The 72,089-nt window shown below is 40.5% G+C and overlaps 1 protein-coding gene across 1 annotated transcript; it reads right to left on the reverse strand.

Moving 5' to 3' along the window:
* Positions 1-6,207: 6,207 nt before the first annotated feature.
* LOC145401668 (glutamate receptor ionotropic, delta-2-like) lies at positions 6,208-51,163 on the reverse strand. The gene is made up of 9 exons (XM_080273857.1): positions 51,150-51,163; positions 49,804-50,027; positions 49,052-49,338; positions 45,993-46,182; positions 12,634-12,812; positions 10,376-10,534; positions 8,754-9,002; positions 6,854-7,021; positions 6,208-6,327 (listed from the first exon to the last, which is right to left on the reverse strand). Exons 1-9 carry the CDS (start codon positions 51,161-51,163, stop codon positions 6,208-6,210), a joined length of 1,590 nt encoding a protein of 529 aa, XP_080129983.1.
* Between the last annotated feature and the right edge of the window lie 20,926 nt (positions 51,164-72,089).

The following is a 72,089-nucleotide window of genomic DNA, read 5'->3' on the forward strand; positions in this document are numbered from 1 at the left end:
AAGAATGTGACGTTAACTCACGGATATCTGATTTGATGTGGCTCAAAATTCGCCTCATGTTTTGCGTTTGGGGATGGGAAGAATTGGTTTCATTTTCATGCAGGTTGGTCAAAGGTCGAGCTCGGGCACGGTGTCGCTGCTCTAAACACCTTCTTTATTTCCCACATCAGATCTTTTGAACTACTTTGTAACATAATCATCAACAACAAAAACAACAACAACCATATCAACAACAACAACAACAACAAAACCACAGAAAATTAAAGCTGCAGTCCACATCCTCTTTTTCGGGAGGTGACAGAAGTGGAGGAACTTTTTTGCATTTAGTCAGGTTCTCCGTTCCGGTGCATCAGCAGCCATATGAAAAGGCTTCCCTCTCCAGAACCTTGTTTTCTTCTTTTTACTACTGATCCTTAGTACTCAACAACCTCTCATCCGTCTTGCTGTCTCTTCTTCGGTTCGCATTTATATAAGATCGTGTTTTTTCCTTACATATGATTATATATCTAGACAGTAGGCTTTTATCTGACTTCATAATGTTTGAAAGTATATTTTCACTTTAATATTGACTACCATTAGCTTATTATGAATTTGACACATAAATGAATGAAGATACAGGAATAAACAGCCAATCATATTCACAACCGCAATTAAGTTCATAAGTTATACGTACTTTTATGCTTCCCCCACTATTTTATGCTACGCAGTTATCCCAGGGAGTCATATTTCAGGTGCAGTAGGAGATTTCGTTATCTTCCTAAAAACGATACATTTTGCATTGTTACACCTGTGTATTGTTTTTTACGTTGTGTAGGTTGCATCGTAAGAAGAGGGAAATAAGACTAAACATCCCACTGAGAAAGAGACACTACGAAGCACTCATAGGCAATTAGAACATGGTAAGGCAAGAATGAAAAGTGGTTCAGTATCGAGAAAAATCATGCAAAGATCAAGGTCACAGGGCATGGTCAAAGTTGCACCTCCGTGAGTGATAGTAAAAAATAATAATATATCACCATATTATTGTACTCCAGATGCTGACCCATTCATTACAGGGAAGTATTACATTACAATCGGTATAACTGCCAGACCAGTTTATTTATCATTAGAGACGCTACGAATTGTAGGAGTTGGATGAAGCCTTCTTGAACCCCAGAATATACTACTAGTCATAAACAAGTATTAAGGGAAGGACGTAGTGCTGTCGTGTTTTCTCATTCTGACACTGAGCTATGGTAAACAGGCTGTGGAATGACGAAAATCTCCAATTTAGTGACTGAAATGATGTATGTTAAAAAGTATGTCGATTACCACTGTGGCCGTGAGTAAGGAACTCTGTATTAAACTTAGGTCACAACGGATGTTTTCTTAAAACTAACAGAAACTCACAATAGTCATAGGGTTTATGCATGCTGGTTTATATTTAGGACAATTTCACTTCACCGGGCGATTTCTCGTGTGTTGCGGGAGCGGTTCAGTCATCATTATCGGTGGCTATCCTGCATTGTTCATTCATTCAAATCTTATTGTCACCCCCACGCCTTCACAAGCAGACCAAAGTCTCCCCGGAACACCTAACATTTAGGCAAGTGAGTTGCCAGTGTAGTGCATAATAGGGACCACGCTGTATAATGACTTTTTATAACTTATTCTTTTAGCTTCCGAATAATTAGCTATAGCCTTAGAAAACCACTTCGTTCTGAAGCCATTGGTGGAGACAGTACCTAACCTCTCCAGTTCAGCTGCTCTACCCTAATCTGAATAACATCGTCCAGTGATGATAAGACAAAGTGAAAATGATGAGCTCGGGCTGATCAAGTGGATTGTTGTTCTCATTCTGATGTTGTCATAGCCAGGCAATTGTACTCAGCTTAGGGAAGACCTCTCCCCCTCTCTCTCTTTCTCCCCTTACTGTATAATACATATATGTTCTATCCCTTTTCATACCTGAAGGGGATCCAAGTCAGCCAAAACTTTTGTACAGTCTTTCAGCAGAGTTATCATAAGTTCCATGGTGCATTTCCGTTTTTCTGTTGTATGTAGGTCATGAAGTATCTGTTAGAAACCGGACACTGCTTTTATTATCTTACCTTTGAAACTAAAAGCACCTAACAGTGATTAGGAAGCTTAAGAAAATGTCATCTGCATGAAGAGGTAAATCCAATAAAAACATGAAGTAATAAAAGATTTGGTTTCTCGATTTTTTATTTATTTACCAGTTTATATCACCAGTTCGATACGATGACCCCATACTTTATATATTAATCCTGCAGACGTCAAATGTTATTACAAAACTTATTATACAGTAGTGCACCAGTAGTGAGGGAATTAATGAGAGCTGTATCAAACCCCACCGGTAAAAAAAAAAAAAAAAAAAATCTCGAAATCTGAATATGACACATGCATACATTGAAAAAATTGGTTACATTATTTTATGTGATTTTTACATAACTTTGGATGCTGAGTTAAAAAATGAAAAACCATTTTTTTTCCATCACGTTATATTTTTTCTTTTTTTTTCTTAATTTTTCAGTTATTTTCTTTTTATCATATCAGACTATATAATTATTTACATACGGATATTCTATAACAATGATAATATGTTTGAATTTAGTATTTTCTTATATTAAAATCTATGTTTAAAACATTTTATTTGTTTGATAATACGCCAGAAAGTAGGTGAACACAACACAGTGATGAGTCATTCCAGTATTGCACTTCAGCAAACATATCTCAATGTGACTCAGTTGACTAGTGTGCTTTTAAATTACTTTTAGTGGAGTGCTCTTCCTTTATCACAGTGATATTTATTTAAAATAATGGTGTTTTATTGCAGAAGTATTGATATTTACTGATATTTTTTCCTTTACAGATAAATCAAAATTTTGTTGTACCATTAACGATCATAGCAAGGCGTCTACAGGTTGTGTGAACAGTCTTGATCTTTTCTGCTACATTTGTGGAAAGTATGTAGTGAGAAAACAGAGAACATAACAATTTGTATATTAAAAAATTGCTTATTACACCTACTTTCGAATCAAACTTGGTGACTAGGACGAAAAGTGGCCCCTCACAGTGTGTGCTGTTTGTGTTGAGGAACTAAGACAACGGACAAAAGGTGAAAAAGAAGGCTCGTGCTTTTGGTATTTCGATGATATGCAGGGAATCCAAAAGTCAAGGACACAATAAAAAGAATCAGAAAGAAATTGTTTATCCTAACCTTCCATCAGCAATAAGACCTGTACCGTATGAACCTGATCTACCAATCCATACTCCACCTGAAGGTCCTTATTATGTGGAAAATGACTCTGAGGAACAAAGAGCTGCAGGAAACAATGAAGTTGTCCCAACGTGTTCAAGTAATTAGCCACAGCCATACTCTCAGGCAGTGAGGGGGGGGGGCACCGAGGGGGGGGCCATGCGGCCATGGCGCCCTTTTTTGCTCTCTCTCTCTCTCTCTCTCTCTCTCTGTATATATATATATATATATATATATATATATATATATATATATATATATATCAAATGAACAAGAACAATGTTTCCTCAAATAACATTAAAATAATACTTTCTCAGATTACTTACATTCACCCTACCTACATATGCTGACATCAAAAACAGTTTTAAAATCCAGCTTAAATAATGCATACCTGAATAAACTGCTTATGTATTATACTCAGCAGTATCTCAAAAAAGACATTATTCTGATTTCACCCACTGGTTGCTCTGAGAATTGCTCATCAGCTTCATATGTTAGAACTGAATTATCAGCAAGAAAATTATGTTGGATATGTCTTGTCTTTAACTGTTTGTAATTGAGACTAGTACAGTGATTAAATTATCATAATTGTTTTAATGTTATTGCTATTAGTTTATTACAGTTGTAATTTGACCGAAATGTGAGCTTTTGAATTTTAGTTGTATACGGTTATTGGAGAGACTGAAACATAACTCAGTGGCACAGAGTACTTAAAAATTGCTTTAGCATATGTTCTATTTATATCATATGCCCATTCCATATGGCCTCAAAAAGATCATTTAATTGACCAAAACGCATAATTTTCTCGGGGGGCTTACAGCGCCCCCCCCCCAACCCACCAGCAGTACGGGCTCACTGCGCTCCCCAAGACGTAAGTGGCATAGTGCAGAAACTTGGCAGAGATTATAATGCAGAATGGAAACTATTTAAAGATTCATCTAAAAGAAGCCCGAAAGACTTCATACTGGTAGCAAATATGCTTCAATACCTGTTTCTCACTCTGTGCATTTAAAAGAAACATACCAAAATGTGGCAAATCTTCTCGAGAAAATCAACTACAATGGACACCTTTGGTTCCTGTGTAGGGACTTGAAAGTTCTGTGTATCTTATTGGGTCAGAAGTCAGAGTATACAAAATTACCATGTTTTCTCTGTGAGTGGGACAGCAGAGCCAAGCATTCACATTGGGTCCACAAGGAAGGGCCAAATAGAAAATAATATACAGCTTGGTGCCAAAAAAATCATCAGAACTAACCTGGTGAATCCAGACAAAGTTCGTCTATCACTTCTTCATATTAAGCTTGAATTAATGAAGCTGTTTGTCAAAGCCCTATCAGAGATAGAACCAGTTTTATGTATTTGTGCCAAAATTTTCCTGGTTTATCTGAAGCTAAATTGAAAGAGGGTTTTTACTCGACATGATATTAGAAAACCGATCTCTGATGCAGAATTTGATGATGCAATGAACGATCAGGAACTAAAGGCTTCCATATCATTCAAAGTAGCAACAATGAGGATCAAAATTACAATGAAATTGTGATAAATTTGTTTGTCACGCTTAAGGAGTTGGGCTGCAGCGTGAGTCTCAAAGTTCACTTTTTGGATTTGCATTTGGAATTTTTCCCCCCAATTCTTGGAGAGGTGCGTGAAGAACAGAGCGAAGGATTCAATCAGGATATCAAGGAGATAGAAAGAAGGTACAAAGGACAGTAGGATGTAAGTTTGATGGCGGACTGCTGGATGATTCATAGGGATACACCAGAAGAAAATATACAAATGACTGGCCACCAAACGAAGTTTTGGAGCAAAAAAAAAAAAAAAGAATGAGAAGTTACAAAGACCAGAGATGTTATATATGAGTCATGGAATATATCCCATTGGCTCCCAGAGTTCCTGGGCGAGGGATTGTGCTGGCAGGGTACTAAGCGTACCGCCCTCCACATATTGGCTCATACTCGCGAAGCTCATAGGTCCCTACGCGGGGGTTCCCTACTTCAGTGGTTTCCAACCTGTGGGGCGCACCCCCCTAGGGGGGCATGAAAGGCTGCCTGGGGATTGCGAAAACTTGATAAAGAGGGTAATTATATTTGTAAACTATGAATTATGACGGAATTCAGTAATTTCTAAATATGGAGAAAATATCTAAGATATGAATAAGAAATCTAGTTATCTGAATATATATGCAATTTCAAAGACTTAGAATCTATGATATTTATTGACATGTGCCAACTCTGCCAGTAAAATACAGTATTTGAGGAAGGGGGGCGCAGGAAACGTGTCATTCAGTGAGGGAGGGGGGCGAGAATTAAAAAAGGTTGGAAACCACTGCCCTACTTTATTAAGTTTTGAAAACTCCCAGTTCCGTCCTATATTGAGGACACTGGGCTCAAATGGGTTAAGGAAACCGATAGATTTGCCAGTCATTAACCCATTAGCTCCCAGAGTTCCTGGGTGAGGGATTGTGTTGTAGGGTATTAAGCGTGCCGCCCTCTGCCTATCGGCTTATAGTTGTGAAGCTCATAGGTCCCTACCCGGAGGTTCCCTACTTTATTAACTTGTGAAAATTCCCAGTTCCGTCCTATAGCGAAGGACATTGGGCTCAAATGGGATATAGGGTTGTTTCCTTTATGTATATGTTTAAAAAATTGCTTGACTAAGTAATTTCATTTCCATTCAGTTTTGAACAGTATTGTATAGATTTATTAAAATTTATAAATTGCTATATTTTAAATTTCTTTTAAACTTTGTATTAAAATGTGATTTGATTGAAACATTCTAAATGTATTTTTTTTTTTACTGTGTTCATAAGTGCTGTACAAAATAACTACTCAGTTTAAAAACAATTTTTAATGAAGTTCATTTTACAGACCTGTGTAATCGTCTAAAGAGAAAGAGACCAGATAAAATAAAAAGTTCATTTTACTAAAGGCATTATACATTGAATATTTTCAGGGCAATGAGGTGTGCGGGGCCAACAGCAGCTCCATAAATAATAGCAACAGCCCGCACCCGTGGCCGAGGAAGAAAAAGAAGAAAGCTCCCTGCAGGTGATTCAAGGTGAACACAACCTGGACAAGAAAAGTGACACATTACAAAGAGAAGGAAACACTAAGGAATCAGAACAGACACGGTTATTTTGGGCATCAGTTCACAACTGCAAAATACTCAGAACGATGACTACCTTAACAGCAGAAGCATTCACTTTCAGGTATCATCCAATAGTAAGGGGAAACTGTTGCAATATTATGAACATCCTGTATGGCGTATGTCACCATTCTGTAAAAAGCATGCTAATTACCATGCCAATTTATGCCGATGTTAGGAGATGATGTGGATCTAATGCCATCTTGGCTGATGCAAAGTATAGTGATTTTTGAAAGGAAAAATGTTGTAGGCTACTCAAACTTTTGTCAGGCAGAAAATTTTCTAGGTTAAGTAAAATAGACTTAAAGCCAGAAAAATATAAAGGTAACAATCTACCCCAAATGGGAATAATCCTCATCTCTGTTTGTCGATCTGCCTCTCTCTCTCTCTCTCTCTCTCTCTCTCTCTCTCTCTCTCTCTCTCTCTCTCTCTCTCCCATCTAAACCTTACAAGCCTGGTGTCCTTCTCAACGGGTGTGTCCTCCTGCTCCTGTGATGACTTCTGGTCCTGGTATTCCTTCACATAAACGGCGTACAGGTCATATAGCCACTTGTTGATTAAGCCAGCCTCCACACACCGCCACATCACCGCGTTGAAGTTCTTCAGATAAGGTGCACCCTGAACCAAACAACATAATAATCTGAAGGATATAAGCCAATGCACAGTTTCTGTGGGCTTTTACAGAGATTTATGTATATCATACAGCTACGTGAATTTAACCATACACACCTAGTAGTTTGAATGATAACTCACATACCACTTCTTTCTGCCTCACCTCCTTCCAGGTGCTGTCAAAACCACCCCACCGTCTTAACCAGACTATACCAAGGAAAGGTCCAGTATCTCTCCTGCCTCCCTTTAAAAAGCATTCACATCAAGCAGCCATTCCTTTTCCAGCCTCTCAGCCAACACGCACTCCGTCCATCACAAAATGCAATAATTACACACAGTAAGAAATACAAAAGCCAAATACTAGTTTTTCAGGTGTTAGACAATAAAGATCCATAGGAAACGGGATCACATCGGGAGTACAATACTCGTACCCACAAGATAGCCAAAGCCCCAAACATTTAAATTTCCTCTGTGTACTTTACCTTCGACTGGTTGCTTTCATTGTCGAATTGTCTCATTCTTGACCCATAACCTTGGAATGACATTTGGCCCAAAGCAGTTTTGAACTGACTGAACTGAGTGTGCCCTGTGGCTTTGGCATTTGGCGTTTCCCTGTGGCGTTGACCCTTTGAAAAAAATTTCTAATAATCGAAGTTCTGTTTCCTTGTGTTTTCCGGAAACCACCCTCAAAGTCTGGTTTAACCTTGTCATGCGTCCTTGGCCTTTAACGTATTGTTCTCAAAGAGAAGAAAACAACCCGTCGTTTAATCCTCAACCCATTCACCAGGTTCGATCGAAATGAGATCAACAGTTTACTAGTTATTTCGTTCACACAACGACACATCAGCCTTTCACATTAGCCTTTGGCTGATTGATATAAAAACCGAATTCTTTCACTCTTCCCTTTCCCTCAGTCCTTCCCCCCACGTTTCATTTTTATAAATTATATAAAAGACGGCTATGCATGGTCAAAGAATGACTTTTCCTCATGACCCTCACCTTTGACCCATTGTCTGACCCTCAACGCTTTTACCATGCTTTGGAAAAACTGGTAAAACCTCTTAGAGTTATTTTGTTCACACACACACACACACACACACACACACACACACACACACACACACACACACACACACACACACACACACACACACACACACACACACACACTGATCATTATGTAACACCTACACTCGCTATGCGAATGCGGATAATAACCTTCCAGAGCGTAGAGGTGCTGCACCTTGGATCTAGTGGGGAGAGCTGATAGTTGCCGAACTCATAGGTCCCTACCTTAGGGTTTCTTTCTTAATGAAGTTTGGAAAGTAACCAAACCGTCGCCTTTGGGCGACACGAGGCTGAAATGGATAATATATTAGAAAGAATTGTATTCATGTTGCCATATAATTGATTCTTTACTCAACTGTCACTGTTATTCGCAATAACTTCACTGACTACCGTACCAGTCAGGGGCCGGCTTAACACTATCATGTTTCCAAAACTAGGCCTTTTTTCACTCCCCTTCGTCCTTGTCATTAAATAATGGAAATCCAGCAACAGCCTCATTTTCATATTTTTTATGGTATATTAGTTCCGTACTTACAACGCTGCAGAATTTATGTACTATAACTGTGCATTTCCTCTCAAGTTTCTATGTCTTTGTCTAACCAGAAAATTAATCTGAAATTACCTGGAGAAGAATGGTAAAAATGACTTGTATTTTTTCTGTTTTACTTACTTTGGGCAAAAACCACGCGGATCCGGTTGGAAAGAACTCCTCCGTGGCCACATATAGATCAGTCTTTCTCCTGGGGTTGCTGTTGTGCATCAACATCTTAAGTATGAGGAAGATGCGGTAGTTGATATAAGAGAAGGTACCCTCCACCACCATGTGCATGCTGTTTTCATCATCGTAGAATTGCATGTCTCTCCACAGCCTTTGATACAGTGGGATGTGAGATGTGGAGAAGAGCTGGTGTTGTGATCCCTAATGGTAAGAACAGCAGATGAAGTTTGAACTGTGTATAATATTTAGTAGCCTTTATCATAATCACTGCAAGGTGTCAGTGAAGTGCTGAATACAATATGATGGAGACAAGAATAAATGATAACAAGATGGTGTAGGGGAGGTGCTCTTGTTATTGTAGCCGCAGACTGTAGGCTGAAGCTGCCCCTCTCCTGCATCCCGCTTTCCTCCTTTCGTATGATTGACAAGGAGTTAAGGGACGTCTATTGGACAACTACAGCATGCGGCTCTATCGGTGCCACAACGTGATGGAGTCCCTTTCCTGCACCAGCGAAGGTGGAGTAGGAGGTAGCATGAATCTAGGCCTCTAGGGGATGTAGTAAAAGAAGGGATGTAGTAAAAGAAAAGATAATATTGTTAGTCATTTATATGGTGTTCTTGTCGTCGTACCATGGCACGTCCCTGTCCACCCTTTGATACACTGGGATGCTGGATGTGGAGAGTTGGTGTTCCGAGTCGTAATGGGAAGAAAGATGGAATATGTTGACAAGTTTTCATCATACTTAGAGAACATGCCCTTATAAAGCTGATTTTAATCTCCTTGTCCTTCTTAGCTGGTAGAATTTGTGATACTTTGAGAGAATAAAAATTGCAAATGAGTTTCTATTACTCTCCACTTACATTCTGAGTACTCTGTACCATATCTGTTCTTTCCTCCCCGTCTCTCTCTCTCTCTCTCTCTCTCTCTCTCACCTACACATTGCACTAAGACCCTTACTTTCGATGAAACTGTGCATAAGTGACTTTTTACCTCCGCCATGGAGGTTATGTTTTACTCTGCGTTGGTTAGTTTGTAGGTTTGTCTGTCTGTGTCTTTTAGCAGGATTGCTCAAAAAGTTATGAACGGGTTTTGATGAAATTCGGTGGATGGGTGTCCCGTGGGCCAAGGAATAAATGATTAAATTTTGGGCTGGATCATGATCTAGATCTAGATCCGAAGTATCCCGCGCAATATCTCCTAAAGTTCTCAATGAATTTCGATTAAATTTTGTGGAAAGGTGGGCCATGGACCAAGAAAGATTTTTTTTTAATCTGGGGGCTGATCCGGATCCGAATCCGGTTCCCATATCCACGGTTCCGAATCCCGACCCTTTTTAATGGCAATGGCATTGGCAGAGGTATGCACACTCTGAGCGATATCTAGTTCCCCTGTGTGTTGGCTGTCTGGCAATCGTATGTATCTAAAAACTCAAGTTTGTCCCAAATAATATCAATTAAATGACTTAGTGTAGATCATGTTATATATTTACAGAAAGTGGATAAAATAAAATCTTATTCCAATGCTGTTCATCCTGTACCTCAAATGTATAAGAGTCTTGGTGGCTAATTCTTACCTTAACTTGATTCACACCATACTTCAAGTTGGACCCAAGGAGCTGCTGAAGCGTGTCTAGCGGTGGGGGAATGAAGGGCACTGCTAACGTGCTAGTGAGGGAGGTCTTGTAGTGGGTCGTCACCAAAAAGACGAACAGGAACCAGAACCCGAGAAACACCTGGGGAAAGATGGCAGCTGCTACATTTTTTTCAAAATGATGCTATTAATATTCATTACCTCTCATTTTTTTTGTACTTATCTTTTGCATTTTTAACATGCAACCAAGTCAGTGTATAAACATGAAATTTGATTGGAACCTTTCTGAGCTAACACTGTAACACAGTGCCTTTTTAAATGCACAAAATATTTTGGTACTGTTATATGACTCCGCGAGAGTCGACATTGAGCAGTTTCAAGTAATACAGAGGAAGGAAAAACAAATGAAAACAAAAAAATAATCCATACACCAGAGTACTGGTGTCCTCCATTCATTAAAAATCTGTAACAGTTGGACTTGGAAAGCTGTATATTGAAGTTTGGGGGGAAACAACTCATGGGAAGCGAGTTCCAAAGAGATGCAATTCGAGGAATAATAGGTTTCTGATAGATGGAAGCTCTGCATTATGGTAGTGTGACATTCCAGCCATGAGTGCTTCCAGATGTCCATGTAGCACAGGGGAAGGTGTGGAGATGTGGCACAATTGAAGCAACCTCGTCTGAGATTTGCCATAAAAGTATCTGTAAACTAATGCAAGGCAGGCAACATTCTTTCTTACTTGTAGGGAAGGTAATTTATTTGCAATAGCAAGGTCCAAGTTTCTTTAAGGCGGTTTTAGTAAGTGATCTGACATGAGAGGTCCAGCTGAGGGCACTGATAAGTGAAACACCAAGAATTTCAATAGTTTTCGAGATTGGAATATTAGTAATACTGAAAGCAGTATAGGAATCTGGCAATATTTGTCTATTAGTAAACTGTATATATTTATTTTTGCTAGCATTAAATGAGACAAGGTTATTCGTCCCAATTCAGTGATCCTAGGTAAATCTTGATTTATGGAGATGGCTGTGCTGAGTTGTAAGTTAGAGATATAACCCGTGGATTGCGCAATTACGTTTTTTTTTATCCCACCCCGTGGTGCTCAAAAAATGAAGAATTTTTTTTTTTTTTAGTTTTTATTATAAACTTCAAGATTAACATCCGGGGCATCATCTGGTAAAAAAAAATCTTTCTCTCTCCATCTTTGCTTAGGGTCATCCGTAAGTTTACATAGGGGAGTAGTGAAAAATATGGGATTTTTTTTTTCTTTGTTTATTATAAACCTGAAGATAAACATATAGGGCATCATCTGGTGAAAAGAAAAAAAATTCTCTCTCCGTCTTTGCGTAGAGCCATGCATAAGTTTGCGAAGGGATGGAGTAATTAGCGGTGATGCATGGCCGGTAGAGCTTGAGCTGTGGCTCACAAAGCAACGCTACCCAGCCTGAGATGTGGCTCGCAATCCATGGGTTAAACTTTGTGGAAGGATGTTAAGTGTGAATGAACTGTGAAGTGTTGAGTCATCTGCATAATAATGAATGGGATTATGGGTGACAGATAAGAGATCATTCATACAAATTAGGTAAAGTGTTGGAGCCAGAACTGATCCCTGTGGCATGCTGTTGTTGACTGAGTGGAAATTGAAATACAAATCTAATTTTATCTTTCTGTTGCTGAGATATGAGGAAATCAGAGGAACACAAAACCTTAGTCTATAGCAAGGGGGTTTGGATCGCAGGGAATGGTGACACACTCTGTCAAATGCTTTAGAAATATCACGATGAATTATCAGCGTAATATTTCCAAACTCCCACAAATATTAATTTCAATGAAGAGTTACCAGAGTAAAGTGTCTATTCCACAGCAAAAATTAGAAAACGGATTACATTAGTAAGTACCTTGGCATCCGGGTGAGGCCCTAAAATCTAAAGTGACAGTTGAAGGTATAACTTTGATACTTTTTTTTTTTTTTTGCTTTCAAAGCCCAGTAGTCCTCCTACGAACTGCACACCTCTACATGTCACCACTTCGGCGCTAACACTCACCGTCCATATTGAATACATGCTAGGGCTGTCTCATACAGGACTGGTGTACTGGTGTATTTTTACAACATGTCACGTGTGTGTGTGTGTGTGTGTGTGTGTGTGTGTGTGTGTGTGTGTGTGTGTGTGTTTTCTGAGTATTGACAAGTGCAAAATAAAAGCATTCAGTGATGAAAAAGTAGTGAGACTCATCCTCACCCTGCCTGCAGAGAGCCAGAGGTAGTTGCAGATGGACTGGCTGAGGAAGGAAGCCAGGATGCGCATGAAAGCGTGTGAATCCAGGAGACGGGAGGAGATGGTGGCTTGAATTTGGTAGAAGGCATGGTAAAGCAGAACCCCACCACACACAGACACCACCACACACACCCACACCTTCACTGAATGGAAAGTGTGAAGAGCTTCTGATGTATATAGATGATCAAAAAAACAACAAGAAAAAGTACAGTAATGAGACTTTAAATTGAACATCGTTACACAAAACTTGCCATATACACCCACATCTTTAGTGCAAGGAAAGTTTATCTGAGTGTATTGTGTAAATGAAGAAGATTATGGTGGCCTGAATGTAGTAGATCCTTACAGAACACAACACCATTGCAGACAGACACCACCCCCACATATTCATACGTTCATTCCGCATGAAGTTGAATAAGATAGTATTCAGGAAAAAAAATTATATACAGTACGTAGATTATTTGCTGCAAAAATCTCTTCATCCCTCAAATACATCACTACACACATTCAACCAGCCACTGCATTTCAGATATATCGAGTTAAATCTGCAATAAAGGAAGTAACTGAGATTAGCTCATGTAAAGGTATTAATATAATGTGGCTCGGATTGAGATTCTGGGACATCTAATGCTTGTACAGGAAATAATCAAATGCATCTCAGTGGCCACTATGGATGATTGTTGCGCTGATCTCATCTCTGCATGGAATATCTTTGTGAGATGTTTTGTATGTATGAACACCAGCTCACTCTTCTTCAAACATCTATTTGTGAAATCCTTCCATCTTTGTCTTGGTCTTTCATAGTACTACGGCCTGATAGATCAAAACAAAGATAGCTGGATAAGATATGTGAATATGTGACCAAAAGATAAGGAATGTCTTAAGGTCACCACTGGAAGCAGGCTGGTTAACCACCCTTATTTTTTTTATTACTGGAAAACAGCAGCTTACCCTCAGGCTCCTATACTCGAAAAAGGGTAATAATATTATAAGCTCGGCAATTATCATCTCCATTGCGCATTTTGTCTCATGTTGAAAAGGTATACTTTGACTAGTGTTGAAACTGGGCATAATTGACTCGTGCTTTAATTATCTGAATTGTTTATTTTGTCAGAGTTGCAGCTACTTGACTCATGCTGGAATACTGTGACTCACTTCGGGATACTTCGATTCACTTTGAAATTATGATGGTAATTTCTCATTTTGACTTACCTGTACTTTGGAAGAAGGAAAAAATTTACTACTTTTGCTTACACTAGAAATTTCTCCATTGATTTCAAGTGGTGTTTCCTACACTCACTGAACACTGTTGAGTCCTACACTGACTTACGCTAGCCCATCCTACACCAATCTGCATTGGAATTACATTCATGGAATTAAATATTGTACACTGTCTTATGCTGGAATATTTACATTAAAGTCCACTTCCTTCTGCCTATGGGTGACTCTACACTGAGTGACAAGCCAAATGGTTTCCTGTACACCAGGAAACCATTTACTATGCTGGGTGGTAACCATATAACCGATTTATGCAGCCTGGTGGTTTAGTGGGTAATAAAGGTACTCAAATTAGATTGAGCTTGTGTAGGTTTATATTCCAGGGGTGCTTGGGGTTTATTACTCATATAATGCCATTCAGGGATAAGTGAGGCTGGTCACTTTCAGCTTAACATCTATGCGCCAGTTGACTTGTACAGCCATTACGATTTTGGGCGCAGAGCATAGCCGGTAGACTTCAATAGCCACAAGCGTCATCCCACCACCCTTTGAACCCACAACCATTTTCTATGACAACCATAGGGTAGGTATGTACCTAAGGTACCCCACTGATGCACTGCTCAGTCTGTACACAGCACTGGTAAAATGTAGAATGAGTTCTTCTCATCTTCCTCGTCCGATTCTGTTCTGCCATGCATGGGGCCGATTGCATCATCAACCCCCACAGAAGGTCTACCCTTACCACCAGGGAAAGAGCTCAGTGACTGAGCAGGTGTGTGGGAAATTGTAAATAGGAAAGAGGTATGCACAAGTGTTGTATTTTTTATACATAAGTGAAATGTAAGAAATAAGTTATATCTAGTAAGAGTTATTAACCCCCAACCCGCGGGTTGTCACTTTCATGATGCTTGTTTCATAAGTACCATAACGCGGGGCGTCAATTTTATGATTCAGGGATTTTTTTAAATTGCCCGGGCTTTCAAGTGCACTCTTGTATCATCTGTTAGTACTGCCAGTGTGTAGCTATAGACAGTGCTGGCAATACCGTTAGTACTCGCATCCAGTGTTACCAATTTAGCCATTTCTCTGTGTTTGCCTTGCCTCCCCACCTCCCCTCCTTTACCCCCTCCCCCGCATAGCTACAGCCAGGCTGCACAACGCAACTCCTGGCCGTTTTTTTCCATTCGCTTTCCATTGAAATGTGCCTTGCATTCTTATACTAAAAATATATATACATAGAAAATGGAAAAGGCTTAATGATATTGCCATTGGCCATGAAGTAGCTAATTTATCACCTGGCAACACCCCATGTGCACTTAGTCGCTAATTTTCCATGTTCATTATCCATTGAAATATCCCTTATGACCTATTCATATACTAAAAATATATATACAGTATATATATAAAGGGAAAAGGGTAAGTGATACTTCCATCGACCTGGAAATAGCTAATTTATTGTGTATTTAGAGCACTGCTATCCCCGCCGGAGGAGCACAGTGCGGTCCAGCCATCCCCGCAGGTAAGGGGTTAAACATGTGTTTTATAGTAAGTTTTACAAGTGCATTAAAATAAGTTTTACTGTTTATGGTTATTTGTGGAACAATGATTGGAAATACCGTGAGTAACCCTACCTGCTACATGAAAGAACCAGGAATGGACAGGCGAGAAACAAAATGACCTAGTTGGCTGTAACTAAATTTTTTTCCCTGGTACCTCAGAAAATAATGATGAATACGTGAGAATTAGTGTATCTGTGATGTGAAGTACAAAAAATTTAAGTTGTGTATAACATTAGTAATATTTTCATGATGTTCCTCGTTAGTACAAATTGGTCACAATTTTAGTACAAGTAAGTACCTCATAACTATACTGCGTGAGACAGCCAGAGCATTTAGTTCTCAAAGTGCAATTACCCCTAATCGTGATGTCAAATGCAAATATAAGTGCCATAGTAGAGGGAATTTATTACAATTTTTGCAAGAAGTGAGTACATGAAATCAGAGTTATTGTTTTCTCACACACCTATTGGGCATAGCGGGCGCTATGAAACGGGCAGAAAACCCTATGGGGAGCCACAAGAACAGGATGATGACTCATCCTTACCACAGTGAGTAAGGAAAAGTCGAAGACTGAGTGTGTCACGACTCTAAAATATCTTAATACATAATTGCTAGTGTAACGGTAGGGATTTTCACTCCCACCACTATTGTTCATCAGTGTAATGTCAGTTATTTAATCTCCCACCGGTTGTTGGTTCTGTTCAACTTACCCATTGATAATACAAATGGTACTCGACTTAGTCTCCCCTCCGTGATTGATAGAAAATTCACTTCAGTAAAACAAAAGGGGGAGGGGTGGTGTTTTGACTTGGTATGATAAAGGTTAATTGTTTAAGATAGTTTTGATAGCGTTTTTAGTTTTTGGCGGAGTCGAGATTAAGTCAGTACCACGTGTGGTCGTCGTTCCCAAAGCGGAAGAATCTTGAATTGGAAGGGGAGTGAGTTAGGCATGAGAGGACATAATTCCCTTGATTGGGTAGAAAAAAAAAATGACATATACTTTACTCTACTTTAATAATTCTATACTGGTTTTCAACCGGCATTTTTAATTACATGACCTTTAGTCATATCGAAAAGGGTTGTAAATTAAAACCAAGGTTTGGGCGACCATCATACAGTATTGTCACCAAGCGAAACAATTGGAATATTCAAGTGGTTTCTGAGGACATCATACCTCACTCTTTATTGTCGGTTATTCTTGGGCTCGTCAATAGCCTCAAGACTGGGACATTTATGGGTTTGGGTTGTCTTTTCGAGCTGGCATAGCCTCGACCCAAGAAAAATAATCACTCGTGTTCTATTTCGTCCGTGTAGTATAACCTTATCATGCAATTCACTATAACTCACAAACACTATCAATTCATAATTATTAATAGTTCATAATCATCATTAATGCATAATCACCAAGAATACATAAGCACTCGGGCTTGCTTAGCCTCGAGGAACAACTCAAAATCACATTTTTGCTCACAACCACTAAGTTCCCTTCAACGCTCCTAATTTTCTAACATATTAATATAAGAGAAAGAAAACAGTTAATGAATTTGAATTTCGCCTTTCAGTTACATGATCACATCACTTTTCAAATTCCTATTCCTTATCTACAAAAAAAGTTCACCTGATAGATCGATAATACCATTTCTATTATATTCAGTTTATAAAATAATTCATGGGTAGTGTAAGTGTGTATGTAAGACGAGTCTATGGGCAATACCATGAGATGGCCTCGTGCACACTCCGACGTCACGGTGTCTGTGGACTGAACCAACGTCTGTTATACACGATGTCTGAGCAGCGAGTGTACGTTAAGCTTTTAACAACATTACTTCATATGGTTCATGCCAAGTAAGGATTAAACAAGAAAAAGGGGGGGGGAAAGGAGGAATGTGGACAGCTCACCTGAACCAACGTCTGTTATACACGATGTCTGAGCAGTGAGTGTAGCATTGTTGGGCACCAAGGGACGCCACTGCTAGATCAAATGAGATTGTGTTTTTGCAATATGGTGGGTTTTAATTCTCTTCACTATATACATAGTAGTGTACACATGACGTTAGGACTTTTGATTGAATTGGGGAAAATTTGGGATTCAATCCTTACTTAATTTAAATACTGAATTTACCACTATCCCGCCTTGAGTTTGGGGTAGCTTATGCCATCTCGTGACGGCTAAGGCAAGCGGGACTATTTGGTCCTCACAAATTACATTATTTTGGCCTCTTTCGACTATCAATCTTACATATTTAGGTTCTAGCAGCTTCATTAGTAAGCATTTCACAACTAGGATACGGAAAGAATTGTATACCCATCATTACTCTGTTTAAGGTTTAAACTTGGCACCCAACAATGACGCATAAACAAAGGGAAAGGCCGCACGCATCTGTGATTCATTACTCTACCAGACAGAGGAATTCCCATAGCTCAACACTCACAATTACATCACCCATGCATAGATACAGAGATGTATACATATAAAAATAAAGTTAACCCTACATCAATCATTAACATATGAACTATTACTTAGGACAGGAATTTATAGACTAGTATTCAGATTACACCCTATCTAACTTAGAAATTACAGTACCTCTAAACACATACATGAATACCAATTTTGTGGCACTACACTAACATCATACATAATTATGTAGTCTAGAGGTTAGGTCATTGTCAAACCTAGGGGCCAAAAGGAAATGACGTTAGCACCTCTCCAGAATGCCTCTCACCAGCGCAATAGCCCACAAACAGAGCCTCGTGACCATAACCACACATAGACACATACACACACAAACGCTTCTAGAACATTTCAACAACAGTATAGCACACGTGACACGGCCCCTGCTAAACGAGAATGTAGGAAGCACAGCTCAAAAAGGGACTGGCCATAGAACCGGCAGGTATTGGAGAGAGTGAATAAGAAGAGGGGTCCAACTAGACTTAGTTAGTATATTAAGTCCCTTGTAATACATACGCTGCTCAGCTTAGACTTTCTCTGAAGATAATAAATCAAGATCAACTCCCTGTATCCATCTTTAACTCCTCCTGCTCTTCAATTGCCAAAATAACTTTAACCAACTCTCAAGACAAACCTATTACAAGATTAAAGAGTTACATATATATAAATGGTGGCTACAAAGTTCCAACATTAAATGGTGGCAGTATCGATCGACTCTTCGTCTACGAAACATCATTTCTACAAAAGCAGGCGAACCTGTAACCAAGGTCAGCTCCAGTTCTACAGCTGATTCTACATTACTAAAATTCTATGATCAAGCAAGCGAGTATACAATAAGAGGAACGAGTCTACGAGTCTACAACCATACAGTAGTAACGACGAGTTATGAGTGAGAATCAACAAGCTCTACGATTAACTACAAATAACAAGTCTACAGGACAACTTTATAATCTTCTTCATGCAACCTCAAGCAGCAGCAAGAAGAATAAAAAACAAAACAAGTAAACGAAAAACAAGAACAAAGCAACAAGCACTAGATCCCCAATGTTCTCTCTCCTACCGCCCCTCGCTGACGCAGAGGTCAAGACACACGGCAAACACCAAAGCCTTATTTATACTGCATCTTACTCACCTTTCCTCACTCAGGCTACTCATCGCTACTCAGTTACTCACCACAGCTACCAGTGTGGGAAGCCGATGTCACCATGTGTATCTGCTGAGACGACGTCGCCAATCAACATGTGACTGACACCAGGCACTTCTCACCCACTACTCGTTACTCGTGATTCACATAGCTCCTACTCATACTCATTTATTTCCACAGTACTGAGTGGGAATTCGACGTTCTATGGTGAGGTTCGCCTGTGACTATGGCTTTAAACCACTACATTCATCAGGCCATGGAATTTCCTGAGTAATATCGTCCATCAACACAGCCCTAGAATTATCGAGAATTCTGCATTTATCTTCCGAGATCGACAGTTGGTTCGACACACCTCTCCGAGTGGTATCTGTATCAAGTGTGCGTAATTACTCATTTCTTCTCAGTGCTTAAATTAGGTACAATCAATGCCTTTACTTACTTTTATATATACACTTATACACTCACTATCTATCATTTATTACAACTCATTTACTCATCTATTTAGTTCGGACATAAACAAAAGACGTATTTCATTACATCATACCTTAGCAACATAATTCCTTTTAGTTGAGTGATATGACAGGAATATTTTCGCCTCCACCCGTGTTAATACCAGATGATACACAATTAGCAGCCACTGCGGATTCACAATTAGGAGAGCACCAGGGCAACACACCCACCCCACAAAATTCACCTTAAACTAAAGATAAAGAAACAAATACCTCAGTTCTAGATGATGATGATGATGATGATTGGCAAACCTTCTCTGATGCAGCGAGTGAGGACTTTGTCTCTGACTTGCATTCCTATGAAAATATACTTAACAGGGTTCATCATTCAGAGAAAATCTATTCCACTATTCCCTCACACAACAATAAACAAGTCCAAGGTAAATTAACAGAGCAACCAGTGATAATGAATACCACAGATCAAGCTCAGATATTCGTTTATCATGAGGATAAAACTGCCTCGAAATTCTCTGGCACAGAAAAAGATCACATTGACGTCATTTCATTGGTCAGTCAGTGCGAACAGATCTTCATTAAAAGACACATTAAAGATGAACAAGAGAAAATTGCTATTTTTTCCTCTTGGATTAGTCAGGAAATATGTCAAGCAGGAGACTTGCTAAGGTCAGATAAGCTCCTCAGAGCTAAGACATATGATAATTTTAAATCTGAATTTTTGAAGAAATTTTCTGGAGGTTTGAACTTCTTGCCGGGTATAATCCCAGAATTACATAAGATTGTAGATCTTGTAAGGGAGCACACTACTAATCATGTGCTCATTGAAATAACTGCTGATGTCTCCACGATCAAAAGAACATTATTAGCTACCTTAGAAAACTCAAACTGGATAACAGGAGATGGACAGATGTCCCAAGACCTCGTTGTGGACATCATTGGTTATGTAGCTGCCTTGTGTAATTTACCTGACAGGACTCTTAAGATCGCCAAGACGATCGCGTACACCCCAGGTATGTGCTTACTAAACTTAATGAACGAGGTAGAGATGCAGTGTAACAAAGCAGGGGTGATCGAACCACAATCACATTCTATTAGAACGAGAGTGCCTGAGACAGTATCAGATGTGAAAACAGCTACAACTACCCCAAACACAGAAAAAAATCAATCGCGACCCGAAAGCAGGCAGAGCAAACAACCAAACGTGTCAAGGCTACAATCACAAACACCAAGCCACAGGCAGTTTTATCAGTTTTTCCCTCCCGTCTCACCAATGATTTGGTTATACCACCTAACTACTATATGAAAGTTACTGCAAAGAGCAAGTTATGGAATAGTACTGTTCTTGTCTTAGAAGAATTATGTAAAGTAAAGGGACTGTCAGTAGAAAACGCATTATGTCAGATGAACAACGAAGGGCAAACTCAGATATTCATAATTATTCACATGAATGGGGAAGTACAGTTGAAAAAGGGGACTTGTATTGTTAATATTGAAAAATGTCCCACCCCTGTGAAGGAAATAGTTATAGCTGGAGTGACAAGTGAGATAAAATCTGCGGATAGAGAACGCATACAAGAGAATCTAATTCACTCAGGTGAATTTGATGAAGATAATGATTTGTTAACCCTGTTGGAAACACACAGGGACACCGTAGCATTACCCGGAGAACAATTAGGGTGTACTAACCTGATTAATCACAAGATTACTGTGCACCCAGATACACCACCAATTTTCATACTGGCCTACTGGATCCCACAATCCCAACTTACACTCACAAACCAGTATGTCAATGAAATGTTAAAACTTGGAATTATTGAGCCATCAGTCTCCCCGTGGAATGCCCCATTATTCTTCGTGCCCAAACGAAATGGAGAAATACGTGCGGTAGTAGATTACCATAAACTAAACAATCACACAATCCCAGACTAATTTCCCATGCTATTGCTAAGCGACATCCAACAGAATATTGGACCAGAAAATAATGTATTTTCCACGATCGATCTGCTAAGTGGTTATTATCAAATTCCTGTAGATCAGGAGTCACATAAATACACTGCCTTTTCCACAAACTGAGGACAGCCCCAGGCACATTCCAGCGTTTTATGAATTAAGTATTGTCCGGAATTTTAGGACAAGGAATATTTACTTATCTTGACCAAGGTCCAAGGAGAGAAGGTCTCTTCGTGCACACATTCTGATGACGTCAGGTGGGAGATAAACGGGCGGCCGAAGGTGACTTCCGTTTTCTTTTAGGGTATACTGCTTTTTTCTGAGGTAATATAATGTTATATAGCTTCTCCCCAAAAACTTTCAGCTGATCATATTATGGTTAAAGTGTTTTCATTGGATAATTAACGTTTCTACTAGTTAATGGGGATGTAACAGTTAACGAGAGAGAGAGAGAGAGAGAGAGAGAGAGAGAGAGAGAGAGAGAGAGAGATGGATTGGAGGAAAAAAAAAATGAAAGCGGTGATTTGGAGTCGGGGAGGAAGAGATGGAGGAAGGGGAAGCGAGAAGGAAAGGAGAAAGGAAGAAATGAAGGAGAAAATGTGGAAGGCAGAGAAGGAGAGCAAGACGGGAGAGAGGGAGAAGCGGTAGGGAGGAACGGGAGAGAAAGAAAAGTGATTGGGCGAGAAGGAAGGGAGATACAGTATTTGCGAATGAAGTAAACGACGTGAGCGAAGAAAGGAAGAGGTAGAAGGTATGGAGAGAGAAGAGAAGAGGAGAAAGAGGTGGAGGAGGGAGCTAGAAAAGTGGAAGAAGAGGAGGGAGGATGAAAAAAAGAGAAAGGGAGTTAGGGATGAAGGAAGAGAGGAGAAGTGGAGATTGAGGAGGAGGAGGGAGAGAGAAAAGTGAGGGAGGAGGAGGAGCAGAAATGAAGAGATGGACTGCAGAATGGGGGAAGAAAGTAGAAGGAGAAGGAGGAGCAGGTGGAAGATTGAGGGAGGTATTATCTGTACTAATGAAAGGAGAGAGAGAGAGAGTATAAAATAATGGTTTTTAGAGGAAGGGAGTGAGGGTATAGCTGAGAGGATAGATAGGCAGATAGGTAATTGACTGAGGGATAGAAAGATTGAGGGAACGGGTGAGGGAAATTGGAGGGAGAGGAAAGTAGGAATAGAAGTGGGAGAGAAGGACAGCTAGTGAAGGGAGGGAGGCAAGAAGAAGGGCAGATGGAGGAAAACCTTGAGGGAAAGTTGGTAGAAGAGAAAGAAAAAATGGAGAACGAGGAAGGAAAAGAAGGGCTGCGGTTGCGGGAGAGTGGAGGGATTCGCTAGAAGGATAGATAGTTGGATGGAAGGAGTGAGGGAGGGAATACTTGGAGGGATGGAGGGAGTGGATGAATGAAAAGAGTTAGGGAGCAGTGAAGGGCGGCAGGGAGTGGAGGAATGGAGAGAATGATGGATGAGTGGAGGGAGAGAGGGTATAACGGAGGGAGGGAGAGAATGCATAGAAGGATGAAGGAATGAAGTTAGGGAGTAATGAAGTGAAGGAATAGTGGAAGGAGGGAGGGAGCAGAGGAAGATTAAGAGTGAGGGTGTGATGGAGGAAAGGAAAGAGAGAATGGAAGAAATAAAAGAAAGGGAGTACTGAAGGAAAAGGAGGGAATAGAGGATGTGAGAGAAAGAAGCAGTAATTGAGGGACGGGTGGACTACTCCGGAGAGATGAGGAAATGGAGAGAGTGAGGAAGAAAGTGAAGAGAGAGAAGAAGGGGAATGAGGGATAGAGCAGCAAAATGTAGACTGCAGACACGGGCTTCCTTTGTGTTAACCAGGTCTTGTCTCTTACACAGCTGGACCCATTTCTTTCTAGTGTCTTCATCTTGAGGGAACCTGAAGAATTTGATGTCACTGTCTTTTCTGCTGACTGAATAGCATCCATATACTGCACAGTTAAGTGGCATCTTTCTGATAACTGTCCTAGTATGAGATAAATATATGGGAACACCGAGCTCTCCACCATTGCGGCCTAGGGAAACTAAGTGACTGAGTGAGTGGAGTGAGTAGCTGTCTCCCACGTGACGTCATGCGCCAACCAGGTTGAATTCTCGCCCGGGCTGGACAGACCTTCTCTCCTTGGACCTTGATCTTGACGATGTTATCTTTGCAACAAAAGATATCACAGAACATCTCCAGAAATTAGACCTACTCTGACAAAATCTTGGTGATGCTGGTTTAAAAATTAAGATTTCTAAATGCAAATTTTGCTTTAAGGAAATAAATTTCTTAGGCCACAAATTAAGTTCTAATGGTATTCACACGACTGATGACAAAATACAGGCAGTGAGAGATTTTCTTGAACCCACTACGAATGACGAAGTTAGACAATTTTTAGGCCTAGCTGGGTACTATAGGTCATTCGTACAACAATTCTCTCATATAGCCTTTCCTCTATTCCAACTACTAAAAAAAGATGCTATATTCCAATGGGAAGAAGAACAAAAACAAGCATTTAACAAATTAAAAATTAAACTAACAAATGCACCTTGTTTGGCATATCCGGATTTCACAAAATCATTTATTATCTGTACAGATGCATCAGTTAAAGGATTAGGGGCTGTACTGATGCAGGAAGATAAAAGAGGACAGAATCAACCAATTGCATTTGCCAGCAGACAAATAAAAGGTGCAGAGAAAAATTATTGCACTACAGACTTAGAGGCACTTGCAGTGGTTTTTGCATTACAAAAGTTTCGAGATTTGGTATATGGTTACGAAATACACTTATTCACGGACCATAAACCGCAAATGGGTATGTTTAAACTCCTCTCTGGGAGGAGAGCAAGATGGAAATGTACAGTCGAAAACTACAATGTACATATTCATTATATACCTGGCAAAATGAATCTAGTAGCCGACGCATTATCTAGGAACCCGAACACAATTCAGGTCACGGCATTAGATCTCAAAGGAGACATCCCAAACCACGATGATATCGCAAAAGCACAAAGACTTGACCCATTATGGTCTAAAGTTACATACATGTTAGAAAGTGGAGATGACATACAATTACCCAAACTACATGTACCACTCGAACAATTCACAATAGTCAATAATACTTTATACAAGATCAACCTAGGACAACCGAAACGTTGAAGAAATAATAACCAATTAGTAGTACCTAATGACATGATACCTCAAGTAATACGAACGATACACGATAGCCCACATGCAGGACATCCTGGAAAGGATAGGACATTCAAACAAGCCCAGTTGTTATATTACTGGCCATCATTACGAAAAGATATAAACAGTCATATAGACAGATGCGAATCATGTGCAAAACACAAAGGATACCCAAGCACACCTGCACCGATGGGTAATTACCCTGTACCACATCAACATCAACCATGGGACCTTGTCGCTGTTGATTTACTCAAGATGCCATTACCATACAATAATAACCAATACCTATTCGTAGCAACGGATCATTTTTTCCCTTATATAATTTTAGCCTCAATTAAAGATAAAACAGCAGAGACAGTAGCAAAGGCAATAACAGGTAATGTAATATGTCGCTCTACTACCCCCAAAGGTACTAATAAGTGATAACGGAGGAGAATTAAATTCTGATATCTTACAAGAAATATGTAAACAATACAATATCAAAAAGGTTAACGTTTCAGCCTATCAACCAGCATCTACTAGATTAGTAGAGAGACAAAAAAAAAGTATTATATGTGCCACGACACGTTCTCAATAAAAAATATGCAAGCTGGGATGATTGGATTCCCAGAGTAGAAGCCTCAATTAATGGATCTATAAATAAATCCATAGGTGACGCACCATATTTCATTATATATTGGACAGATTAAAAACTACAATATGAACTCCTAGAAGGTGACAGTCTGCCCATATACAATTACGATGATTACTCTAAACTCCGTTTACGTGAATTCCAGGACATACACAAAAGGGTAAAAAAAACAATTAACGATTTAAAAAAGTAAGAGACTCGCCTATCAGCTTAGAAGACATTGTTTATGGTATCATTCATACGAGAGACAATAAATTATCCTCAAAAACTTGAGGGCCCATACAGAGTTAGTAGCATAAAAGCAAACAAAGTTTTAATTAGGTCACTTTCAAGTGGCGAAGAGAAACAAGTTCATATTGACCATTTAAAACGAGTTTCAAGGGAACTATCCAATAATTATTCAGCATCGGATACAACCGAACAAGCGAACGTAACTCAAGAAACCAATCAAGAAAACAACAATAATTACAAAAATAAATTAAGGTCATATACCAGGTGCTTGAGGGTGCGAAAGTGGATGTATGTGGACTAACTGAAACAAAATGGAGAGGAGAAAGTGTGAGAGAATGGGAGTATGGATGGATTATATGTGCAGGAGTAGGTGAGAATGAGAGGGTAAAGGAAGGAGTATGTATAGTTGTGAGTAAAAGATGGAAGAAGAGCATAAGATAGTATGGATCAGTTGGGTCAAGGATTGTGTGGGTAAAGTTGAAAGTTGGAATACAAATGTGGGCGATTGTGTGTGTGTATGCGCCAACGCAAGATCGTGCTAGAAGAGTGAGAGAAGAGTTCTGGACAAATGTAGAACTGTGCATGGAAAAGTTTGGAAGGAATGAGAGAGTGTTTTTGATCGGTGATATGAATGGCAAAGTTGGGAATGTGAAGGTGGATGGAATAGCTGGTGAGTGCGGTGTGTCTGCTGAGACAGATGAGAATGGGAGTGCGTTAGTGGACATATGTGCTGGGAGGGGGTTGGTGATAGCCAATACCCTCTTCAGGCATAAAATGATCCACAGGTATATATAGCGAGTGATGAGAAGGGTGGGTGGTGAAATGAATGAAAGGAAGGCAATGATTGATTATGTGTGTGTGGATGAAAGGATGCGAAGATGTGTAATGGATGCAAGAGCTCATAGAGGTTGGGGGAGTGGACTTTCTGACCACTACTTGGTGGTGGCCAGAATTAGAATTCAAGTAAGATGGAGGAATAAAAGAAGGGAAAGACGAGAGGAAGGAGTAGTTGCAAGGAGAGTGGAAAGATTACAAGAGGATGAGAAAAAGCCAGAGTATAAGAGAGAAGTGGAGGAACGATTGGGCAAATGTGAATTGGAGCAGATGAGAGACGTGGAAGGTGTGTGTAGGATATTTACAGAAGAAATATGTGCAGCATGTGATGTGGTGTGTGGAAGGAAGAGAAGACGGAGGGGGGTGCAAGGAACAGCGTGGTGGACTGAAGAGGTGAGACAGGCTGTGGCACAAAAGAAGAAAGCATACAATGAATGGATGAGAAATAGGGGCGTGGAAGAAGTTGAGAGGTGGAAGAGAGAGTTATATGTAGAAAGAAAGAGAGAGGTGAAAGGATTAGTAAGAGAGAGTAAGAAGAGAGTGGATGAGGAATTTGGAAGGAATTTGAGTGTAAAGTGGAGGGACTGTAAGAAAATATTCTGGAAAGAGGTGAAAAGAGTAAGACAGGGTGGAAGTGAAGTTAACAGGGGAGTGAAAGATAAAAATGGTAGATTACTAGTGGAGAAGGGAGAAAAAGTGAGCAGATGGAGAGAACACTTTAAGGAATTGTTGAACATACAGGATGGAAGTAATGCGAGTATAAGTGGCTGGGGAATGGCTGGGAGAAGGAGGGAGGTGAGAAGACAGGAAGAAATCAGTAGGATAGAAGTTGTGGAAGCAATGAAGAAAGTTAAATCGGGGAAAGCCCCAGGAATTGATGGAGTGTGTGGTGAAATGCTGAAGTATGGGGTAGAGATAGTAGTAGAATGGATGTGGAAGTTGTGCAGATTGGCCTGGGAGGAAGGTAGAGTCCCGGAGGATTGGAAGTCAGGTATAATTATTCCCTTGTACAAAGGAAAAGGGGAAAAAGAAGTGTGTGGTAATCACAGGGGTATTTGTCTTCTTAGTATAATAGGAAAAGTGTATGGTACGATAATTATTGACAGAGTTAGAGAAAGAACAGAGAAATTAGTTGGAGAAGAACAGGGAGGGTTTAGGAAGGGAAGAGGTTGTGTAGATCAGATATTCATTCTTAGATCGTTAGTGGAAAAGTTTCTAGAGAAGGGAAAGAAGTTGTATGCGGCTTTCATGGATTTGGAGAAAGCATATGACAGGGTGGATAGACAAGGATTGTGGAAAGTGTTAAGAATATATGGAGTAGATGGGAAGTTGTTGAATGCTGTGAAGAGTATGTACGATCGTGCGAAGGCTGCAGTGCGTGTGGATGGTGAACTAAGTGAATTTTTCTCTTTGAAAGTTGGGTTGAAACAGGGATGTGTCATGTCTCCATGGTTGTTCAATCTGTACATGGATGGGGGTAATAAAAGAGGTACAAGGTAGGGTAGTGGATGTTGGAGTGGCCCTGGTGAGAGAGGATAGTGTTTGGAAACTCCCTGTTCTGTTGTTTGCAGATGATACTGTGTTGTTGAGTGAAGACGAAGGGAGCTGTAAGGTTTGGTGGATGAGTTTGGGAGAGTGTGTAAGAAACGGAATCTAAAGGTGAATGTAGGGAAGAGTAAAGTGATGGTCTTTGAGAGAGGTGAAGTCAGTGAATGTACAGCGAGGTTGGATGGTGAGGAATTGGAAAATGTGAGTACGTTTAAGTACTTGGGTAGTGTGATGAGTAAGGATGGAGGTTTGGAGGGTGAAGTGCTTGAAAGGGTACAGCAGGGAAGAAAGGTTGCTGGTTCTTTGAAAGCAGTGATAAGAAACAGGGAAGTGAGCATGGAAGTGAAAAAGTTACTACATGACAGTATTGTGATACCAACTCTAACGTATGGAAGTGAAGCTTGGACGTTATTGGAAGGACACAAGTCAAGATTGAGAGCAGTGGAAATGAGTTATTTAAGAGGAGCCTGTGGAGTCACATGGAGAGACAGGCTGACGAATGAGAATATAAAGGAGCGTTGTGGTGTGGATGTGGATGTGATAGGAAGCGTTATGAGGAACACACCGAGGTGGTTTGGCCATGTGGAGAGGATGGAGGGTGAAAGACTGACGAAGAGAGTGTATGTGAGTGAGGTGGAGAGGGGAAGAGGGAGGGGGAGGCCGAGGATGAGATGGAGGGATGGGGTGGAGAGGTATATGAGAGAGGGGAGTGTGAGTTGGGAGCAGGGCAGTGAAATGGCGGGGGACAGGGCGACTTGGAGGCGATTTGTTTGTGGCCACCCCAAACGGGATTGAGGCGTCTGGCAATAGATAGATAGATAGATATACCAAACAATGAAACATAGGTGCAACTGTTCCAATAAAATCTACAGTACATCATTTACGAGATTTAAATATCGATTTAAACTCCTTCTATAAATGAAATAACAATCAAGTTATTGTTCTACGTTAGTCAACCGTAACGCACATCATCACTATCATCGACCACAGCAAGACCATATTAGAAAATTAATAGATGTTTTTTTTGGTCGGTAGGTAACGATGAAGGGACTTATGCATTGGATTCTCCTATACATAGCCAGAGAATATGCTCACTTAGACCCCCAACACATAGTACGGCAAGGATGCCTCATAGCTCCAACAGCCACGACGTCAATCGTAAAAGATTTCATGAGTACTGAAATCAGTCTGGATTACTTGTATGCATTACCTTCTTATCTAGAAAACATCGCGAGACCCATGAGAACCCTAGACTTCATGATAGGAGGCTATGTTTCACAAGCACATAACACAAAGGAAGTGGATGAAATAGTGAAGTTAGCGAAATGGAAAATAGAACAGGCTAAGTCAACTATGCTCATCATGATCCAAGATCTCCCATCTCATGGAACGGAGGTATTGAGCGACAAGAACATCACACGTACTCGCCAAAAGCGCGGTTTGTTCGACCTGGGTGGTGCAGTTCTTGGGAACATCTTTGGATTGGCTACAGAGGAAGGCCTTCAAGAAATAAACAACAAATTTAATAAAATAGCTCAGGTACTAACATACCAAGATAATTTCATCGCAGGACATAACTCAGCAATGAAGACAATCGTGAAAAATCTGACAAAGGCGGAAAACATAGCTTTCGAAAGTGCAGATAAAATAAATGACATGGAAGGTAACATAACACTTTTCCAACACTTGTCCATCATCACAGAACACATTGACACAATTCTACTCCAATTAGACAACACTAGAATTCGTTACAGGGCACTTATGCAAGGAATATCGAATGCTGGTGATGGCAAGATCACAATTGAGTTACTTCCAGTTCATGAGCTACGTCAGATAATTAGTCAAGGCATACATAAACATAAATTGAAGCCTTTGTTTCGAAGTACGGAATTCATGCAATATTATCCATATTTAGAAGCAACACTAACACCATTCATAACTGACGACCTGTTCACAGTATACGAAATACACCCCTTTCCTTCTAAGAATAATAACACTTTGGTCATCATCAACATCAACACAGACACCGAACTCATCATGGTCTCCAAGAGATGGAACCCTCACTTTCGCAAGTGAATCAACGATTGAACGAAAGTGCCGCGCATCCTTACATGCTGTTCATCTTTGTCCTGCGTACATTTTCACGTTTCAGCCTACTGAAACAGTCCCTTGTGAAATGGCTATCATAAGAAATCACAATATTCATAATCACTGCAACTTCAATTTTGCTCCTGATAAGCTTGTACACCATCAACGCATCGGACACTCACAGTTTTTTTGTATTTCACTCATAACACATCAGTTTACATAGTCTGTCCAGATATAACACCATCTCATACTTCAGCCTCAGGATTATACATAGACCAGCACCAGACCACTGTGCGGTATTTACACCATCCATGTCCCCTTTATCCACCATCAATCACTATGCCATTCTCAGTCATACACACAAACATTTCCACCCACTGCCTAATATGGACTTAAACATGAGCACAAGTATTAAGTTCACTTCACCAAGTTTGAAACTATGCAACTGATCAATGAAACAATGAAGCCCTGGGAAGATTTGAGTTTGAGTATGTTCAACCCATATTATGTGTATAGCTCAGCACCTACTGTCTTTATAATCTTCCGTATTTTATTTGCAGTAGTGTTGTTCGCAATGTGCAGATTACATGCAAGAATTGCAAATTTGGAGTCAGTAGTTAGTGAGGGTAGAGTAAGCATTCACGATAACCCCCCTGAATGAAGTGTACATATTTTGTAAGTAGTATCAATTTTATATAAAAAAGAAGAAGAAGAAGAATGACACATGATATAGAAGTATACCAGAATCATTATCTCTATATGAAATATTAATAGCTCTCACCATAATCTTAACTATGAACTATTTTTTTTGCATATATACATTTTACTATTACACATACAGATCTTACAAAATGTCATACAATAACCAATTTAACCATACTGCATTTATTCAAGTATGTATACAACTTGTTTAAAATGTAATATTACTGGATCATTGCAATATTACTGTACCATGAATATTATATCTGTACAGTATTATAATTAATATTATGCATTAAGAGTGAAGAAGAAGAATATTATGTATTAATAGATTAGCATATGCCAATGATAATTGCTGTCGGAGGACCGCCAGCTGCGTAACCGAGCGATGTCACGACTCTAAAATATCTTAATACATAATAGCTAGCAACATACGTATATAGTCTAGAGGTTAGGTCAATGTCAAACCTAGGGGCCAAAAGGAAATGACGTTAGCACCTCTCCAGAATGCCTCTCACCAGCACAATAGCCCAAAAACAGAGCCTCGTGACCATACACACACATAGACACATACACACACATACGCTTCTAGAACATTTCAACAACAGTGTAGCACACGTGACACGGCCCCTGCTAAACAAGAATGTAGGAAGCACAGCTCAAAAAGGGACTGGTGTTACATAGCCTATGATTTCATCATCCTTTGTGTAATTTTAATGCACAGTATGCTGCATGTTTGATCACGAGCGTGTTCTGCCTCAGTTCCCCCCTTCTACCGTTATAGTAGAGTAAGTCGTTCTTTCTGTTGTTCAGAGCAGGATTGTCAACTCTTTGTCCCCATGGCTTCATTTGCGCGTCCTTCTTACAAGTTGTATCAAGCTCTGCTGGCCCCTATATAATGAGCTCAGTCTCTGCATCATTGCCACTTAGATCTACTCCTCATTTTGTTCACATCTCTGTCCTCCCCTGTACAGTTATTGTTGTGAGTGCTCAGGAAGTCTCCAATCATCTAGCAGCTGTGTAATTTGAGTATAACTGTTGTTGCATTTTTTCTTGTACTGTGTAGCATAAGGTGTTAATTCTTTGGCCTAGTAAGTCTTTGTGATTTATTTGTTTTTATGTCAGTCATCATTAATATTATTTTGTATCAGTAATAATTTATCTTGCATTAACTGAGCATTACCCAGTGTATTTTCATTTTATCAGGGCTGACTTAGATAAATTTACTCTTGCTAATTTCGTGTTAATAGAGGCTATTGCAGTTAAACATATATTTAACCTGTTTTTTGCCATTACATTATCCTTATGAGTCCTGAATGTTTTGTTGTTAGTTTGAGCATTAAACTTTAACTTGTAATTTTACCTAACTCTTTGTTTTGAACCTGGAACTTTACGGGACAGTAGTGATTTTTAGTATTCTCACTTAAAGTGTACATTATCTTTCTCTGTTCCGTAACATAAATTTGGCGACCTCATATCAGGATATTCAGGATATTATCATAAGGATATTGCTTGATATTTTGTGACTGTTACTTATTCAGGATGTCTACTATTACTACACTTGATGAAGCCAAAGATTTTTTGTCAAATGTGCAAACAGTGTTGGATGTAGAAAACAGAACAAAGAATGAACTTAAGCTTGTTGCTCAACAATTGGGAATTGCTGTTCGCTCTCATCATTCTAAAGATCAAATTGTTGACATGATTAATGAAAGCTTGTTTAATGTAACTCCTCCAAATGAGCAAACGCAGATTGAATTAGCTAAGTTACAGCTAGCCCTGCAGGAGGCTCGTGTGAAGGAAGCTGAATTTCAAGAACGTGCTAAGGAGGCTGAGTCTCAGGCTAAGGAGGCTTGTGTTAAGGAGGCTGAGTTTCACGCACAAATTGAACTTGCTAGGATTCAGGCAGACCATGAGTATCGCATGAAACAAGGTGGAACTGGATCATCTAGCTCTGATGATTTTGATGTGGCTAAAAATGTTAAACTTGTCCCTCCTTTTAATGAATCTGATTTAACAAAGTATTTTCAGTTGTTTGAGAGGGTAGCTACAGATATATTTGGCCAAAAAAGTATTGGCCAGTACTCCTTCAAACTGTTCTCACCGGTAAAGCTCAAGTAACTTATGCATCTTTGCCTCAGGATCAATCTGATAATTATGATGTAGTTAAGAGCTTGATTCTTAAGGCCTATGAGCTTGTTCCTGAAGCCTATAGAGTAAAATTTAGGACAACTTACAAGCAAGATAAGCAATCCCATGTTGAGTATGCAAAAATCAAAAGGATCTGTTAGAGCAGTGGTTTAATTCTAAGAATGTGGATTCTGATTTTGGTAAATTTAAGCAGATGATTTTGCTGGAGGACTTCAAGAGGTGTATTAGTAAAGATGTAAGCCTATATCTTGATGAGAAAAGAATAGATAATTTGTCTGATGCTGCAGTTTTAGCTGATGAATATGTTCTCACTCACAAGAGATATTCTAAAGAAAAAGGGAAAGGTGAGAGTAAGTACGTTGCCTCTACTCAGAGTACAGGTAACAGGAAAGAGAATAAAGATGATGTTTCTCAGGAAGTAAATACCAGCTTCACCTCTAGATTTCAGAAAAGTAAATGTACTTATTGTAGTAAGCTTGGTCATACTACGGAGAGATGTTTCAGGAGACAGCGTGATGTGAACAAAAAGGAGTCTTTAAATATTCAGTCAATTGGTCTAGTGTCCACCCTTGAGAGTTCCCAGAATTCTTTAACTGAGTTAACTGAACCTGCTTTGAGGGGTAACTTAAATTCTCATGATGGAGCTCCTCTTTTGAGCAGTAACGTGGGTGACACTCTCAAGAGTTCATGTGCTAATTTCCTGTCTGATGGTTTTGTCAGTCCTCTGGACAGTAATGACAGGAAATCAGTTAAAATATATCGTGATACAGGTGCTTGCCAATCCCTTATGCTGACCAGTGTTCTAGGCTCTAATGTTAATTCCTCTGATGAAACTGTAATCTTACAAGGAGTAGGGAATAATTACTTCTCTGTCCCTCTGTGTAGAGTGAATTTAGAGTCTGGTTTTGTTAATGGTTCCGTTATGGTTGGGTTGGTTGAGACACTCCCAATGTCAGGTGTAACTTTCTTACTTGGAAATGATATTGGTGGAAGTCAAGTGTGTCCAGCTCCTCAGTTGTCTAGTGAGCCAGTGGCTGCGACCCAGGATTGTGATGTCCCTGATGTGTTCCCTGCATGTGCTGTCACTAGGGCTAAGTGTAAAGTTACTGGAGATTTAGAGGATAATGATGATGATGATGTTATCCTAGCTGACACTTTTCTTGCTAATTTGGACCACTCACCAGAGGAGGCAATACCCCGTAGTGTTGATAATTTGTCTCGTCAAGAGTTGGTTGAGATGCAGGTTGCTGACCCTGAGTTGAAAGGTCTTACTAACTCTGCTTGCAGTGAGGAAGAGTCAACTGGTGCTTCTACTTGTTATTATATAAAGTCAGGAGTACTTATGAGGAAGTGGAGACACCCAACAGCATCAGCCGACTGTGAATGGGAGGTTGTACATCAAGTTGTCATCCCTCGTGTTTGTAGGCAGGATATAAGAGTGGCTCATGATTCCAGTTTGGCAGGACACCTTGGAGTGAGGAAGACTGTGGCACGCATTTTGAAACACTTCTACTGGCCAGGTATCTTCAGGGATGTTTCCTGGTATTGTAAGTCTTGTCACACCTGTCAAGTTGTGGGGAAGTGTAATCAGACCGAAAAGGTTGCACCTCTAGTTCCCATTCCTCCTTTTGAGGCGCCATTCACCCGTGTGTTGGTGGATATTGTGGGCCCTCTTCCTAAGACTTCTTTAGGATTTTCTTATGTGTTGACCCTGATTGATGTGGCTACTCGTTATCCTGAAGCCATTCCACTTAGAAATATCTCAGCAAAGAACGTGGTTAAGGAAATGCTAGGGTTCTTCACAAAGTTTGGTCTGCCCAACGAGGTACAGTCAGACCGGGGAAGTAATTTCATGTCGAATGTTTTCAAGCAGTCTCTGAAGGAGTTGGGCATCGCCCAGATCACGTCTTTAGCTTACCATCCCCAGGCTCAAGGAGCATTGGAGAGATATCATCAAACACTCAAATCGATGCTCAAGAAATACTGTTTGGAACATCAGAAAGACTGGGATAAAGGTCTTCCATTTGTTGTATTTGCCGCAAGAGAATCTCCAAATGAATCACTGGGCTTCTCACTTTTTGAACTACTGTTTGGCCATGAAGTAAGAGGACCCCTTAAGCTACTCAAGGAATGCTGGCTGTCGGAGGAAGATGACGTCAACCTGCTGGAGTATGTGATGAAGTTCAAAGAACGGCTGTCCACTGCTTTACAGCTGGCGAGAGAGAATTTAGGAGCTGCTCAGGAGAAGATGAAGACTTGGTATGATAAGAAGTCCAGGTTACGCCACTTTCAGCCAGGAGATCAGGTTTTGATTCAGCTACCGGTGCATGGGCAACCTCTTCAAGCCAAGTTTAGTGGTCCTTATTTCGTGGAGAAGAAACTCAGTGATGTCAACTATGTCATCGCCACACCAGATCATAGAAAGAACAAGCAACTTTGTCACATCAACATGCTAAAGTTATATCACAGGCGGGACGAAAATAATCCAGTCTGCACTGTAGCTGTTCCACCCGAGTCTGCAAGTGAAGCTCTCCCATGCAGTATGAGCCTGAGTGATAGTTTGGGGAAGAATCCTGATATCATGAATGATCTCCAGACTAAGCTTTCTCATCTACCTCCCGAGGAAAGGCAGGAGTTTTCGGCATTACTGCAGGAGTACCCGCAAGTGTTCTGTGCCACTCCAGGAAGAACCACTGTGTTGATGCATGATGTCGATGTTGGAGACGCAAAGGAAATTAAACTGCCTCCTTACCGTGTGAACCCAGTGAAAGTTCCTCTCATCCAGAAGGAGCTTGGCTACTTGTTGGACCACAAGATGATTGAGCCCTGTCAGAGCGAGTGGAGTTCTCCTGTCACTCTAGTCCCTAAGCCAGGTGGGTCACAGCGGCTTTGCATTGACTACAGACGTGTTAATCAGATCACCAAAACAGACACTTACCCTCTCCCTCACGTGGAAGATTGCATAGACAAGATCGGAAAGGCTAGGTACATAAGTAAGTTTGATCTGTTAAAGGGATACTGGCAAGTACCTATGACTGAACGTGCTAGGGAGATCTCATGTTTTGTAACACTAGGAAAGACTTTTGCATGTTCTGTAATGCCATATGGTATGAAGAATGCACCAGCCACATTTCAGAAGCTCATGAATGTTGTAACAGAGGGTTTGGCAGGGTGTGTTGTTTATATTGATGATGTATTAATCTTCAGTGACAACTGGAAAGATCACCTATGCCATGTCAGTAAATTTCTTGACCGTTTAGTTCAGGCTAATCTTGTAGCTAATTTATCAAAGTGTGAGTTTGGTCAAGCTAAAGTTCAGTACCTTGGGTATGTAATTGGTGATGGACATGTTGCACCACCAGGAGCTAAGGTTCAGGTTATAAGTGATCTTCCCAGACCTAAAAGTAGGAAAGAGCTACAAAGATTTTTGGGAATGGTAGGTTATTACAGGAGATTTGTTCTTAACTTTTCTATTCTTGTATCACCACTTACAGACCTACTGAAAAAGGGAGTTGAATTTGTATGGACCGATAACTGTGAATCCTCTTTCAACAAACTTAAAGCTATTCTATTAAGTCAGCCAGTGCTCGCTATTTCAAATTTTGCTAAGCCTTTTAAGATGGCTGTTGATGCAAGTGATACAGGAGCTGGGGCTGTTTTGCTGGAAGAGGATGATCAGGGTATTGAACACCCTGTATCTTATTACAGTAAGAAGTTCACTCCACCTCAAAAGAACTACTCAACTATTGAGAAAGAGCTTTTGGCCTTGATTTTGGGTTTACAGCATTTTTCATTTTATTTGTGTTCTGGTTTTGACCCCATAGTCATTTATACCGATCATAACCCACTGAAATTCCATAGTAAGTTTAAAGATAAAAATCAGAGATTGACAAGATGGAGTCTACTTCTTCAGGAGTATTCATTAGACATACAACATGTCAAGGGGAAAGAAAATGTTATTGCAGATTGCTTATCTAGACTTTAGACAGATTGTTTTAGAGTAATAAGAAATTTCCTTTGTAAATTTCTTTTTCTTTGTGGGGAGGTGTTACATAGCCTATGATTTCATCATCCTTTGTGTAATTTTAACGCACAGTATGCTGCATGTTTGATCACGAGTGTGTTCTGTCTCAGTTCCCCCCTTCTACCGTTATAGTAGAGTAAGTCGTTCTTTCTGTTGTTCAGAGCGGGATTGTCAACTCTTTGTCCCCATGGCTTCATTTGCGCGTCCTTCTTACAAGTTGTATCAAGCTCTGCTGGCTCCTATATAATGAGCTCAGTCTCTGCATCATTGCCACTTAGATCTACTCCTCATTTTGTTCACATCTCTGTCCTCCCCTGTACAGTTATTGTTGTGAGTGCTCAGGAAGTCTCCAACCATCTAGCAGCTGTGTAATTTGAGTATAACTGTTGTTGCATTTTTTCTTGTACTGTGTAGCATAAGGTGTTAATTCTTTGGCCTAGTAAGTCTTTGTGATTTATTTGTTTTTATGTCAGTCATCATTAATATTATTTTGTATCTGTAATAATTTATCTTGCATTAACTGAGCATTACCCAGTGTATTTTCATTTTATCAGGGCTGACTTAGATAAATTTACTCTTGCTAATTTCGTGTTAATAGAGGCTATTGCAGTTAACCATATATTTAACCTGTTTTTTGCCATTACATTATCCTTATGAGTCCTGAATGTTTTGTTGTTAGTTTGAGCATTAAACTTTAACTTGTAATTTTACCTAACTCTTTGTTTTGAACCTGGAACTTTACGGGACAGTAGTGATTTTTAGTATTCTCACTTAAAGTGTACATTATCTTTCTCTGTTCCGTAACACTGGCCATAGAACCGGCAGGTAGTGGAGAAAGCGAATAAGAAGAGGGGTCCAACTAGACTTAGTTAGTATATTATGTCCCTTGTAATACATACGCTGCTCAACTTAAACTTTATCTGAAGATAATAAATCAAGATCAACTCCCTGTATTCATCTTTAACTCCTCCTGCTCTTCAATTGCCAAAATAACTTTAACCAAAACTCAAGACTCATCTATTACAAGATTAAAGAGTTACATATATATAAATGGTGGCTACGAAGTTCCAATAAGTAGAATATTCTTGGTTTTTCGAAGGAAGGCAGGGCAGTTTTACAATCACTACTCCAGTCAGTGCTGCCAATGCTAGCCAGTGAGTCCAAGATCACTAGCAGTGGCATGCATTACAATCACTACTCCGGTCAGTGCTGCCATTGGTAGCCAGCTAGTCCAAAGTAACTGGCAGTGGCATGCACTCGAATAAACCTGCCAAAACACGGAAAACCAGTCATCTTTACCTTATCCTTACTCAACGACGAGACCACCTGGAGACATGGGGATACTTTCATTTGAAAGAGGAAGAGTTGTTGAGTCTTATGTATCTTTATTTTTTTCTCTCTCTGTTATAGTCTGGCAGATATTAGGGTTAGAAGTGAGGGTATTTTTTCCAAAATCATGGAAATCTCCAGCAGGGAGGAGTGGGTGACATTGGAAGCCCCCCAGCGTATAAAGGTTAAATGTCAGGACTAATTTCCCTGGCCCCGGGCTTCGGCACTCCTCATGGGGCAACATAGGACTGGATAATGGATATCTGGGTTAAAGATTCCTACATTTGACTTATGTTGAATATCTGACTCTGGCTTACACTGGAATTTCCTGCATTTATTTACGTTAGAAAATCTTATACTGATGCACTGGAAGAATCCTATTATGACTTTTTTTTTTTTTATTATGAATGGAGAAAGGAAAAACAAAGGGAAAAAAATAAGTCCACGTGCCTAAAGGCATCCTCCATTCATAAAATACCTATAACAATTGGATTTAAAATCAAGAGGATTAAATGTATGTGGGAAGCAACTCCCAGGAAGTGAATTCCAGAGAGTAGTAGTTCTGGGGATAAATGAATTCTGATAAGCAGAGGTTCTGCCTTGTGGGGGAGAGAGTGTGAGTTCATGGGTGCTCCCAGCTGCCCGAGTATTTCGGGAAAAAATGTTAAGGGGAGGCACAATTGAAGCCAGTTCGTTAGAACACTTATGGTAAAAATATCGATAAAGTAGTGTTAAAGAAGCAACATCTCTACGTACTGATAACAGAGGAAGGTCCTGCGTTATGGCAGGATTATTGATTAATCTAATGGCTTTATTTTGAATTTTGTCCAACTGCCTCAATGCAATCGCTCCACATCCACTCCACAGTGGTGGACAGTATTCAATCTGAGAGCTGTTACGGAACAGAGAAAGATAATGTACACTTTAAGTGAGAATACTAATAATCACTACTGTCCCGTAAAGTTCCAGGTTCAAAACAAAAGAGTTAGGTAAAATTACAAGTTAAAGTTTAATGCTCAAACTAACAACAAAACATTCAGGACTCATAAGGATAATGTAATGGCAAATAAACAGGTTAAATATATGGTTAACTGCAATAGCCTCTATTAACAAAAAATTAGCAAGAGTAAATTTATCTAAGTCAGCCCTGATAAAATGAGATACCAGATAATACTCAGTGAATGCCAGATAAATAATTACAGATACAAACTATTATCAAAAATGACTGACATAAAGAACCCCACACGAATTATAAAAACTTCACTAGGCCTACAAATTAAACTTATGCTATACAGTACAAGAAAAAATGCAATAACAGTAATACTCAAATTACACACAGCTGCTAGATGTTTGGAGATTTCTTGAGCACTCACAATAATAATATCTGTACAGAGGAGGACAGAGATGTGAACAAAATGAGGAGCAGATCTAAGTGGCAATGATGCAGAGACTGAGCTCATTATATAGGGGCAGGCAGAGCTTGATACAACTTGTAATAAGGACGCGCAAATGAAGCCACGGGGACAAAGAGATGAAAATCCCACAAAGTATAACAGAGAGAACGACTTACTCTACTATAACGGTAGAAGGGGGGGACTGAGGCAGAACACGCTCGTGATCAAACATGCAGCATACTGTGCGTTAAAATTACACAAAGGATGATGAAATCATAGGTTATGTAACACCTCCCCACAAAGAAAAAGAAATTTACAAAGGAAATTTCTTATTACTCTAAAACAATCTGTCTAAAGTCTAGATAAGCAATCTGCAATAACATTCTCTTTCCCCTTGACATGTTGTATGTCTAATGAATACTCCTGAAGAAGTAGACTCCATCTTGTCAATCTCTGATTTTTATCTTTAAACTTACTAAGGAATTTCAGTGGGTTGTGATCGGTATAAATGACTATGGGGTCAAAACCAGAACACAAAAATAAATGAAAAATGCTGTAAACCCAAAATCAAGGCCAAAAGCTCTTTCTCAATAGTTGAGTAGTTCTTTTGAGGTGGAGTGAACTTCTTACTGTAATAAGATACAGGATGTTCAATACCCTGATCATCCTGTTGCAGCAAAACAGCCCCAGCTCCTGTATCACTTGCATCAACAGCCATCTTAAAAGGCTTAGCAAAATTTGGAGTAGCGAGCACTGGCTGACTTAATAGAATAGCTTTAAGTTTGTTGAAAGAGGATTCACAGTTATCGGTCCAGACAAATTCAACTCCCTTTTTCAGTAGCTCTGTAAGTGGTGATACAAGAATAGAAAAGTTAAGAACAAATCTCCTGTAATAACCTACCATTCCCAAAAATCTTTGTAGCTCTTTCCTACTTTTAGGTCTGGGAAGATCACTTATAACCTGAACCTTAGCTCCTGGTGGTGCAACATGTCCATCACCAATTACATACCCAAGGTACTGAACTTTAGCTTGACCAAACTCACACTTTGATAAATTAGCTACAAGATTAGCATGAACTAAACGGTCAAGAAATTTACTGACATGGCATAGGTGATCTTTCCAGTTGTCACTGAAGATTAATACATCATCAATATAAACAACACACCCTGCCAAACCCTCTGTTACAACATTCATGAGCTTCTGAAATGTGGCTGGTGCATTCTTCATACCATACGGCATTACTGAACATGCAAAAGCCTTTCCTAGTGTTACAAAACATGAGATCTCCCTAGCACGTTCAGTCATAGGTACTTGCCAGTATCCCTTTAACAAATCAAACTTACTTATGTACCTAGCCTTTCCGATCTTGTCTATGCAATCTTCCACACGAGGGAGGGGGTAAGTGTCTGTTTTGGTTATCTGATTAACACGTCTGTAGTCAATGCAAAGCCTCTGTGACCCACCTGGCTTAGGGACTAGAGTGACAGGAGAACTCCACTCGCTCTGACAGGGCTCAGTCATATTGTGGTCCAACAGGTAGCCAAGCTCCTTCTGGATGAGAGGAACTTTCACTGGGTTCACACGGTAAGGAGGCAGTTTAATTGGCTTTGCGTCTCCAACCTCGACATCATGCATCAACACAGTAGTTCTTCCTGGAGTGGCACGGAACACTTGCGGGTACTCCTGCAGTAATGCCGAAAACTCCTGCCTTTCCTTGGGAGGTAGATGAGAAAGCTTAGTCTGGAGATCATTCATGATATCAGGATTCTTCCCCAAACTATCACTCAGTCTCATACTGCATGGGAGAGCTTCACTTGCAGACTCGGGTGGAACAGCTACAGTGCAGACTGGATTATTTTCGTCCCGCCTGTGATATAACTTTAGCATGTTGATGTGACATAGTTGCTTGCTCTTTCTACGATCTGGTGTGGCGATGACATAGCTGACATCACTGAGTTTCTTCTCCACGAAATAAGGGCCACCAAACTTGGCTTGAAGAGGTTGCCCATGAACTGGTAGCAGAATCAAAACCTGATCTCCTGGCTGAAAGTGGCGCAACCTGGACTTCCCATCATACCAAGTCTTCATCTTCTCCTGAGCAGCTCCCGAATTCTCTCTCGCCAGTCGCAAAGCAGTGGACAGCCGTTCTTTGAACTTCATCACATACTCCAGCAGGTTGACGTCATCTTCCTCCGACAGCCAGCATTCCTTCAGTAGCTTAAGGGGTCCTCTTACTTCATGGCCAAACAGTAGTTCAAAAGGTGAGAAGCCCAGTGATTCATTTGGAGATTCTCTTGCAGCAAACACAACGAAGGGAAGACCTTTATCCCATTCTTTCTGATGTTCCAAACAGTATTTCTTGAGCATCGATTTCAGTGTTTGATGATATCTCTCCAACGCTCCTTGGGTCTGGGGATGGTAAGCTGAAGACGTGATCTGGGTGATGCCCAACTCTTTCAGAGACTGTTAGAAAACGTTTGACATGAAATTACTTCCCCGGTCTGACTGTACCTCCTTGGGCAGACCAAACTTTGTGAAGAACCCTAGCATTTCCTTAACAACGTTCTTTGCTGAGATATTTCTAAGTGGAATGGCTTCAGGATAACGAGTAGCCATATCAATCATGGTCAACACATAAGAAAATCCTGAAGAAGTCTTAGGAAGAGGGCCCACAATATCCACCAACACACGGGTGAAAGGCGCCTCAAAAGGAGGAATGGGAACTAGAGGTGCAACCTTTTCGGTCTGATTACACTTCCCCACAACTTGACAGGTGTGACAAGACTTACAATACCAGGAAACATCCCTGAAGATACCTGGCCAGTAGAAGTGTTTCAAAATGCGTGCCACAGTCTTCCTCACTCCAAGGTGTCCTGCCAAACTGGAATCATGAGCCACTCTAATGATATCCTGCCTACAAACACGAGGGATGACAACTTGATGTACAACCTCCCATTCACAGTCGGCTGATGCTGTTGGGGGTCTCCACTTCCTCATAAGTACTCCTGACTTTACATAATAACAAGTAGAAGCACCAGCTGACTCTTCCTCACTGCAAGCAGAGTTAGCTAGACCTTTCAACTCAGGGTCAGCAACCTGCAACTCAACCAACTCTTGACGAGACAAATTATCAACACTACGGGGTACTGCCTCATCTGGTGAGTGGTCCAAATTAGCAAGAAAAGTGTCAGCTAGGATAACATCATCATCATCATTATCCTCTAAATCACCAGTAACTTTAGACTTAGCCCTAGTGACAGCACATGCAGGGAACACATCAGGGACATCACAATCCTGGGTCGCAGCCACTGGCTCACTAGACAACTGAGGAGCTGGACACACTTGACTTCCACCAATATCATTTCCAAGTAAGAAAGTTACACCTGACATTGGGAGTGTCTCAACCAACCCAACCATAACAGAACCATTAACAAAACCAGACTCTAAATTCACTCTGCACAGAGGAACAGAGAAGTAATTATTCCCTACACCTTGTAAGATTACAGTTTCATCAGAGGAATTAAAATTAGAGCCTAGAACACTGGTCAGCATAAGGGATTGCCAAGCACCTGTATCACGATATATTTTAACTGATTTCCTGTCATTACTGTCCAGAGGACTGACAAAACCATCAGACAGGAAATTAGCACATGAACTCTTGAGAGTGTCACCCACGTTACTGCTCAAAAGAGGAGCTCCATCATGAGAATTTAAGTTACCCCTCAAAGCAGTTTCAGTTAACTCAGTTAAAGAATTCTGGGAACTCTCAAGAGTGGACACTAGACCAATTGACTGAATATTTAAAGACTCCTTTTTGTTCACATCACGCTGTCTCCTGAAACATCTCTCCATAGTATGACCAAGCTTACTACAATAAGTACATTTACTTTTCTGAAATCTAGAGGTGAAGCTGGTATTTACTTCCTGAGAAACATCATCCTTATTCTCTTTCCTGTTACCTGTACTCTGAGTAGAGGCAACGTACTTACTCTCAGCTTTCCCTTTTTCTCTAGAATATCTCTTGTGAGTGAGAACATACTCATCAGCTAAAACTGCAGCATCAGACAAATTATCTATTCTTTTCTCATCAAGATATAGGCTTACATCTTTATAAATACACCTTTTGAAGTCCTCCAGCAAAATCATCTGCTTAAATTTATCAAAATCAGAATCCACATTCTTAGAATTTAACCACTGCTCTAACAGATCTTCTTTGATTTTTGCATACCCAACATGGGATTGCTTATCTTGCTTGTAAGTTGTCCTAAATTTTACTCTATAAGCTTCAGGAACAAGCTCATAGGCCTTAAGAATCAAGCTCTTAACTACATCATAATTATCAGACTGATCCTGAGGCAAAGATGCATAAGTTATTTGAGCTTTACCGGTGAGAACAGTTTGAAGGAGTACTGGCCAATACTCCTTAGGCCAATTAAAACCTGTAGCTACCCTCTCAAACAACTGAAAATACTTTGTTAAATCAGATTCATTAAAAGGAGGGACAAGTTTAACATTTTTAGCCACATCAAAATCATCAGAGCAAGATGATCCAGTTCCACCTTGTTTCATGCGATACTCATGGTCTGCCTGAATCCTAGCAAGTTCAACTTGTGCGTGAAACTCAGCCTCCTTAGCCTGTGCTTGAAATTCAGCTTCCTTCACACGAGACTCCGCCTCCTTAGCCTTAGCCTCCTGCAGGGCTAGCTGTAACTTAGCTAATTCAATCTGCGTTTGCTCATTTGGAGGAGTTACATTAAACAAGCTTTTATTAATCATGCCAACAATTTGATCTTTAGAATGATGAGAGTGAACTGCAATTCCTAATTGTTGAGCAACAAGCTTAAGTTCATTCTTTGTTCTGTTTTCTACAGTATATTACACACTGTTTGCACATTTGACAAAAAATCTTTGACTTCATCAAGTGTAGAAATAGTAGCCATCATGAATATATCACAGTCACAAAATATCAAACAATATCCTTATGATAATATCCTGAATATCCTGATATGAGGTCGCCAAATTTATGTTACGGAACAGAGAAAGATAATGTACACTTTAAGTGAGAATACTAATAATCACTACTGTCCCGTAAAGTTCCAGGTTCAAAACAAAAGAGTTAGGTAAAATTACAAGTTAAAGTTTAATGCTCAAACTAACAACAAAACATTCAGGACTCATAAGGATAATGTAATGGCATATAAACAGGTTAAATATATGGTTAACTGCAATAGCCTCTATTAACACAAAATTAGCAAGAGTAAATTTATCTAAGTCAGCCCTGATAAAATGAGATACCAGATAATACTCAGTGAATGCCAGATAAATAATTACAGATACAAACTATTATCAAAAATGACTGACATAAAGAACCCCACACGAATTACAAAAACTTCACTAGGCCTACAAATTAAACTTATGCTATACAGTACAAGAAAAAATGCAATAACAGTAATACTCAAATTACACACAGCTGCTAGATGTTTGGAGATTTCTTGAGCACTCACAATAATAATATCTGTACAGGGGAGGACAGAGATGTGAACAAAATGAGGAGCAGATCTAAGTGGCAATGATGCAGAGACTGAGCTCATTATATACAGTAGGGGCCGGCAGAGCTTGATACAACTTGTAATAAGGACGCGCAAATGAAACCACGGGGAGAAAGAGATGAAAATCCCGCAAAGTATAACAGAGAGAACGACTTACTCTACTATAACGGTAGAAGGGGGGGACTGAGGCAGAACACGCTCGTGATCAAACATGCAGCATACTGTGCGTTAAAATTACACAAAGGATGATGAAATCATAGGCTATGTAACAGAGCGCACATGACTTTTGTATATTGTGGCCATCTGCTCGTCAGTGAAGAACTCAAGAACTCTGTACATAAGTCCCAGTTTTTTAGAAGCATTTTAAGCAAGGGATTTAACATAAGCTGTCCAGCTTAGGTTGGGGTTTAGAGTAACACCTAGGATATCAATTGAAGTGGATATGGGAATACTGACATCTATGTGAAAGTCTGAGGGATTCTTTCTATTTGAGAAAGTAATGTATTTACTTTTCTGAGCATTAAATGAGACCAGAATTTTTTGTCCAAATTGATTAATTTTAGAAAGGTCCGGGTTCAAAGAAACTGACTTATATAGAAATTACTGAGTCTAATTTATGGTGTCACTGGGTTCAAAGTACCTAGTCTCACTCGCCTTGGAAATATTGATTTTGCCTCATGATGAGGTTGAATTGCATACTTTGACTCACTTGACCGACAAGGAGACCACCAAAGTACTATTAGACTTGCTGCTTAGTCTTAGGGATGAAGAGGGACAGAGGATGATATAGCTGGCGAGGTAGTGAATTCCAGAAGGAAACCGAGTCGGTGCATGACCCATTATATTAATTATACTTGAACATCCTGCTTTAACTCACGCTGGAAAGGAGTAATGAGCTTCTGCCAAGGTGGAATCGGGGGACTCTTGGCTGTGATGAAGGTGAGGGCTTCCATCATGTACATCATGGTAGGATCCAGTGAATTTGTTCGCTCATGCATCATGGCTAGGCATAAGGAGAAGTTGGCTCGCCCAAACTCAATGTCGCCCATTACCCCAGTCCAGTGGCCCTGGGAATGGACAAGACAGGTAGCGAACAGTGGGATCTAAGTATATATATATATATATTTCTACTTTATCTTGGCCTAAGATTGCCATACCTTCATTTCCAGTGCTGGTTTGTAACAACAGATTAATACTGAAATATGGGTCTAGTCACGAAGAAGTGCAATGCAAGAGTGCCGTGTTCTCTTCGGCACCTGAGCTAGCCGAGAAATGACTAACATTTGGGCCGTGTTAAGTCGAAAGAAGTGTGGTAAATTCAGTGCCATCATTCCAAGCAAGGGAAGTAGTTGGCTTTCAGCATCACCCATCAGGCCAATACAATGGTCCTTCTTGATGAGAGACAAGACTGAACCGGGATTTATGGCCCCATACTTAAAACTTAAACAGTGAAGCACAAAGCAAGCCCCCATAGTAAGAGATGAGAAACGACAGGATCCGTTGAACTGGGTCGCTTATGAATGATGGCCAGGCTAAAGCAAGTAAGTTTGATGAGAGAGGTACATTTGCAGACCAGTGTAATGAAAGAAGAGAACATACGGACTGAGAATGATGGGGTTCACCAACAAGGTTTACTATTACTTCATAGCTTTAAATTCATCATAAATTATCCTGTTGATCCACTGGCCCCGGAAATGAAGGAAGAGACTGGTTCAGGACTTATGGCCGTATCCTTGAAACTTTAATCGAGAAGAAGCCCAGCCTGCAGCATTTTGTAATCATTTCCGAGTGTTTGACAAAGACAAAACTTCACCAGCAACCCAGATAGGATCCTGTACCATAACCTGGCATAAAGAGAAGGTGGCTTGTCTGAAGTCGATATCAACCGTGACTATTCAGATGGCTTCGACATTAAGAAAGGACACAAGTTCAGAACGATAGAAATTTCTCGCTCCATGGCCAGGCAAGACATTTGATTCATCCAAACTCATTGCCATCCATCTTCCAAATCCAGTAATCTTTCTTGGATGAGTAACAAAAGAAAGAAAATAATGGGATACATTGAATTTGCTTGACTTTGCTTCATGAGGAAAGTACAAAGAAGGATTGGCTTATTCGAACTCAACATCATCCATAATGTTTAGTAAAGATTATGTCTGGTGCAGCTAGTGTTTGTTTGGTGGAACTAATTTTTGATGCTGTTAATATTTGCTGCAGGTTCTATAAAGTAAGTCTGTGCAGCAACATTTTGGTGTAGTTACATTTTCATGCAGTTTATGATCGTTTTTTGCAGTCCGTGTTTAGTGGAGGCAAGGTTGTTTGGTGGAGCTATAGTTTATTTGGTGCAGCTAAAGTTTGGTGCAGCAAAAGTATGACGCAGCTGGTGCTATATTTACTAAACATTTACCCGGGTATAAGGGTTCACGTTTGAGTTAATGCTCATCGCACATATGCATAGAAGTTAACTATGTAGGACAAATTAATAAATAACCAGAAACTGTATAATCAAGCCATATTTCTGCTTCAGCATGTCATGTATAATGCCCTGAAACCCACCTGTCTTTACTGACGTGTACTAAATATGAAGAAAAACAGGACTTGCTTGACTTTTTTTGTTCATGATTGAAATCACACACACACACACACACACACACACACACACACACATTATCAGTCTATCTATTTTTCTACCAAATGTATCAATCTATCTATCTGTACCTTTCTATCTGCCCCACCCCCGACACACACACACTCTGTTTTTCTAATAAATGTATCAGTCTGTCTATATCTATCTCTCTGCACACACACACACACACACACACACACACACACACATGGTTGCCAGAGAAGAATGGTGGAACTATACCTAACGCATTTCGAAATTTAGTCCTCGTTCTCTGCGTTGCCATAAATATAGCAATGCTTCATGCTAACTAGGTTACCTGAATACATTCTAAACTGTCAACATCTCCCTTCGCTTGGTGCAAGGGATGGAACAGTACTGTACATTTACGATGGTGAATTTTATGACGATTTATAAATGTAAAATGTCCATTTCACATCAGTCTGTATGATCATTTTAATGCAGAGGTAGGTATTATTCTTTAAGTTTTTTATTTATCTATTGCCAGACATGAATTGCCGAAAAAAGTGGCCACAAACGAAAGGCCTCCATGTCATCCTGAACTCAGTCATCATTCTGCCCTCTCTTCAACCCTCTACCAGTTCCATACCTTTCCAAAACATCCTTCCACCTCATCCTTGGTCTGTCCTTCCTCTCCCTTTCTGTTTCACACACAAGCACTCTGCATTCTCTCTAGCCTACATGGTCAAACTATTTCAAGGTACATCTGTTGTTTTCCAACACATCCATATCAACACCATAGGCCTTCATCATTTCAGTTCTTTGTTTTTTCTTTCCTTTCACATAACTCATTTCCACTCTTGTCACCCTTCATTTACGTTCTTTCACATGCTAATTAATTTTTCGAGCACTAGAACGTAGGATGAAAGATAACTTGTCCATGTGAGTTGCCCACGTATTGATATTTTTTCCTAATGAATGAATCACTGAACTTGAATATATGCCCTGTGTGAAGTAACTACCTCTTAAGAAACTGCACAAACTGTGTATACACAAACTATTCATGTGGGAGATAATAATTACAGAGGAGTAATACCAAAGCCATAAAAATATATACAAATTTATCAACATTTTGACAGTTTCTCTAGTCTTATTAAAATATTAAACCTAAAAGAAAGTTAAGTACTATAAAACACTAAAATTTAATGACTAAAGTTTACAGGTTAAAACAGTAATCAGAAAAAGATTAATGAGGCAGAGGAATCTGGCGCACTCACACACACACACACACACACACACACACACACACACACACACACACACACACACACACACAGATTCCCAATACTCACATCATCTTTGAGAACACCCCATTCACCATCAGCGGGCATGACGATGTCGAAAGTGAAGTTCAATTTGTAAGCGATTGCATCAAGAATATTGGTGTCAATGGATGGTTTAGGTATCACTACCCTGGATCCTTCAACAATCTCATAATCCACAAGTGGCCTGTATTGCACTGCGGAGCCTAAAAGTTTGATTCCATAGAAATTGGCCATCTGGTCTGGGAATATGTCATTGGTATTTGCAAGGCCTGTGTCAGTGGACCAACTGTTTACGCTGATAACTTTGGGGAAGCCTGAAGGGTGCAAGAGCTGGCGGATTAATACACGCCAGTAGGTACTGTTTTGATTCGTCTGTTGGATGATGGCTGCCATATTTTGCTCCTTCCCAAGGCGCTGATCCAGGAGGAAGCGTTTACCCTCAACGGTGTCCCTGGCGCAGACGAGGAAGTATTGTGTTAACTTGTTGGAAGAAGCGTCTGTTAGTAATGGCAGCAGTTTGGAGTCGGGTGGTTTTGGCATCATGTACGTTATGCAGGAATACGGAGTCACTCCTGCAGTATATTTCTTTATGTATTTCAGTGTTTCACGATTTTGGTGAGAAAGTTTCTGACTGAGAATAATTTTCACATCTGTTATTATTTGGACCACAACTATGTTTTCCCATGATTTTTTTGCATGAGGGTTGACCTGTCGGGGGCGTAGTGTATTTTCAGGATATATGCTTGTTCCATTATTTGACCAAGAGTTTGATTTATTACCTTCTTCAGGCAATATCACAGCTCTGAGACACATTGGGGTGTACTGTTCAGCAAGAACATTCATTACAGTTGATCCCTGGATGGCTTGCCTGTTGCCTAAGGTACCCACCTCCTCAGCCACAATAGCTATGAGATGTCGCTTCCTTGCTGATGATTTCATGATAAGAAGACCAATCATTAATGCAGCTGCCCAATGAGTCGGTGCTCCCATGACGGTATGAAAGCTGAAAAGTGCAAAAAATTACAGCTATATAATGTACAGAAGGCAAAAGATAGGTATGCCGTACACTAAAGTCTATCAGATTGTGAGTCCTTACACTAAATGAAATTATACAGTAACTCACTGCTCATAACCCTTCGTTAGCCCCGCGGGGTATTTACACGTGGTTAGTCCAGTGGAGTGTTACAACACCCCAGTATAAATATACATATAGTGTTACTAACATGTAAAATATATTTATACTTCCACTTCAGCATATAACTAATGAAAAGATTGAATGCCTGTAGGTGGTGTTTATTAATTTACAATAAAAAAATACAATAAATTATACTATCAGTAAAACATAACAAATGGATTCATATCTCATTTGTCAGGTAAACATGCATAGGAAAATACATTTTGTGATTTTTAAAATCAGTATAATGATATGCAAAAAAATAAAAAAAAATAAAAATCACAATATGATCTAAATGGTTAGTCTGATGGGGTGACTGGACACCCCAGGGAGGGGGAAGTGCCCCTCTCTCTCACTACAGCAGAGGCATGACTAAACCAATCCAAATGCTCCCTCCCCTCACTGAATCAGGAGAGTACTGGAACGGAGAGAAATATTCGAATGATCAGCTAGGAAATATGAGCTTAAAGGCGCCTGCACTCATGGTGGGGGAAACGGGATAATGAAACCCGCCCAGCTGGACTCGACTATTTATTTGGTCAGACCTGGAATTGCAATTTTACTCTCTCAATATGCTGTGTTATACCACAGTTTACTTCGTATACACATATCACTTTAAAATCTCGTCCTTACTTTCCCACATTTATAATCGGGTTATGTCGTGACATCAACCATGTGCAGATTAATAAGTATTCATTAAAGTAAGTAAGGGCAACTCACTTGTGGCGGGTCCAATTCTCGTCTTAGAGTATCAGTGTGTGGGTAGGGGCGTGAAGTACACAACATTAGTCCCTCACGGACGTAATATCCTCACAGCGATAACACGTTCACGGGATGGTTGTGGAGTCACACATCGCGCCTGAACTCCACCCTTTGGAGTCTCTGCCTAGTAAATCCACAGAATCAACAGTCCCTCGTCCCTCACTTGTCCCCAGCTACCCACACACTGACCCACACTCGCCCATAGCGTCTATTCTAAGGCCTGGTATTCATTATCGCCATGCTGATGGATGTTATGCTTACACGACCGTGTACAAAACCGTGTAAACATCGGGTAAGCATCCTTGTGTGTCTCTTTCTCTCCTCCAGTCTCTCTCTTTCTCTCTTTCTCTCTCTCTCTCTCTCTCTCTCTCTCTCTCTCTAACTCTTTCTCCTTTACCGCGTTAATGCGGTAAGAAGCTTTTAAAAAAAATTTGGGATGCCAAAAAACTCCACCTGACTAACGAAGGGTTAATGAAATGTTCTAATGATTATATGACAATGTGTTACAAAAACAAGGGCATGGAGGAAGTTAACCCATTGAGAGCGATAGGCCACATTTGGGACGTACCAGAGTCGAAAACAATAGGCCTCAAATAAGTGCGATTTTCAAAAGTGTACCAAAACTTCGCCACGAAGAGTAGGTGGCTGAAATTTGTATGGGAAATAGGGGCAGGTGGCCACTTTCGACACCACACACACACTGCCCCATATACGCTCAGAATACGCGCGCGCGGACCCCATGGAGTGAACACTAATTTTCCTCCTATGACGTTACCAACCCCGCATCAGGCGCTAGGGGATCTACACACACACACACACACACGCACGCACACACACACACACACACACACACACACACACACACACACACACACACACACGAGAGAGAGAGAGAGAGAGAGAGAGAAAGAGAGAGAGAGAGAGGGGATCTGCATGAGCACACACACACACACACACACACACACACACGAGAGAGAGAGAGAGAGAGAGAGAGAGAGGGGGGGATCTGCATGAGCATACACACACACACACACACACACACACACACACACACACACACACACACACACACACACACACGAGAGAGAGAGAGAGAGAGAGAATAAACATGGGAAAGGCACAAGGAGCGTCCCTTCGAATGACGAGATAAGGCATAAACATCGGTCTCTCTTCTCTCTCTTATTCTCCATTCCCTCCCTCCTCTCTCGGAGAGAGAGAGAGAGAGAGAGAGAGAGAGAGAGAGAGAGAGAATAAACATGGGAAAGGCACAAGGAGCGTCCCTTCGAATGACGAGATAAGGCATAAACATCGGTCTCTCTTCTCTCTCTTATTCTCCATTCCCTTTCTTCTCTCTCGGAGAGAGAGAGAGAGAGAGTTATGGGTAGGCCTAAATTGTCTAATAACGTATGCTTTGTCTGCAGTGCATAAGGTAATTTATCATAATTTGAGAGAGAGAGAGGGATGATTATACAGTAATCACGTGATCCTTGCCCAAGGCCATGGTAAATATAGGCTGTTTATCCCGGACACAGACCTTCCTAAACCTCGGTCACTACCGGTGGTGGTTTGTTCGCTGCACCAGCTGTTCATCTTCTGGCCACTGTATCTCACCACCACATGACTTTATGTTGTTTTATATATATATATATATATATATATATATATATATATATATATATATATATATATATATATATTGCCAGATGCGCGTACACATTTGCAAGACGATGATGTGTGTTTTATTCAATTCTGTAAGACTCGAAATTTCGGCCTAATCGTCGCTTGGTGCCAGGTACCTACGGAAGCATGGTCGCTCTCCAAGAGTTAAGAAGCGGAAGAGAGAATTATATGTAGAGTGGAAAAAAGAGATGAAAAGATTAGTAAGAGAGAGTAAGAAGAGAGTGGATGAGGAATTTGGAATGAATTTATGAGTAAAGTAGAGGGAATGTAAAAAAAGGATCTGGAAAGAGAAAAAGAGAGTTAGACAGGGTGATAAAGAAGTAAGTTGGGGAGTGAAAGATAAAAATGGCAGATTTACTAGTGGAGAAGGGAGAAAAAGTGACCAGATGGAGAGAACATTTTGAGAAACTGGTTAACAGAGAATGAAAGTAATGCGAGTATAAGTAGCTGGAGAAGCAGGGAGGTGAGAAGAGAGGAAGAAAACAGCAGGATGGAAATAGTGGAAGTAATGAAGAAAGTCAAAATGAGGATAGCCCCAGGAACTGATGGAGTGTGTGGTGAAATGTTGATGCATGGGGGAGAGATAGTTGTGAAATTGACATTGGAGATGTGCAGACTGGCCTGGGAGGAAGGTAGACTCCCGGAGGATTGATAAGCAGGAATAATCATTCCCCTGAACAAAAGAAAAGGGGAAAAAGAAGTGTGGTAATCATAGGAGTATTGTCTCCTTAGTGTAAGAGGAAAGGCATACGGAAAGACACTTATTGACAGAGTTAAGGAAATAACAAAGGAATTAGTTGGAGAAGAACAGGGAGGTTTTAGGAAGGGAAGAGGCTGTGTAGATTAGACATTCATTCTTAGGTCTTTAGTGGAAAAGTTTTTAGAAAAGTGAAAGAAGTTGTATGCAACCTTCATGGATTCAGAGAGACCATATAAAAGAGTGGATAGACGATTTTTTTTTTTTAAATAACAGAACCGAGGAAAGCAAAACAAATGAATAAAAAGGAATGTCTATTCACCAGATTACTGGCGTCCTGCATTCATAAAATGTCTGTAACAGTTGGACTTGAACAGCTGTAGGTTGAAGTTTGGGGGGAAACAACTCCAGGGAAGCTAGTTTCATAGAGATGCAGTTCGGGGAATAAAGTAATTCTGATAGGCAGAAGTTCTGCAATATGGCTGTTGTGACATTCCAGTCATGAGCACTACCAGATGCCCGTGTAGCACAAGGGAAGGCATGGAGAGGTGGCACAATGGACACAACTTCGTCTGAGCATTTGCCATAAAAATACCTGTAAATTAATGCAAGGGAGGCGACATTCCTTCTTACTTATAGGGGAGGTAGTTTATTTACAATAGCAGGGTTATTAATAAATCCAACAGCTTTGTTCTGAATTTCATCTAGTTGTTTTAGTGCAACCTCTCCACATCCTTTCCACAAGGGTGAACAATATTCAAGCAGAGAGCACACATGACTCTTATAAATTATAGCCAACTGCTCGTCAGTGAAAAGGTTACGGACTCTGTACAATAATCCAAGTTTCTCTGGGGCAGTTTTAGCAAGTGATCTAACATGAAAGGTCCAGCTGACGGCATTGTTAAGAGAGACACTGAGAATTTCAGTAATTTTGGAGATGGGAATATTAGTAGCATTGAAGGTAATATACGAATCTGGCAATATTTCTCTATTGGTAAATTGTATATATTTGATTTTACTAGCATTAAATGAGACAAGGTTGTTATATAGCAATTCATTGATCATAAATAAGTCTTGATTTATGGACATGGCTGTACTGAGCTGAGAGTCAGAGATATTAGACTTTGTAAGTGGGTGTTTGAGTGTGAATGAACTGTGAAGTGTTGAGTCATCTGCATATGAATGGATGGGATTGCGGGTGACAGATAAGAGATCATTAATATGAACCAGGAACAGGGTTGGCACCAGAACTGATCCCTGTGACACGCTGGGGTTAACTGAGTGGAAATTGGAATATACATCATCTACTTATATTTGTCTGATACAGTGTGAGGAAGACAGAGGAACAAAAGACGTTAATCCTTTTGGGCTGTTGCTTTGGCACAGTTGCTATCAAACCATATTGGAGAGTTCGACCTTTTAGTGAACTGTTGACTTGGTGTGAATAAATCCATACCAGCTAGTATTTACGTCGTTAATGTTGGACTGGGTAGAATTGACATCACTCGAGAAGAATGACTGCCATAGAATGTCAGCAACAAAATTTCTAAATCCATCCCACTTTGCCCTATCAAAGTGCCATCGGGTCACCCTGACAGATTCAGAACAGGGAGGTTTGAGGTGGGGTGGGGCTAACTAATGAAAATTTGATGAGATTGTGGTCAGAGGATCCAAGTGGTGACAGTACTTCTATCCTGTATCGATCCAGGTTATTTGTCAGGAATAGATCAAAGAGATGGGCATTTTGGTCAGGATTATATGATAATCTGGCTATTTTTTTTTTACCAACTGCGTGACATTAAACGATTCTGCAAACAGCTCACACTCTAGACCAGAATCGTCAGTCCTAGCAGAATGCAACAACCATTCAACCTTGTGTACATTAAAATCACCCAAAATGGTAATTTCGGTGCTAAGGGCAAGGTTAAGGTTACTAAACTGTGTGGATATGGAGCCAGATATACTGGGTTTTGAAGAAGCACTGGGGGAGCGATAGACTACACAGGTATATTTGATAATATTTAGATAAGTTAGATTATACAGTGAGTCATCAAAATTAATTGAAGTGAAGTTTAAAACGGTGTCAGCTGCATATTCAGCTTTGATAAAACAACAGGTGTCACCATTGTTATGGAAGTTTGCAAGAAGACAGTAACCAGAAAAACAAAATGGGGATATTTAGGTAGAGGGAGAGATTTGTGGTTCTGTGAGGAACAGGGTAGGAAAAAATGAACTGAATTCAGATTGGTGCCGAGTTGTTGAATGCCGTGAAGAATATGTATGAGGAGAGCTGCAGACTGTGTGGATAGTGAACTGAGTGAATTTTTCAGTTTGCATGGTGGATTGAAACAGGGATGTGACATGTCCCCATTGTTGTTCAATCCGTATATGGATGGGGTTATAAAAGAGGTACACAGTAAGGAAGTGGTGGATGTTGGAGTGGCTCTAATGAGAGAGGGCAATGTTTGGAAACTCCCAGTACTGTTGTTTACAGATGATACTGTATTGTAATGTGACGACGAAGGAAAATTTCATGGCTTGGTGAATGAGTTTGGGAAAGAGTGTACGAAGCGGAATCTAAAGGTGAATGTAGGGAAGAGTAAACTTATGGGCTACGAGAGAATTGAAGCCACGGAATGTACAGTGAAGCTAGGTGAGGAGGAAATGGAAAATGCGAGTGCGTTTAAGTACTTTGGTAGTTTAATGAGTAATGATGAAAGTTGAGAGGGTGAATTGCTTGAAAGTGTACAACAGGGATGAAATATTGCTGGTTCTTCAAAAGCAGTGAGATGGAACAGGGATGTGAGCAGGGAAGTAAAGGACTTGGTGCATGCCAGTCTTTTGATACCAACCCTACCGTATGGATGTGAAGTTTGGGCCTTAATGGAAGGACACAAGTCAAGAGAGAGAGCAGTGGATATGAGTTATTTGAGAGGAGCATGTGGAGTTAAGTAGAGAGACAGAGTGACAAATGAGGAAGTGATGGAGCATTGTTCTGTGGATGTGGAAGTGATAGAAACATCAGGAGAAATTCACTGAGGTGGTTTGGCTATGTGGAGAGGATGGAGAGCGAGAGACTAACGAGGAGAGTCTATGCTATTGAGGTGGGGAATGGGGAGAGGAAAGGGGAGGCCGAGGATGAGATGGAGGGATGGAGTGGAGAGGTGTATGAGAGAGGAGGATGTGAGATGGGATCACGGCAGTGAAATGACGTTGACAGGGCGACATTTAGGCGATTTGTTTGTGGCCACCCTTTGAGGGACTGAGGCGTCTGGTAATAAATAGGTAGATAGTTAGGAAAAAATTATTTCTAAATTGACATGTTTGTTAGCCATCTTTTCTTACAAAATTAACCGAACCAGTGAGCTCAAGTGAGGAAAGTTATTTGCACCTGTTTTACTACATGAGCCACAGGAATGTATGTTGACTTCTTACTACATCAGATCGAAATGTTATGTGGAAATATTTGATTACAAATAAAATGTTTTTACATTCATTGGCTGTACTCCTACTGTCAGTAATGAACTGTGTATACAATTTGTAAACAACTGTTTTCGTAAAATTATCATTCTAATTATATATATATATATATATATATATATATATATATATATATATATATATATATATACTTTTGAACGTAACCTTAACCTACTATTATATATGAAAAAAAAAAACATCAATCTCTTGTTTATATTCAACGCTTCGACAAATTTTAGGACAAAAAAGATCAAACCTTTTTATTTATTTATTTATTTATTTTTTTACATGCAGGCAAGTGGATCGAACTCCGACCTCAAAAAATTTTGGACCAAAAAAAAAAGATCAAACTTTTTTTTTTTTTTTTTACATGCAGGCAAGTGGATCGATCTCTGACCTTGCCCTGTGATCTTGACATTGCTTGTTCTCAAAATCGAATTCCTTCGTTCTTACCTTATCCTCGGCCCTACCACGAGGTTTGGTGTAAAGTGGTTTAAAATTGTTCAAGTTAGCCTTCCTAGGTCGAAGTAACCAAACCCAACAAATGTTTCTGTTACTTGAACTTTTAAATTAAAATGTGTACATGTTACCATTGTGCAACAGCCATGACTCTGAATAACAGAATTTTTACAAAGTTATCCAAAGAAAATCTTTTCACTCAGGTCCTGCAATTTAACATACTGAACTGACACAGTAGGTTGACAATAAAAAACGTACTTAATAAAGACGAACCTTTTTTTTTTTTTTTTTTTTTTTAATGCACGCACTTCCAATTCCTTTTCAGTAGAGTTGTAACAGATGACATAAGTGACAATGTTCTCAAGAAAAAGCATTGGATAAGAAGTTTATCACCAACTGAATACTTTACTGTGTATAATATACAGAAGACTTTTCTGTTCAAGAAGATAGCAGGCATTCTTTGTAACTGGATACTGGTTTTGTCAGAGTGGACATTTATGGTTGGTAGGCAGAGCTTATCTCACCTCCGAAATAATTTAGAACAGTAAATTATTAATGGATGCCAACAATATGCAAGGAATGCAAAAAAAAAAAAAAGCACCTGTAAACGAATACAATTTCAATACATATGAACAAACATACTAAGCACAGACAAAAAATAAAATCATCCCCCTTTAGTAATATGATATTTTTAATTGTTTAATTTCTCAAAACATTATTTCTTTGGTGTAGGGGACGCCTGTGTTGGAGAAATAGATTCAGTGTAGTATGTCTTTCTTTGTATGTGGTCATTTGGGATAGTATGTTTGGCATATACTCAGGTGTATTATTTTACTTTTCATATCAGAATGGGATGGCAGTTTATTTTTTTCCTTAATAATTGTGTCTCTTTTCCAAGCTGCATCTATTCTCGATTCATATCAATACCATACGGCGACAAATAATAACTGGTAAAGAAGATAATATAACACAAACGCTCACTGAAATAAAAGCTAAACAGGCAAACAAGATAAAATAATAGACTGCTTAACAGTTGGATGTTGATTCTAGAAGACACAACAATGCAATGTTTAAATCATAATCTGTTGGATATTTTTACAACATTATAAGGAAATAAATCGTCATTTTTTTCGTTTTATACAAGGAGTTTGCCCAATTAAATTTATTTAACATTACGATGAAAATATCGTCGTGGAAGAGTACATAAAATCCCATGTTATTTAACTTTCTGATAGAAATAAATGATCTATTAATATTATGCAATTATATGAGGTTTGTATTTGTTTGTATTTAATCCATGAGTTTGACAGCTACTTAAAAAACAGTATATAAAACATTATTATCTATAAAAGGGGGTTGGAAGAATCTCTCTCTCTCTCTCTCTCTCTCTCTCTCTCTCTCTCTCTCTCTCTCTCTCTCTCTCTCTCTCTCTCCCTCCCTCTCTCTCTCTCTCTCATGCACAAAAAGATTGAGAAGGAAGGAAGGAACAATGAAGTATCACCCCGCAATAACATGGCTATATGGCATTGAGGTAGATGGTACCTGGGTAACTAAAATTAGATGTAACATATGAAGAGCAGAAAGAAAAGTGATAATTCTGGAATGAGAAATGGTGGGAGAGTCATATGGGAAAATCAGTAATCAGTCGGGGGCCTAAGTAGTGGGAAGAGGAAGGGAACAGCTGAGAGACGGTGTTGGAATTCAGTCGCTCAGTCAAGGAAAAGTGACAGATAAACATGGGGCAGTTACAATGCGAACGAAGCAGCTGAAGGTCATGGCTCATTAAGTGACCCTGAGAGGAGTGGGTATGCCCAAGTGAAGACGAACAAGATAGTCTTCCAGCAACGACTGACGTGGGTCGAGGTTTGCCAAGGAAAAAAAGAAAGTGGGTAAATACTATAATGTTTGTTCATTATTGGTGAAGTGAGAGGGCACACGCCATGGGGCACATAGGCTCACTCAGCCCCATAATCCTTCCACCAGGGTCCATTTGTGCAACCCTCCACGCAACTACTCGTCTCCCTCTAAGAATCTCCTGACATGAATGTATACCTGGTCCAGCCAAGGGTTCCGTGGCGTTCCCTTCATCTTCTTCCACCAAGGTAAACTATCTTAGAGATCACCGTGTAGGTAGGGTCAGCCTAAGGAAAACAGGCCACGTGCCCATGTAACTGGAGTTGGCACTGACGTATTACGTGGATAATAGGGCTCGACTCAGTCTCATGGAGTAGTCACTCATTTTGTATACGATCCTTCCATCGATATCCCATGATCGCGTGAAGGCAATTAACATAAAAGGAGGCAATTCGCCAATGCAAGTCACTGTTTAGTGTCCACGTCTCATAACCACAGAGTGAGACAGAGAGCACTGGAGTCTTGAAGATGCAAATTATTGTCCCTCTACACAACTAACAGCATCGTCCACCAATACCTGAGCTAAGTACATTCTTAACGCCATTGGCAAGACTGATGCAGCGAGATGTCCCACCGTCCGACCTACAATTGTTATTTACCACACTACCAAGACAAGCGAATCTTGCCAAGACCTCCCCATTCTCACTACATGCTTGGACAGACTGATCTGCACCATCCAACTACCTACCATACCAAATACCTGGAAATTAGTCTTGACCAAAATGACCTTTAACCCAAAAGCTTCGAAACACCCATATCTGGACATTCCTGAGTGCGTGCGATACACCCACATCTGGCCCGGACCTACTTCCCAAAGTGGGACAGATTGTAAGTCACAGCAACACCTGTCAACCCCTTCTCACCGTCCGTCTTCCTGGTGGTCACTCAGTCACCCGCCAGTCACGATGGAGGGTGGATGTTGCAAGCAGTGACTGGAGTATTCTACCTCCAACCATACTTTTGCAATACATGCTATATTCTACGTTATATTTTTATGGCTAGGAGAGTCTGAGTGTATAAAAAATAAATAAATAATAACTAAAAAATTATATATATATATATATTTATTTATATATATATATATTTTTATATATATTTTTTTTTTTTTTTTTTTTTTTTCAGGTTCTTCAGACTCGTGTAATTTTCCCGAGGAAAATGAACTTGTGTCATTTTCCTCAGGTAAATAACACGAGTTTGTAAAAAAAATATCAATCATAAAACAAAATGATAAAAAAAACCTCGATGCACTTCCATAGCCAACAACCTCTCTTTGTCATCATTCAGTCGTTTACCACTGAGCTACCATGGCCCTAGGAAATGAAAGACATTCAAACCATAGTTTCTCATATGCCTTTCAGTGGAAAAAAAAAAAAAAAAAAAAGTATAATGAGACTCTTCAACCATTTCGCGAATTACAGCTGGCTATTATCTCATGTACAGTTATGTGTCTATATGACTTGATCATAACCCTGTAATCCATATCCATGCTAAGTACATTCAGTACTGTACAGTTTCAAATGAATTTGAGGAAGGCAGGATAATTTACCTGAACCTTGACCCCGCTTTATTGAAACCACCCTTATATAAACCACCACAGTACAATAATGACAGCATTTTAGCCAGCTGTTATCCTATCCATATGTATGTGTGCCCATATGACTTGAACATAACTCTTTCACCCATATCCATGTCTTTCCTACTATACAATGTCAAAGGAATGCGAGGAATGCACGAAATCTGAAACTTAACCTCACTTGCCCCCGACACGAGCCGTTCATCTCCTGTCAAAAAAAGAGTTAGCCCTAGAGGCGGGTCTGGAGTGGAGCATCTTCAAAACTCAGTAAGCAGGTTGAAGGTCACTGGCATGAAAACAGCCGTCCACCTCCTTAGCGATTTTCCTGACATACTTCTCTTTGCTCTTTCTCAACAAAACTTATACTTGTCGAGACAGAAGTCTTTGCTGTTCCAAATCCCCAGCCAATCTGGCAGCACGACGACCATCATTTGTGGCCAATGTCCCCAGTGAGACAAAAGCCCTCCTCGATTTCAGATGCTGTCCAGTGCACTCACCAGCTACTGCTGCCGCCAGGAAATCATGTTTAACCTGTGGATTGCAAGCCACAGCTCAGGCTGGGATGCGTCACGTTGCGAGCCACAGCTCAGGCTGTGCAAACCTTCCTGTAACCATGCATCACTGCTAACTACACCCCTACACAAACCTATGCATGGCGCTACACGAAGACGGAAAGAGATTTTTTTTTTTCACCAGATAATGCCCTGGATGTTTATCTTCAAGTTTATAATAAACAAAAACTATTTTTTATTATTTGCACACCACGGGGTGGGGTAAAAAAAAAAGGTAATTGTGCAATCCATGAGTTAAAGGTATCCCATTGTTTAACAAGGTCTTCAACATTAATGAGCACTTCTAATCGATCTGAGATTCCCACTGCATAGTCAAAAGCACGCTCCTCATCCCAGAGTATCTCAAGATGAAACTGTTTGGGGCAGCATCTTGAGGTTCTCTGTTTTGAATTGTGGCTTTTAAGTGGCAACAACAAGTCTGTAATCAGTAGCAAAGAACTGCACTCCTAAAAAACCTGCAGCTTTGAAGGATCCTCCAATCAGTATTAACAGCGATGTGGTCAGTCTCTTTTGCAACCCTTACATTACTGGAACACCAAGTCCAGTGGTGAAGATGTGTCTGTTGGGACCAGGATCCAACCTTTCTTAATTAACGGGACTGTGAAATCCAAAAGGTAGGAACTAACAGAATTCTTGGTTCCAGAGCCATGGGGATCTACTTGCGCAGATTCATCGAAGCCTTCTTTATCAGTGCCAGTAACTGCATTTAAGTCACCCAGGAACATGAGTGTATCATGCAAGGAGTACTGTTCCACAGCTGAGTCAAGATTAACATAGAGCAGCTGCTTCTCTTGAATCACTCATCACAGTTGGAACATACATACCAATAACTGAGATGAAGCTCAATGAGTGCTTCTATCTCACAAGCATTATACACTCATCAGCTGGAGTAACCTTAACAGCACAACTGACAATGCAAGCACCAATTGCTGCAGTAACATTTCCAAGATGGCCACTATTGTCACAGACAGACCAGTAGTGTGTATGACCATTGGTACTGATCTCACCATTGCTGGAACGCCTCAGTCCAGACAGTGCTAACCCCCAACAGTCCTAACTCTCCTGACAACAAAGGCTGTCCATCATCCCTCAATAAGCTTACAAGGTTTCATGACCGCACTTGGAGTGCCTTCTGAAGGCTAAACCTGCACGTGGTTCTACATCTTCGTGGGTCCTCAGCGCCACCACACGAGTCTAAAATAGGATAGGGGCTTTGGGGTCCCACCCTCCAATATCCAGCTGCTGGTGTCCTGTAGGCTTTACTCAGCAACCATTATAATCGGTGCCAGCATGGCAGGGCCCCAGAAGCTTCGTCAGGCTACCACCTGAGGAGTTAACCCAATCAATACTGGGTCAGGGTCAGAGAGTCCATGCTGACCCTGATCCCTCTTCCCCTAAGTAAATCATATGTGATGTAAGTTTTCCAAGGAAGGAATGCAAACCCCATCTGAACCTCCCATGTCAGGGGAGGACTGACCACTAGCCTATGGGTGGGGCCTGGAATCCCTGACAATGCTGTCTGGGTTTGATTCAGACTTTTCCTTTTCCTAGGCAGATTGCCTGTCAAGGCTAACAAGCTCCACCCACCCTGACAGATGGTCGTTGGGTTTCATAGCTCATCCACCGTTTGACAGGTCTTGTTTTTAGTTCTGTAGAGTGTCTAACCACTCTCCTCATTAGCCTAGGCCAGCGGGTTGTCGGATTAGATGGGACAGGTAGTACTGGATTACTTGTTACCAGTAGCAGAACAATGTGTGACCTAAAGTTTCTTATGTATATGTAGGTCCCATGAGAATTGTAGGTACTCATAGAAAAGAAAAGACAGAGCAGGAAAATGGTCGAAACTTGGAATACTAGAGGGAGGACCTAGATGGAAGAGTATCTGAACATGCCAGTGAGTCAGCTTGTTCATTTCCTGTAACCAGAATAAGGGTGGGGGACCAAAAAAGCGAACTGACTTTCTGGACAGAAAGGCAGAACAGCCACTCCTGATTCTGGGTGATCAGGGGATGAGAGTGGGACGAGGTGTGTAAGGAAGTGAGCGCAGTGAAAGAACCAGAGAAGATAACAACGTGGAGGAAGAGAATCTAGGATGAGACTTCAAGTGAACAGAATAAGGTTCTACAGTGAGAATGCCTGTAATGGGAGAAAGAGTATTTTCGAAAGAGTCTGAAAACACAACAGCAAACCTGACGCCATGACAAAATTAGAGCGGTCAGTAAAGTGTCAGAGGAGTGAAAAGACGTGTTTAAGATAGAGAGTGAAGAGTATCTGACGGGAGAAGTGACTTAGAACAAGCGAGGAAAGGACAGTGTATATGAGAAGGCAGAAGCCAAGGCAGGAAGGTAACTGGACGAAGGGGAAGAATAGGAGGAAATGTAAAATCAGTAAGCTAAAAGGGCGGGGATCTATGGGATTTGTAAGTGTGCCATACGAGAGTTGGGCTAGTGGCCGTCAGCTTTGAGTGGCCTGGTCACTAGGGAATTATGACCCAGGCATCGGGCATCCAGGAATGGGCAACCTGTGCTCCCTGTAAGGACGTCCCACATTATACTCTTGATAGGTCGCCATGCCTTTCATTAGACCTTGCACAGGATCGGAAGACTAACAAATGAAAGAAATGGAGGTTTGATCAAAAAGAGTGTTGGAGTAGGCTTAGAGGACGGAGTAAATTATTAGTAGGAAATTGAAGGAGGCGCGTATTGTACTTAACAGTGAGAAACCAATGACGATAAAGGGGGGAGGTGCTTAATTGAGTGTAGAGACGTGGATTTGATTTGACTAGAAAGCATCAGTAGGTAACAAAAGACCAGTATGTTGAATGGAATCCCTTTGCGAAAGGGTGCGGGTGGAGGCAGAAGAATAGACTTGGCAACTATAAACGCATTTAGAATGAATAAGGACAGACTGAAGACGAAGTGTGGCCCCATTGGCGCTCCATGAAAAACGAGATGGCGTTTGCAACAAGTAAAGGTATTGACGAGTAGAAAATTTAGTGGACGAACATGTGCACTGCAATTTAACCAGGAGTTACAGATGAGGCAAAGAAATGTTGTAGATGACCACCAGTGAAGGGAGGTGTAATAAAGGTCGAGAGGGTTAAGGTATAGTTCGTGAATGGGTTAACATCACTGCACAAGCCTTTGAATAATGAAAACCATGAGCAGTGGCCACGTTGAGGCAGCATCAATTGCAAAATAGTGGATTGGAAATGAGGTAGGTCTAAATCTGCAGCGTAAATGCAAATTTGTCAACATAGGGAGGCCGAAACAAAGGGGGAGGGGGTAGACAGGAGATGACGAACTTTATAACGTACTAAGGACTCAACCCTGGGAGACAACTTCATGATGGAGAAATGAACATGAAATGCGGTCTTCCAGAGACACGTAAGAAATTCGAAGGGAAAGAAATAAAAAAAATATGTACGTTAGCATTAAGACCAAGAAAATGATGACAACGGAGAAAATGATGCCTCCAAGTAGTATCATAGGCATTTTCTATATTAAAAAAAGACAGCAGTGATTGACTGACTGTGAAAAAACAGTATGGATACAATATTCTAGTTGAGAGGGAGGGTCAAAGCTGTTTGGTGCTTGGTGATACCTAAATTGTAGGGGGAAAAGAAGACAACGGGATTCATGGTGCCACATTAGTCAATAACTGATCATCCATTCAAGAAGATTGCATGAGCAACTACTCAGGACCATGGGATGGCAATTTTGAGGAAGATGACCAGTCTTGCCAGGTTTAAATAATGCGTGGAGGATCGCTACCTACCAGTCAGGAGAAAGGAAACCCTCTGTCTGCTTGTAACGAAAGTTTTTCCAGGCGGCACGATATACATGGAGGGTCCTTGAACAAGCAGAAGTGCATCAAGGAACACGTTTGCAGTGGAAGGTCGAATATCACGGGGAATGGCAGAGACAGCAGCACCTAAATCTAGAATGTGTGGTAAGGAAAAAGTGGAAGAAGGATGAAAATCCACAGTAAGAGAAGAAAACAACTCCCAGTCAGCAACATGGAAGTACCAGTAGGGGGGACAAGAAACGGGACTGAAAGAGCTAAGAATGAGTTTAAGAGGGAAGTGATTACTTAAAAGATTGTCTTCCAACACCGACCTATGGAAAATCAGAGAAATCCAAAATGAAGAAAGAGATAGGGTTGAGCAAGAGAGGGACCGACTGCAGAGGTCGATGTGAGTAAGGACGCCAATGTTAAAGATGAAGCTCTTTAGATAAGAAAGAAACTGTTTTAATAACCCTGCCTTACTGCTAATCGATGAGTCATCTCACAAGGAACTGCGGCAATCTAAGTCACAAAGGAAGAGGTAGGAGTGAAGGACGGTGAAGTCTGGAAAATCAAAATGGACAGAAGAAGAGAAATAAACTGTGATCCACTGACAGAAAGACACAGAAGTAAGATGGACAGGAAAAGAAACACAAAGAGGTTAAAAGGAACATAATTACGGATAAGGAGGGTTATGTCATATAAAGAGGAGATCCACGAAAAGTATAATCAAGAAGAATTGGGAAGAACGAAGAAAGGCTTCCTGAATAGAGAGTAGAAGTAAGAAAATGAGGTCTGTTTGATGGGTACAGATTCCTCTGACATTCTACTAAAGAAGCGCCATGATGAATGAAATAGAAATATAAGTCCAGGTGGAATATGGTGGTTGTTTACAGCATTGTGAGCGAGAGAAACCAGGAAGCTAGGTAGATCAAGATCGGAAGCGATAGGAGAAGACAGGGAGGATGTGGTGATCATGGAGGAGGAGGGTCTTTGGACAGTGGAACAGAGGGAAACAGAAGACGGGAGGAGGGAAGGTTCAAGAGGGATAGGAGGAAGGGGGAGTAAGAGGGACGGAGGACGGAGGGGAATGTATTTCTTCAGTTAAAAGGGTAGGCAAGAGAGGTACAGTGAAGGTAATTATTGATACTCTGTAAGAATTCAACTTTCACGGAAGATGACAAAGGCTGAGTGGGAACCTGTGGAAAATCTCCATGGCACTGCTGTTTGAACGAGGGGAAGTGGTGGGTAGGCAAGGCAGTAAACAGAGAGGGGGAGAGACCAGGGATACGAGACGAGATGAACGTGAGGGCACACTTACGTATGCCTTCGTTGGGAGAAGATGAGGGATGGGAAAACCGGGAACATACTGAATGGTATGATGTTAGGGCAGAGGGAACATAGATAAAAAGTGAGGAAAAACAGGAAGAGGAATAAGGAAGGGAGATATAAACAGTGGAAGATTTGGAGACAGGTACTGAAGGTGTCATTGGAAGAGCAAGAGACGTGTGATACAACAGGAGTCGTATGGGCCACGGGCACATAGATGCCACGAGAGTGACGTAAGCTACATGCTCGGCGATGGACTTCTCAAAGGGAAAGGCCACTTCTCCATCGAATACAAGACACTCCTGTCTCAAAAATGTGGACAGAGTATTTTCTGTAAGAGACTGTATGGCGACCTTTACAGTTTGGCGATACAGATTGCTAAAAGTACAGCCAGAGGAAGAGAGTCCAGCCTGAGCGCAGTTGGGTTAGTACTTGATTAGGTGGCTAAAACGGCACCAGGAAGAGCACTGGCGATGGGAAGGAATATATTCATCAACAGAGAGGACACTGCTCCAGATGATGACAGAAGGGGAAGGTTACCAAAATAAATTTTTGTTTTCGGAATGTTGGCCGAGTCTTATCGGCGTCCAGGGGAAGTATAATAAAACAATGGACAGAGAGAACTGGGTGTTGTTGTTTGGAAAGAATGAAGTGAATATCATGAACATCCAGCAAAACTTAGGTTACCAAAGGACAAAACAATTGGAAGATGTACAGTGCCTGTAGAGTAATTTAACTGGGCATCTGGAGAGACTGACAGGGAATTAACGGAAGGATGAACCACAGTTTTGATATTTTCAACTTTGGCTGCATTTAGCCCTCTGTGAAGATGAGAACAATTGGGTCGCATATGACGTGACGTCAGTTCCTACTTGACGTACCAAAGAGAGATGAAGGGATGCGTTATCTGTTTGTGTGGTGATGTCAGAATATTGTGATCACATCTGGGGCCCAATGAGAGAGGTGGAGTAAGTGAGTAGGCAAGAGGGATGAAGACGGGACAAGGACAACGAAGACAGGAAGGGTAGACATAGGATTGGGTAGAGGCAGATCAGGATCAAAAGTCATTATTGAAGATAAAAGGACGAGCGAGTAGACGGATTCGTGGACGTAATAGGTCGTGAGGGTGAAGCTGGTGTGGGTAAATGTGAGGAAACAGTAGAGGTAAATAGGGGTTTAGAATATGTATTGAGAATCGAGAAGTAGCCGGAAGAGAAGCAGGGGTCGTCCTGTATCAGAATCCTTGGTCAGCTGCCGATGGCCGAGAGTCCTACATCAAAGCCACAGCACCCCCGGATTCGTAGCTGCAGCCCAGTAGCAAATCTTGCCTCTGTAGAGGTCCACACACTGGAATGGTGTCCAGTCACCATGGCCCCTACAATTGGCCAGATATACAGATCTACAGAACACGGGAAAAATCGTCCTTCTTGTTGCAACAACATAATGGCCATCAACTAAAACTTTCATGAATTTGAAAAATTCTACATCATTTAATGCCAAAGAGATTATAGATAGGGAAGGAGAAATGGGAAGGAAGAGGAAACAGTAGAAAAAAAGAACTTGCAAAATTAAATGAGACAGCGAAGGAGGCATAAGGAATTGGGAGAAATCAGAATCTCGTAGAGGGACGCAAATGCGGTGTCCAACCACCAAACCAAACCATCACACTCCATTGTGGATCCAACCAAGGTACACTGCGCGAGCTCCCCAACGCATCAAATCCCGGTCGACGTCTTCCAATCTCCCCCACAACAACAGCGAGCAGGGAAACAGAGGGTTCGTGCATAGGAAAACTCTTACGTAACTTCTTTGAATTGTATTTCTTTAATAGCAGTATCTCAATCTTATCTTAGAATTAATGCCAAACCATGACAAGTTTCAGTATTTATCTATATTCACAATCAGTAAATAATAGTAACAAAAACAGAGGCTGAAAGTGGTAGAGCAGACTCAAGTAATAAAATGTTAAACACATTTACTTGGCTGGATTACTTACACTGTAAAATTAAAACTTCGGTTATTCTTGTCCCTTAACACTGCCAGCTTAAAACACTCAAAATTTTGTGCCTGTATTTGCATCATGTACTAGTAAACATTACCATTTTTTAAAATATTATTTTCATAACATATCTTTCTTAAAATTTAAGGTAGCAACCAAGAAGGTTTTTGGTTTCAAAATGAAGGGGCAGAAACATTAAAGGTTCTATAAAAGCAGCAAGAAAAGGTAGTTGTTAGATCATGCAATTTCTGATAACCATAGTGGTTATTCATTCTAAAAGAATTTCAGGTATGCCACACCCTCCTGTTACCTTAACAAGAGGACAGGTATTTCAATCAATCACCGAATGAGCAGTTATGAGCGCCTTTATTCACTTTCAGCATAAAATGCCAGAAGGGTAACGGGATTTTGAGCCCAATCTATACTGGAAATAAAAACCATTACGGTAAATTTATGAAAAACCTATCATAATTAACGTATACAACAAATTATGAAAACGTAGAAGAACAAGAAATATTTATAAGTATTCTTATGCTGTAAAAAAATATATCTACATATATATAGATTTTTTTTTTTTTTTTACATGTGCGACTCTGGGGAAAGGCTCCAGGGCCTATTTCTTGGGGGCAGTGACCTATCCCAAGTCCCAGTAGTCCTTCTACACATTCACATGTCACCACTTCGGCGCTAACACCCACCATCCATATTGAATACATGTTAGAGTTGTCTCATACAGGAATTGGTATATTGGTATTAGCGGGGGTATTTTACGACATGTCGGCGGGTCATCTGGTAGATCAGGAAAGTCTGCTTTTAGGAAATTCAAATCCTTAAACTGTTCCCTGCCCCAGCCGGGACTCGATCCTGGGTCAATCAGGACCACAAGCCGCCTCTCTCTCTCTCTCTCTCTCTCTCTCTCTCTCTCTCTCTCTATATATATATATATATATATATATATATATATATATATATATATATATATATATATATTGTTAAGGAACAGAGAAAGATAATGTACACTTTAAGTGAGAATACTAAAAATCACTACTGTCCCGTAAAGTTCCAGGTTCAAAACAAAGAGTTAGGTAAAATTACAAGTTAAAGTTTAATGCACAAATTAACAACAAAACATTCAGGACTCATAAGGATAATGTAATGGCAAAAAACAGGTTAAATATATGGTTAACTGCAATAGCCTCTATTAACACGAAATTAGCATGAGTGAATATATCTAAGTCAGCCCCGATAAAATGAAAATACACTGGGTAATGCTCAGTTAATGCAAGATAAATTATTACAGATACAAACTACTATTAATGATGACTGACATAAAGAACCTTTACATAAATTACAAAAAAAACTCACTAGGCCTACAAATCAACACCTTATGCTATACAGTACAAGGAAAAAATGCAATAACAGTTATACTCAAATTACACAGCTGCTAGATGGTTGGAGACTTCCTGAGTACTCACAATAATAACTGTACATGGGAGGACAGAGATGTGAACAAAATGAGGAGCAGATCTAAGTGGCAATGATGCAGAGACTGAGCTCATTATATAGGGGCCAGCAGAGCTTGATACAACTTGTAAGAAGGATGCGCAAATGAAGCCATGGGGACAAAGAGCTGACAATCCTGCTCTGAACTCCAGAAATGACGACTTACTCTACTATAACGGTAGAAGGGGGGGACTGAGGCAGAACACGCTCGTGATCAAACATGCAGCATACTGTACGTTAAAATTACACAAAGGATGATGAAATCATAGGCTATGTAACACCTCCCCACAAAGAAAAAAGAAATTTACAAAGGAAATTTCTTATTACTCTAAAACAATCTGTATATGGCATTACAGAACATGCAAAAGTCTTTCCTAATGTTACAAAACATGAGATCTCCCTAGCACGTTCAGTCATAGGTACTTGCCAGTATCCCTTTAACAAATCAAACTTACTTATGTACCTAGCCTTTCCGATCTTGTCTATGCAATCTTCCACACAAGGGAGAGGGTGTCTGTTTTGGTTATCTGATTAACACGTCTGTAGTCAATGCAAAGCCGCTGTGACCCACCTGGCTTAGGGACTAGAGTGACAGGAGAACTCCACTTGCTCTGACAGGGCTCAATCATCTTGTGGTCCAACAGGTAGCCAACCTCCTTCTGGATGAGAGGAACTTTCACTGGGTTCACACGGTAAGGAGGCAGTTTAATTGGCTTTGTGTCTCCAACATCGACATCATGCATCAACACAGTGGTTCTTCCTGGAGTGGCACGGAACACTTGCGAGTACTCCTGCAGTAATGCCGAAAACTCCTGCCTTTCCTCGGGAGGTAGGTGAGATAGCTTAGTCTGGAGATCATTCATGATATCAGGATTCTTCCCCAAACTATCACTCAGGCTCATACTGCATGGGAGAGCTTCACTTGCAGACTCGGGTGGAACAGCTACAGTGCAGACTGGATTATTTTCGTCCCGCCTGTGATATAACTTTAGCATGTTGATGTGACATAGTTGCTTGTTCTTTCTACGATCTGGTGTGGCGATGACATAGTTGACGTCACTGAGTTTCCTCTCCACAAAATAAGGACCACTTAACTTGGCTTGAAGAGGTTGCCCATGAACCGGTAGCAGAATCAAAACCTGATCTCCTGGCTGAAAGTGGCGTAACCTGGACTTCTTATCATACCAAGTCTTCATTTTCTCCTGAGCAGCTCCTAAATTCTCTCTCGCCAGCTGTAAAGCAGTGGACAGCCGTTCTTTGAACTTCATCACATACTCCAGCAGGTTGACGTCATCTTCCTCCGACAGCCAGCATTCCTTGAGTAGCTTAAGGGGTCCTCTTACTTCATGGCCAAACAGTAGTTCAAAAGGTGAGAAGCCCAGTGATTCATTTGGAGATTCTCTTGCAGCAAACACAACGAATGGAAGACCTTTATCCCAGTCTTTCTGATGTTCCAAACAGTATTTCTTGAGCATCGATTTGAGTGTTTGATGATATCTCTCCAACGCTCCTTGGGTCTGGGGATGGTAAGCTGAAGACGTGATCTGGGTGATGCCCAACTCTTTCAGAGACTGCTTGAAAACATTTGACATGAAATTACTTCCTCGGTCTGACTGTACCTCCTTGGGCAGACTAAACTTTGTGAAGAACCCTAGCATTTCCTTAACCACGTTCTTTGCTGAGATATTTCTAAGTGGAATGGCTTCAGGATAACGAGTAGCCATATCAATCATGGTCAACATATAAGAAGATCCTGAAGAAGTCTTAGGAAGAGGGCCCACAATATCCACCAACACACGGGTGAAAGGCGCCTCAAAAGGAGGAATGGGAACTAGAGGTGCAACGTTTTCGGTCTCATTACACTTCCCCACAACTTGACAGGTGTGACAAGACTTATAATACCAGGAAACATCCCTGAAGATACCTGGCCAGTAGAAGTGTTTCAAAATGCGTGCCACAGTCTTCCTCACTCCAAGGTGTCCTGCCAAACTGGAATCATGAGCCACTCTAATGATATCCTGCCTACAAACACGTGGGATGACAACTTGATGTACAACCTCCCATTCACAGTTGGAGGATGCTGTTGGGGGTCTCCACTTCCTCATAAGTACTCCTGACTTTACATAATAACAAGTAG

The sequence above is a fragment of the Coenobita brevimanus genome, chromosome 56 (assembly GCF_032717465.1).
Source record: "Coenobita brevimanus isolate Jiangsu-jjx chromosome 56, ASM3271746v2, whole genome shotgun sequence".
Taxonomy (NCBI): Eukaryota; Metazoa; Arthropoda; class Malacostraca; order Decapoda; family Coenobitidae; genus Coenobita; species Coenobita brevimanus.

Bases quoted from the DNA above. Each gene is read 5' to 3' on its own strand.
- LOC145401668 (XM_080273857.1), bottom strand. The intron at 12,813-45,992 runs GTGAGTTAAAGC...CTTTCCATTCAG, and splicing joins GCTCATTACTCCTTTCCAGC to TGAAGGTGTGGGTGTGTGTG. The intron at 6,328-6,853 runs GTAAGGTTTAGA...TTTCTTGTCCAG, and splicing joins TTGAGAAGGACACCAGGCTT to GTTGTGTTCACCTTGAATCA.